Here is a 60948-nt window from a genome sequence, read left to right on the forward strand (position 1 = left end):
CACTGATGTTCATGCAACTGAAATGCAAATAAACTAGAGGGAATTGATGAGCCAAAGCAGTTTTTTGTGCCCTAAATCTGGGGCCCCATTAGGTGGGTACAGGGTAGACCATAGTCAGGGAACCCGAGAGCCACAAAAGTGTGATTTTTGGATCCAAAGGGGCAGGGTCCATGTGAAGGTAATATTTTCATTGAGGTCCCATTCTACTTGTTGAAGAGCAATTGAAAATTGGCTAAGAATAGTATATACTGTACATTATTGTCAGGGCAGGCTGGCAAGGCTCTCGAAGAAAACTCACCAGCCTCCACTCCCCCCCCCCACGTGCACTTGCGAGCTTCCACAACAAAGAAAAGAACGACAGAGGGGAGGAGAGAGAGCGACGGAGGGGAGGAAAACGCGACGGAGGGGAGGGGAAGGTGACAGGAGGGAGCAGAGAGACATAGGGGTGGGTGACAGAGGAAAGGAAGGGGAGTAAGGGGTGTGAACCTGGCTAGGGGTAGGCAGAAGACAATTTCAGAGGTAGCTGCCCAGCACCCCCCAATCATTGTGCTCTAGGCAGCTGCCCCTTCTGTCTACCCCTGGTTCTGGCCATGACTATTGTAGGGTCCCATAGGATTAATAGCCTCTATGGCTTTAAATTCCTACAAGTTCAGTTGCCTTAGTTGCTGAGCAGAAAGGAATGTAAAGAAAGTAAGTTCAATTGCATATGTACACTATTGGCTAGCAGGTAGGGTGACTACTTCCTGCCTCACTTTGATATAGTGCTAGGAAAAGAGTGGCACTTCCTCTTTACCTGCCACCTTAGGAACAGGGTGGATGCTCTGGGCATACCCCCCAGTCGTGGTATGAATGAGGCATTAGATAGTGGCCGGTGTAGCTCCCATACAAGTACAGTCTAAGAGTGTCAGTAAGTCACTCTGGCGGCGTCTGTCTTTATTTTTCTACATAGCGGCAAGAGAGGTGTAGTTGCACAACACCCTCACCTTTCTCTTCCACTTTGTGAAGGCCCACTCTGCGTGAGAGAGTCCAATGTAACCCGTGCTCTACTGGTACTAGTCTGGGAAGGCAGTTATTGAGCCAGAGGTTACATTTTGGTGCCCAAGAGGTGTGGGGCTTGAACGTTAAGCTGCTGGTGGTTCATGTTTCTTGACATTTTTTGACAAGCGCAGGCACTGCCGGACATAGTAGAGAAAGGTACTTGTTCTCTTCGTAAAAGACGCAAGGTAATTTGCTGTGGATTCGGGGTTCTGAGGTTCTTGCCTGTTATTCCCATTGGCTGCAGTTACTTCCTGTCATTTAAGTGACCAGGAGTGGTTCCCGGATGTGAAGTCATCGCAACCACTTTGTTTGTAGCGATTGAGAAAGACAGATGTCTGGTGATTGCTCTGTAACCTGGGTGTGTGCATTATCTCTAAGCAACTCTAAGGAGAAACTGCTGCAAACTGTTTCTTCACCCGCATGTCGCTGGGAATTGTGAGAGTATATTACCAGTGACTCTGTGTGCATCAAAAGACCGTAAGCCCATAAACACACAATATGTCGGAGACCAGCTGGGATGGCTGGAAGGAAGAGGACACACCGGCAGATGTTCCTGGAGGAGCAACAGAGAAAGTGCCAGTGACTGATAGTGGCCAAAGATAAATCTGGTGTGGCACATTTGGAATAAAGTCTGTGATGGCCAGAGTGTTATGGTCCCTTGCAATGGAAAGTGTAATACAGAGGTTACCAGGGGGGCTGTGTGATTTGGCTGACAAATGTCCTCAATGCCAGTGGTTTGTGGGTCTGCTTAATGGGTCCCTTCCATACCATAAAGAAAAGCAGAGACTCTGAACTGAGGTCTGATCTGCTTTTGAAGGGATTTTACTGATGATAAAGGAACTGGAATGGTGGAGGCCTGGTACCCGATTGTAATCCATATGTTATAAGATGTTTGTACTGTTAATGTGCTGCAATGTTTGATTTGCCTTACTTGTTTTTCAGTGACCATTGTTTCCAGGTAGTGCTCTATAGAGGCTACTAGAAGAGGATGTACATGATGGTACTGTGGTGCTTTGCACTATGTCATATGGTACCATGATATTGTGTAGGTAATAAATTGTCGGTACAAAATGGGATTATGCCGGAGGGTGGGAGAGTCAGCTCCCTGTGCTGTGAGTAAACCCTGTGGATGTTCAATAAGAACTTTCTGTTTTGTTGTTTTCCAGATCCTCTGACACCCTCTGTCTTTATTTTTCTGTGTAGCAGCAAGAGAGGTGTAGTTTCACAACACCCTCACCTTCCACTTTGCGAAGGCCCACTCTGGGAGAGAGAGTCCAGTTTAACCCATGTTCTAGACTTCATTTTATTCAATGGTGTTTATTGGTTTATTTAAAGGCAGACATTTGAATGGCAGACATGAAACAATAAATATCAAACCTGTAGCATTTTCACTTCTGCAGAGAAGCAGAATTAAAGGCAAATAATTAAAGGTAATGGATGTATAACTATCATATTTTTTATGGTACTACCCTAATAAGCAATTTAAATTCTTTAATTATCCCTGTCAAAGAGGAGCTCACAATTACATTCCCCTACCACCAGCACACATACTGTGTTGTTCAGTTCAGACTGTGAGAGGAAATAACCCCTGCAGATATTCTGTCATTTGGAATTGAGCCCGTGATCACTGTGCCACCAAATGCAAAGTCTGTTGGCAAATAACTGCTTACAGACGCTAGAGGGTTCATTTATTGAGTGCAGACACAGGTGCTAACTGCCAAAAAATTGATGTTGCCCCTGCCAAATTCTTTCAGAAGAGGACGACATTGGCCCATTAATGTGGTTCTCTGCATAAGGCCCCATTATTGTTGGTCCAGGGGCCAAGTGAGGAGATCAGCTCAATCAGACTGAGTGGCCAAATCAGTCAAAGATCTGCTCCACATCTTAACAAGCTCTTCATCTTAACAAGTGGATGTTCCCTTGTATGACTATATTTACACAGTGTCCAGCCACTTTTGACCTGATAATGTCCTTACAGGTAATTTGCTTACCTGAATTTCAAATCCAAATGTTTCATTGTCTTGCTTAACTACAACCAGCAATCTTCTGTAATATAGAGAACATGCAAAAAATGATTTATATAACTATAGTATAAAGTTCTATCAGCAATGATCATTACAGCTATAGTTCTATTTTAAAACAATATATAATTCACAGCTTAAGATAATTGAGAGTACGGGTTTGGCAGAACACAGTCCTGGTCTGGGTAGAGTAGGACAAGGACACTGACTTCTAGAAAGGAAGCAAGTAAGGGTTAATGCAACTGGTGGAACTGTTCATCCTCTGCCTGAGCGCACTTCTGCATCTCTACTACACCCCTGATCAAACAATGCATCTGCTTACAAGTATTATTCAACTTCCAGTATGCGACTGAGCGTGGGTGTAATAGCAATTACAGTAATGTTGTCATCATTCACATTTGTTCGACAAGTGCATTTTGCTTATCAAGGACATCATTAGACCAAGAGGCCACTAGGAATGCTGAGTCACCGGAAGGAAAACCTTATATGTATCTCCAGGCAATTTTGGGGTCTAGTAAACCAGAGCAACCAATCAGATATATGCTTTCAAATAGATCAGTAAACTATTTACTGATTAGACTTGGTGCAAACGTTTGTGGCATTATATTCTGTGGGGGCAATGTTATAAAAGTCATGAAGTTGGGACAGGAAGGCAGCTTCAGGGGGTGCATATATAGAAAAAACAACCCTTCCTTTAAGCCTGACATGGCATCAAAGATGAAGTAAGGAGGCAGAATGTACCAACAAGTTTGCAGGGGTGGCAAAAAACTCTGCACTATCGATGTAGCCTCCCCGGACACTCTCTGGTGCAAGAAAGGTAAACGCTTGGGAGGTGAGGGGGACAGCATCACAGGAGCCACCTCAGGCCGGCACAGTGTTCAGAGTTACTCCTGGGGGTAGGGTAACTCTTACCTGCCAAACCGATGCATAGATATAAACTATTGCTTATGTTTCAGTCTAGAAACAGGTGAGGAGGGTGTACCTAGTACAGCTGGTAGAATGTTTACACCATACATTGTATGCATATTTCAGTTTATCTATAGAAGTGGGAGTTGCCATGTGTTTGGACAGTCTGTCTACCTGTAACAAATAAAATCTAATTCTCAATGCCTCATATATCATGGTTTTCTGCAAGGTTCCTACAAAGCTGTAGTTATTGAAATACAATATTGCAATAGGCAACAAGGTACATTTTGACACCAACCTTTGTGGTCCACTTCCATATGATTCAATCAAAGAGTTCGATCTGGTCATGGCAACCTAAGAATATAGATATTTAGCAATATTTTTTAAAAGATGCAAAAAAATGTACTGCCGGTATATCCAAGGACTCCTTGTCATAAATACAATGGCAGAGGCTGCACTAAACTTTACTAAATGCTCTTTAAAGGGATACTGTCATGGGAAAAAAAAATTCAAACTCAATCAGTTAATAGTGCTGCTCCAGCAGAATTCTGCACTGAAATCCATTTCTCAAAAGAGCAAACAGATTTTTTTATATTTAATTTTGAAATCTGACATGGGGCTAGACATATTGTCAATTTCCCAGCTGCCCCAAGTCATGTGACTTGTGCACTGATAAACTTCAATCACTCTTTACTGCTGTACTGCAAGTTGGATTGATATCACCCCCCTCCCTTCCCACCCCAGCAGCCAAACAAAAGAACAATGGGAAAGTAACCAGATAACACCTCCCTAACACAAGATAACAGCTGCCTGGTAGATCTAAGAACAACACTCAAAAGTAAAAACCCATGTCCCACTGAGACACATTCAGTTACATTGAGAAGGAAAAACAGCAGCCTGCCAGAAAGCATTTCTCTCCTAAAGTGCAGGCACAAGTCACATGACCAGGGGCAGCTGGGAAATTGACAAAATGTCTAGCCCCATGTCAGATTTCAAAATTGAATATAAAAAAATCTCTTTGCTCTTTTGAGAAATGGATTTCAGTGCAGAATTCTGCTGGAGTAGCACTATTAACTGATCGGCTTTGAAAAAAAACATGTTTTCCGATGACAGGAAAGTATAAAAATTAAAAGTTACTCAGTCTTAAAAAATTCTTGGAAATTTGGCCAATACCTTCTTATGGAGTAAGGTCAGACCTCCAAGGGGGGTCTTCAACTAAAAAAGAAATGCAAAGGTAGATAAACCCTAAAAGCCTTCAGGCTTGAGATAGCAAAAGGCACACAGATTACTAAGGAGGGCTTCTACTGCCTTCTTCAGTGTTTCTATTTGCTTCTACAGTATTTGTATTTCTTTTTTAGTTCAAGACCCCCTTTGGAGGTCTGACCTTACTCCATAACAAGGTATTGGCCAAAGTTCCAAGAATTTTTGAAGACTGAGTAAACTTTCACCATATATACATAATTGCATGGCCTACTCTGACCTGTTAGACCCTTGTGGTCTTGTGGTACTCTGATGCTAGAGACTAGGATTAAAAGAGAACTTTTTTAACTGTCAGCTTGTTAAGGAACAGTAAAAAATAAACGTGTTTTAAAACAATTAAAATATAATGTACTGTTGCCCTGCATTTGTAAAAGTTATGTGTTCTTGCCCAGATCCGCGATTTGCAGGCTGCTTTCTGCCGAGACCGCTAAGAAACGAAGTGCGCGTGCGCGCCTGCACACAATCACACTCAGTTGGTGGCACGGCAGGGGGCCCCCCCAGTCCAACCCTTTATTTGTTTGCTTTAGAAAGCCTACTATAGTTTATATGCTTAGGCTGCTTTGTAGCCACAGGAGCAGCTATTTAAACTGACAAAGGAGAAAAGGCACAGATAAGCTCTGTAAAGTAATACAATGGTATTCTGCTATGTAACCTGAGCCTTGAATGTCTGCCCCCATGGCTACACAGCAGCTTATTTATATAAATTATAGTTGTCTTTCTGAGGGTAAGGGCACACAGGCAGATTAGTCGCCCCGATGACAAATCGCCTCTTCTTTGGGGTGACAATCTCCCCGAACTGTCTTTCCCTACCTTCCCGCCGGCTATAATGAAAAATCGCCAGTTGGATGGCACTCGCAGTGCTTCGTTTTCCCAAGTTGCCTCACAAGGAAACTTCAGACGACTTTGGAAAACGAAGCGACACAAGTGCCATCCTGCTGGCGATTTTTCATTATAGCCGGCGGGAAGGTAGGGGAAGGCAGCTTATTTATATCAACTAGTATATTCTGAAGCAAACACACCAGTTTTACCAGTGCAGGGAAACAGTACATTATATTTTAATTACATTCAATTTTTGTTGGTGTTCCTTTAAAGGAAAACTATACGCCCAAAATGAATACTTAAGCAACAGATAGTTTATATCAAATTGAATGACATATTAAAGAATCTTACCAAACTGGAATATATATTTACATAAATATTGCCCTTTTACATCTCTTGCCTTGAACCACCATTTCGTGACTCTATCTGTGCTGCCTCAGAGATCACCTGACCAGAAATACTACAACACTAACTGTAACAGGAAGAAGTGAGGAAGCAAAAGACACAACTCTGTCTGTTAATTGGCTCATGTGACCTTACATGTGGTTTGTATGTGTGCACAGTGAATCTTACGATCTCAGGGGGCGGCCCTTATTTTTTAAAATGGCAATTTTCTATTTATGATTACCCAATGGCACATACTACTTAAAAAGTATATTATTATGATAATGGTTCATTTACATGAAGCAGGGTTTTACACATGAGCTGTTTTTCTCAGTATCTTTTAATAGAGACCTACATTGTTTGGGGGGTATAGTTTTCCTTTAACACTGCTGACATGACTATGAAATTACTGCTCATCAGTTCATCAATTCTTCATAGCAAACAGGTACCACACATAGAGCTTGGGAACTGCTGTCTGTTGTTAAAATGTTTAGGCACTTTGTCACGGTCAATACAAAATTGGTGATTTTAGGATAAACTCTGTAGATTCTTAGACCAACCAAATCAAGATCCATCTCAACTACTTCACCCAAAATTAGGAACCCATCAAACAGAACCAAAATAAAAAGGGAAACATGACTTCTTTGTACGTTTATTTTCCTTTATTTTGCTCTTTAATATCCTTTTTAATATGAATCCGTCTGAAGGACACCAATGAAGCAGCGTCCATATTCACTATTGTTCATGATGGACAATACCACTTGCCTTGGCTGAGGTATTGCCCATTGAAAACAAAAGGGATGAGGACTACTACTCTTGTCTCCTTGAGAATGCTTTGGTTGAGGCAAGCAACATGCATCAGTAGTTTTTACTAATATAACAGCTCCCGTCTGTATGTAAATATACATTAAATAAATGCAGATAGTACCAGTATGTTATAATTTTAGTTGCTTGTCTAAAACCTGGCAGTAATTGCAATACAGAGAGTTCTCTCCAGTTATAAAGCTCAGTTCCAAGGCAGAAAAGTCTCCTTCAGTCCCAAATAAAATAATATTCTAGAACCAAGCAAAGAGAATCCTCCACACATTCCAGTCCAAGAAAGGGGACCTTATGTCACAGAGTAGAATACTACTAGTCCTAAACTGTATACACAATAGCTCAGCCTCAAACCATGGTAACTTCTTCATAACATAATACAGAAGCCGATCCAATACTGACGCAAATATTCAGTCTAAGAAAACAGAACCTTCTCCACCCATTCACAGAAGACAACACTGTTTCCATTACTAAAGCAGATGAATTATTCCAGTTTCCAGCCTTTACCAAACATAGAATAGAAAGACTAATTTTGTCTTCAGACAAATGACTTACCTGTTTGTGGCCCCGGGGCAGAGTAGCCAGTGCCCTAGCCAGAAAGTGACTCCCTTTGCCATTCATCTCTTTGCTGCAAAATTGTTGCAAATGTATTCCAGTGTTGTCCAGTTGAGATCTGCAGACATCTTCATTCTTGTGACTTTTTGAAGACATTTCACTGTCATAAAGATGCCTTTCCTAAAACCAGTAACATGTCTACAGCTAAAAGAAAACGTGTGTCGCCTAGCCTAAATGAGAACGGAAATAGCCGTGTGTGGTTTTCCTCTGCTCGGCACGCAAATTATTTGTGAGGCAGTAGTATAGGCTGTTATCTTAAAGGGGCAGTGGGTAACAATATACACCTTTCCTAAACATGAGCGCAATAATTAATCATGTATGTGCAATTGTATTTGTTTAGTATATATATATATTATATATATATATACATATATACATTATATATATACGCATTAACTGCTAAGTGTTAAAGGGACACTAAACCAAACCATAAAACCCCTCTGTGCCCACTGAATCTCTGTAGAAATGGACCAAAATCTAATTTACACATGAAAAACTGTTTCCCAATTAGAGAATTTACCAATAAGAATGCTGATTACCTGCACTTTGTCAGGCACGTTGCTGTTATAACAAAATGCAGGTAATCAGCATTCTTATTGGTAATTTCTCTAATTGGGGAACCGTTTTTCATGTGTAAATTAGATTTTGGTCCATATCTACAGAGATTTAGTGGGCAAAGAGGGGTTTTATGGTTTGGTTTAGTGTCCCTTTAGCACTTAGCACTTAATGTGTTGTTTAAATGTTCAGATATACAGTATGCATATACAGATATACAGTAATTATGTCATTTTGTCTTCTTATATTACACTGGAATCAGACATGAGGATAAAGGACAAACATAGTCACTGCTGGGAAACTGTGTTTAAATCTTCCAACTGCAGTTGCAGGAACAAAAAACATGAAGCCAGATTTGTACAGTTCAACTCAGATTCTCATTGAAGGATTATTTTGCATTTTAACGCAGCTATCAGCCCTGGAGAGATGGATGCCTGACCTAGTGCATTCTCATTGGTGAATTCTTTTGTACGTATCTGTAGGCATACATTTTTTTTCTTAGTATAATTCCCATTGGAGAATTGGTTCCCATGAGTAATTACATTTTCATCAACCTTTACAGAGAACTAATCTGAGTGTGAAGTGGGGCAGCTTTATAGTTAGAGTAAGTATCTCTTAACCCAACCCCAAATTCAGTCTTTTATAAAGAACTTGTTGTTGTTTATCTATTCCAGTGATTTAAAATAAGGAGTAGGTCAATTCTTCAGTCAAAAGTCACAGAAGATCTCTAAAGGTCTAATGGTGGACCCTGCCTTGGTGGGTTCTGGGCAAATGCCTCGTGCAGATTATTGGAGGATACTTTTAAATCCATAGGAACTAGGGCACTACAACCTCAATCATGCGTTAACATTTGACAATATGTTGGAATATACATACTCTTTATTCTTGTCAGTAACATGTTGGTAAAGAATTCCTGAGCAACAGTATTTAGATACCCTGTAATTATCTTCCTTCCTTTCCATCTTATGATGATCTAACCATTCCCCACATAGTTTTGGTAAGGCGTTTAACCCTTTCTCATGTATCTATGGCGGCAAGACTCCTCTAAATCTGTTGATGCTTCATGAAATTTCATGTGAAATGGCGGCAGTTGGACCACATAATGAATAACAGTCTTAGTCATTAAAGAAAACATTTGTTTCCAGGAAACTGCTCATGAAAATGTTGGTAGGCTGACTCCATGGCCAGGGTTAAATTCAGTCAACCAAAACTTATGTGATGGGGTTGATACTGCTTTCCCTTTATATGTTGGGTCTGTGTTCCCATCCAATACACCTGTCCTATATAATTACATATTTAATTCTGTTAAATAATATTATATCCCTGAAAAAAGAGCACTGAGATCCATCATTTGCAATAACCCTACTGTATCTAGAATTTACAAAGCGGAGACCATTCTAATTTTCAGTACAGAACTTTAAAGGGTCTCTACACCCCACTGTGCTTCACTTTACTCAGTTGTTGCTGGGCTACAAATCCTACCATACTTTAACATATTATTAATGTTAAGGCATGATGGGAGCTATAGTCCCCAGCTCTCCATGCCCACAGCTGCATTAAAATGCAAAATTATCCTCCAATGAGACTCTGGTTACATGTTCTTTGTTCATGTAACATTTTAGGGGAAGGGGCAGATGTGCAAATGCCTATGTGCCTTCCCTCTTCCGCTCATCATGAGAATAACACAGACAAACAATACAGTTCTACAGTAACAGATGTGCAAAAACGGACACGCTGCAGCCATTTACTGCCTCACATGTTGTAAATGACCTGTAAAGCCTGTGTCACATCCTCTGTCTGCAGTAGGCAATTTGTTGGCCTTGCTTTCATATGAGAAGCTGTAACAGGTGATTTCCAGCATTATAATAGATACCGTTTTATGTATTTACACAGCACTGACATATTTACAAAGTGTTTACAGAAAATATACATCATTCACTTACCAATAAAGCTTACAATCTAAGCCTATCACATTTACACACACTATGGTCAGTTTCATCAGGAGCCATGTAACCTCTATGTCTTCAAAGGAAGCACACAAATACAAATACCTTGAATATAGTGTCTGAGGTGGAATCAAACTCTGCAAGTCGGAAGTGCTACTGTCCTGCCCTTCTGCAATATGATTATGTATAATAACATTTATATAGATTCGCATATGGAATGTACAGGCTGAGTCAGGCTGATGGTAATTACTTCATATCTTGTATTTCTTCATATGCTGATGCAGATGGTTTCACCCATAAAATGATTCCCGAGACAAACTTCCAGTGACATGAGCAAAATTAAGCTACTTTTATCTATATTGTCACCCCTGCAAATACTTTGTCTTTCTACTCACTCTTCATTATATACAGTAGGTACATAAACATTCCATGGCAGCACAATGGTTAGTATATTGCTCTGCAGTGCCTTCGTTTCTAGCCAGGGCACTAGACTAGGAGTTTGTTTGTTCTCTTTGTGTGGGCAGGTTAATTAACTGCAAATACAAGTATGGGACATTGGGACCTTTTATCCAGAATGCTCGGGACCTTGTGCTTTCCGGATAAAAGATTTTTCTGTAATTTGGGTCTTCATGCCTCAAGACTACTAGAAAATTATGTAAACATGAAATAAACCCAATAGGCTGGTTTTGCATCCAGTAAGGATTAATTATATCTTAGTTGGGATCAAGTACAAGGTACTGTTTTATTATAACAGACATAAAGGAAATCATTTTTGAAAAGTTGGATTATTTGATTATAATGGAGATCTATGGGAGATGGCCTTTCCGTAATTCGGAAATTTCTGGAGAACAGGTTTCCCGATAATGGATCCCATAACTGTACAACTGACCCAACTGTGTGTGAATGTGATAGGGACCTCAGATTGTAAGCTCTGCTGGGTCAGTAAATGCTGTATAATGTCTATAATTCACTGTATAAACAAATGCTCTATTAGGAAACCTTCCCACTTCTCTCCAATGGAGAAACATTAATAATAATGGAACCCTACTGTAGTGCACTGCTCAACCATGCAATATTGCTCAATAAAACTTTCCCAGGGCCTGGAACTACATGCAAAATCATCCTTCAATGAGAATTCCAGCTGATCTGTGTACGTCAGGCTCCATGTTCTTTGTTCCTGCAGTACTGAACAAGTCTGTCCTTTATCCCCATGTCTGATTCCAGTGTAATATAATGAAGCTAAATGACACAATAATCTCTGTAAGTAAGATAAGAGCAAGATAGCTAACATAGTGCCGGGAATCAGCATTCTCACTGGTGAATTCTCTTACATCTATAATTTTTTGGTCTACAGAATTTTCATTGGTGAATTGTTTTCCATGTGTAATCAAATTTTATAGAGCACTATGGGGCACAGTGGGATGGCTTTATGGTTGGGTTTCATTGTTTATGGTTGCTGGACTACAACTTCAATCATAGTTTTAGCCTTGATAATATGCCATACACTATAAAATGGTGGTACCGCAACCTTATATGTCCCTTAACAAACCATCTCCCATCATGCTTTTACCTTTAAAAAATATCCTGGCGAATACTGGCAAGACGTGGCTGGAGTCACACAGCTAGTTGAGAGGTCTATATCCCCTTTAAGTCTGGGGTTGCTGGGAATTGTAGTTTAAAATGCCTGGAAGTAATCTTCCAATTTGTTGGAATGGCTAATATGTTATTCCTCTCTGGGGCATGGCAATTTACATATTTTGATCTTCTAAAACACCTGTAATTGATGGCTGACTTTAAATGGGAAATTTGTTGGAAATCAGGTTCATAAATGAGATTGTAAATGATCTCTTTATGCTAAAATATTAGAGGCTTTCACCCACCATTATGTTTGATAAATCTTACCCTCTCCCACATAAATTCTCTTCTAATCATTAGTTTAACATTCCCTCCCCTGTCGCCTCGTTTTATCCATCGACCCCTTTCATTATACAATCCAACGGCTGAGCAGTTTGATCGGTCCCTGGGCAGCCTGCATCGTACATTAGGAATATGTCATTTTTAATGTGGGTTTATGCTACTTTTATATTTTTTTTTTATTCCTATTTAGCCCATCCAGTAGCTTTATGAAATACATACGGCACTTGTGTCAGAAAAGCTTAAATACCAATGATCAATTTTATTTCATAAGCTATTTGGTAGGAATTCTAATGATCCTTTTTTACAACTTAATGTAAAACAACATCTGACATTCACTCTGCTTCTATTGAAAAGGGTTTTGGATACTATTCATAAAAAAAGCTTTAAACCTTTCCATTTATGATTCAGCAGTATTAGCACCCAAGATAACACTACTTGGCCTAGCATCCCCTGAGAATGCTGCACTCCTTCTTGCTCCACCAAGCTTGTCCCACTGCTGCTGCTGCCACCACTTCACCTTACACCACTTCACCTTACACCACTTTTCCTCAACCCTCTATCAGTCACTCACTCTCTCTATGACTTCCTCCTGCTGGTCACTCACTTGGAATTGTGTCCTAGGCATGCCCCCTGCTGCCTGCTTTTATTTCCAGTACTATTCTGGCTCAGATATCATATATTTAATTACAGAAAGGATTCTGCAGTGGGGATCATCCCTAAGAGCACTACAAGCTATTCTGTTACTATTCTCATAATATACAGATAGCAAGGGAATGATTTTACAGGGCATACCCCCAATATAATATTGATCATAGTGCAAACATGTAATTTACTGATGCAGTAGCATCTCCTGATGTTTGTCTGCTCATTTCTATGGGTCTGTGTGACAGGAGCAATAGAACTGAGCATGTAAGTCCTTTTGCCATTCTATGACCCATCCAGACCAAACAGCAGAGGGCACACGTCACACACTGAAGATATTAAAAGTGTAATAACTGTCAATATCATAAAATCTAAAACAAAAAAGCATTGTAATACATTGGGTAAACAGTATAACAGAGAGCTATAAGCACATTGAACAGATAGGAATTTTACTGGAGGATCCTCTTGCTAGATGTTGTTAATCTATACCTCTCAGTATGGTTTATCCCATGATAAAATTAGGGTTGCCATCTGGATGGTATTTTACCAGCCTGGCCAGTAAATGTTGCTTGATGCCAATGTTATTAACAATGGAGACAGAAAAGCATATAGGAAGGCTGGTTCTATTTTTTCGAAATTGCGGCAACCCTAGATAAAATGGGAAAGTGTGCTGGGGTTACAGTCCAGAAACATTTGGGTGGTGCTACTATGTAAAGTTTATGAACTCTTAAAAATGTATTGATTTTTCCATAATAGTGATGTCATAGTATGGGATAGGGAAATGTGCCAAGACTACAACTCTCAACATACTCATATATTATCAAGGGTTTAGGCATGGAGATGGGACAGTTATCAGGGGAAGTAATGGGGTAGGTACCATTTTGCTTAGTAATTGGTTGTATCTAGTTTCACCGAGAAAAACACCCATAGATTACAATGGATAGTAAGAAAATGTTGCACAAAAACACCCATTGACTTCAATGCTTTTGGCATATTTTTGCAGTTTTATGAATATTTTGCGAAAAGGGTCAGATTCACCAATCACTAGAGAAGTTATCTACAAGATTAGCACTTGGAGTGGATAGAAGAGCCATGTACATAAGTGCAAGGGGGGGTTGCACCATAGCCTTATGCATATGCCCAGTGGTATAACTACTACTGAGTGGGTGCAGGATGTGCCCCCATCCAATCTTCTTTTGACCTGAAGGCACATAAATTGTTTCATCGGTTTGCCTGCAATGAGACATCATCGCATCTCCAGTCTGTTAAATTCCAATAAAGTTTGCTGCAACCAATTTACAACAGATGCTTCAACACACTTGAAGAGATTGTATTTATGGGCACTTTATAATTTCCTCTGACACAAGAGCACGACCCAGCCACACACTCCTTTATATATAGTAAAAGCACCTAGGTAAATCAGTATAACTGAGAAAAAGACGCACAGTTGAAAGCAAGAAGAAAAGCACATAAGATTATCACTCTAACATTGACTGGAAAGATATGTACAAAGCCAATGAGAAAAAAAACAAATTTTTTTTTTTAATTGAATTATTTGGTAATGTTCTAGGGGTATTATTTAATAGTTCATGTCCTAAACTTGGGCATAACAATAGGGAAAGCAAACATGTTTCTTCTTGAATTATATTTGTAAATCATGCCCTATTTAGCAGTGGGCCCTGTAACTTCTAGTTATGCTTTTAAGCCAATACTTACCCTGCTCTCAGACGGTTTTGATAAGGTGTTTGTCTAAATCACAACCATGCCCACCACCTTCATAATTCACTAAACTTACTTTTATGTCTTTTGGGGCCCCCTCTGCCCCTGACTGTTTTACTCCCTGTACCCCTCTGATGGCGGCTCAGTAGGGTGTAGTTAATTTTGTTATAGGAAAAAGAAGTAGGGATGACAAAACAAATGGAGTGACAAATTTTTTTGTACCCTAATATGGTAAAAATGAGTAAGAAAATGACTACAAAGACAATTAAACTTTTGCCTCTTTTTTGTTTAAATGACCAAGTTTTTCCCTTCTCCTTTATAACAATGGTCACTTTCTTATTCACCATCATGCACTATTTTCAAACAGGTTGAATTCTGATTACATTTTAAAATATATATATACTTTGAAAATATGTAAAACCCATTTCTCTTTTCTGTGGTGAACACAGGAAGCCTGTTGTTAGTGCCTGCCACACCTACAGAAGTGTAAAGAGCACACAGCCTGCTACGCTGCACCCTGCCTTTCTATTCTCTCTCTCTTTTTGTGTTTTCTGTGTGAATCTGCAACTAAACGAGTCCCACCTAAGTTTACAAAGAAAGGTTTTACTTTTACAGCCACAGAAAAAATTGGGAAATGACAATATGTTTTCAATATATTATTAATATGTCCATTTACTCATTTATTACAATGGCAATGAAAAGTGGTGCAAATCACAACAATAAACCATTCTTTGATATCAGTACAGCTAAAATTACACTGCGAAATTCTTGCACCCGATTATGGTGTTTGGTCTTTTTGTTTGGTAGTGAATAATGTATATTTGTGTAAGGCACAAAAAGATCCTTTTGCACACTCATCACACTATACAATCGGTGCAAGACATGAAAATCGGATTCAGATGGACCAATGAACTCCCATGCTTTTAAATATACTAAGCCTTAGCCAAAATTTATGGTTTCATTATCCACGGGGCAGGGGACAAACACTAGGAATCACCCCATAGCAATCACACCTTGTCCTGTCTAGTGACAGGCACAATTGTACCAAGAAAATGCTATGACCCTAAGGGCCAGATTTACTAAGGTTCAAATGATATATTTGAAATTAAAACCACAGAATTTGAATGCGAGATTTATCTCACCTCGACCCTAATTCAACTATTCTCCAACTAAAACCTGCCGAGTTCAAGTAGAAGTCAATGGCAGAGGTCCCTGAAAATGTTAATAACAGCGAAGAGCCAAATTTTTGCCAAGCGACGCCCCATAGACTCCAATGGGAGACAAAAATGTCAATGTGAAATAAGTTAAAAAATTTGTCGCTCAAAAGTCGAGATTTTTTTTTCGGCGCAAAACTCGATTCAAATTCAATTTGAGTTTTCGGGTTGGGATTATTTGATCGAATTTTAGACGTTCTAATTTTTTGCATAAATAACATACCATTCGAATTGTGAATAAAATCTAATTTATTATGGTTTTAAAAAATTCATATTACTCTAAAATTAGACCTTGGTGAAGCACTTGCTGAAGTTTACATGGTGTGAGGTGCAGAGCACAGTTCCAGTGAGCACAGAGTAGGTGTTATTCAGCCCTGTCCTTACAAGCTGCAATAGGGTAAGTGGGGATACAATATACTATTTTTGCCAGTGCCAGTCCTGTCTGAATGATGTGTATGGAAGGGCTCTAGAGGGGGCACCTATTTGCCTCCCCACCAACTTCCTCTTATGAACACAGTGCTTTTGAATGCAGGATTCCATGTATTCATAGAGCATAAGGATCTATAATCAAAGTGTGAAAAAGCCTGGTAGTTTGTGCCAGTTTTGAATACTTTGCAACCTGCCCTGCTGTTAGTAAATGACCCCTAAAAAGCTAAAAAAAAAGAATGATGAATCCCAGCAGCAGGCAACATACACATTTCTTCTGTGCCCTGCCTGTAGGACATGCTCAATTCTGACAGGCAGGAGGTATTGCTGTATTTGTCCTGTTAGAGCAAAGCACCATTCCCAGTCATATGCCCCATACACAAGTGAACACTGAAGAACAGAGAGAAGACAAATTTGCAGGTACAAATGTCTAAACCACTAAACAACTTAACTCATCTGATCCTTAACCCTTTCGAAAAAAATCACACAGAAAATGTTTTCCTTTTTTATTTAAAATATAATTTGATATTTCACAGAAACACTAATAAGAGAATGGACTATAGTGACCACTTTACAAAACAATACTGGTTGATAAAAAGAATGCATCAAAAATACATTTATAGAGCTGCACCTAAAAGCCAAGTTCTTTATGCGCCATTGCATGTTTTGCAGAATAAATATCCACATGTGTTAGCGATCATTGTATTTATCTTATTTTGTGTAATTAATATATTGCACCCACAAAAGCTGTAGGGCTGCAGGCTTAAACCCCCTAGGCATACAGAAGATACAATTAGCTACACAACACAAAGACAAGACACTGTGTGCTACAAAACAATGATTTAAGATCACAGCATGTTAAAATTATACATAATACATCATGGGTAGACAAAATGGGGTTTTCCAGATGTTGCTGAACTACAATTCCCAGTATTTCAGCATCTGTTGGCCCTAAGGTTAAGCATCACTGTAATCATGAATAGGATTAAGCATTTCAGCATGACCCAGCTTTGTCGCTAGCCACTTATTTAGCTTATTAATATGACATCCCATGTGACCAGCGTTATACTCAGTCCATTTTAGGTTGCAATAATCATTGAAACTCTTTGGTATTGTTGCCTTTGCAAAGAAGCTTAAGTATGAGAGTATCATCCTCTTTCCCAGGTATCACTCCCAGGTATCAGCCCTCATTCCTGGACTTCATTAAAAAGGGGTTGGAGTTTGGTAAATATTGTGGTTGTTTGCCTCTGAGGGGATTGGCTTGGGTAGAACAAGGCATGTCTAAAAATGTAAGTATTTTATGGTAAAGCTAAATACTGTATGTGTAGGCAATAGAACCATAATGAAAAGTCTATGTAATGTTAAAGGAAAATTAAACTCAGTTACAGACCAAAGGAATGCTGCCACTACACTCCTAAGATTGGGCCTTCTCCTCCATAACTATAAGCCAGCACCAGATCGGCACATGCTCCAGTTTGGGTGATCAGCTCAGGAGTGGAAGTATAGGAGCCAAACATGGTGTCCTCCAACCCCACTGCAGTTCTCTGCCTCAGGCTGATGGGTACATTGGGAGGTAAGTGGTTGCAGTGGTTGTGGAAGACAGAGGGGTCTGTGCAGGGGGACTATGGTCAATTAGAGAAGCCTACCCTCACTCTGCTTAACTACTAAAAGCAATACCACATACAGTACCACATCTCTCACCCACTTAATTCTGATCTTGCCCTCTCTGATACCTTGTGTCTTATTCCCTTCTCTTTAGATTGTAAGCCCTTTTGAACAGGGCCTTCGTCATCTTTTGTACCGGTATTGGTTGTGATATATGTAACTCCATCTGTTCTACGTATGTATTTCATGTGATTTAGTTGTATAAACACATTTACTTTACAGCGATGTGCAACATGTTGGCGCTCTATAAATACATGTTAATAACAATTACTGGGTTCAGTTCTCTTTAGGGTCTTTGTACACAGATGTCAAAAATGTTCTAAACCAGAAAAACAGCAAGTCATTGTGCACATATCATGGTGATAATAATGGATAAATGACGCCAAATAGACCCTATCGATTATTCCCTGCCACATCAGTACCTAATGTAAAAGCTTCAGTTGATCTAAATTTGGCTGTGGATCAAGATGGATTCCATTTGTTTATCTTTGGTAGGATAAGTACTGTTAATACCTTAAAAGCTAAATAGATTTCAGATTTACATTCATTTGTTTCACCTGTTTACATTTTCTGCAATGCTGAAAACTGTATTACCACTTTGTTTCTTCTTGCATATTATTTAGAGCACATGGGCTGCTCTTCTTTTAGTCGTGTGCTTCTAGCCCATCTTTTTTTTCCCCACAACTAACGTTACACAATATTTTTATGGATATCTTTGATTCCTTAAAAAATGGGTACATTTCTCATAATAGCGGTACTCCAGATACAGAATATTGTTCATGAACAAAAGCCAAATTAGAAGTGGAAATATGTGTTCATATACGAATGCAGAAATCAGGCTCAGCATACTCTGATAATTAACAAGCATTGCAGTGTATAGGCAACGCATTCACCATGCTCACAGCCTGATATAATACTTCTACATATTCTACATTCTGATATTAAATGTGCAGTTACTATTTGGAATCAAGTGCAGAATACACAACACAAATACAAATATATTGGTTTCTCACATATATACATAGGTAGCTCCATGACCTATCAAGGGAAACCTATAACAAGTACTGTATTTCCTGCTATAAAGCTGAATTCCTCCATTTGGTCATAGGAAATGATCAGCAGCCGCAAGCCCTCATATTTTGACTTTGATGTTATTGTGGTTTCAGTATATCCAGCAAACAGAGTTAGTTCTAGTTTGGTCAGTAATGTCACGAAAGCACATGAAACTATTCTAGGGTTTATCTTCCCTTTAAACTCTGGGAAGGTCTGATCCCTTTCTGTGGTGGTACCTGGGCACACAGATCAAAAGGAAGTCTGGAAATTTACATTTACTAGTATGCAAAGGCTGGAATAATTTTTACTCACTAAAGCAAGTGTTTATACATTGTGGACTCATTTTGGACCTTCACCTAAGGGCTCTTACACATTTGTGTTCCACCTCACGCAAACGCAGTACACTCCTTGTATATTTCTCTACAGGGACTGTACCCACGCATGGCACGTGCGCAGTTTCTGAATCCTCGACCAGGCCCCCTCCACAATTTTTTTTTACATGCTACCCAATCAGACCCAACACTGCCTTATCTACAAGACAAACTGCTATCTGCTGGCCATAATGAAACTGGGAGTGATGTCACCAAAACATGTAAGTGCCAATGTCAGAAAAACAGTGAGTCACATGGCTTGCCCCACTAAAACCAAAGACCCACCCCTATACCCACATCTGCAAGTTCAACCCACCACATGCAAATGCCAGGTTTTTACAGGTATATTGTGGGTATTATTATTATTAATAATACCATGTTTTTATAAAGTGCCAATATATTTTGCAGCACTGTACAATAAATGGTTTAAATATTCAAAATACAAAATTACATATAAAGAGACCTATAACCAATACAAGACGTACAGAGAGTCCTGCCCAAAAGGGCTTACAATCTAAAAGAGCTTACAGCTCATCATGACTCTGAATATAGAAATATATGGGCTGATAAAAGCTGCTGGGGCCTCTGGGCAAAACAGGCAGTCTATTGGCCCAGGTAAGGAGCTGTCAGATAGGCCTGCCTGAGAGATATCTGGCTGAAAATTACCCAGATTTCCATCAAGCAAGTTTAAAAATCTAATCGGAAAAGGATCACATTGTTTCATTGTTGTGGCCCTCACCCCACCCCAGTCTTCACTTGCCATCACTTTGATCTGTTGATTTGGCCTGCGGACCAAATGATCGGATCAACCTGATGTCTTCCAGCTTAAACATTGCAGCAAAGATTTGCTTGTTTGCCAACTTTGTGAAACGAGCAAGTGTATGGCCAGCTTGACCCACAAGATTGCAATAAAATGGCAAACACAGATGTGTATGACCCTGTGGATACAGCCCCGTGAGTACAGCCCCAGAGAGAAAAATGAAAAGCGTTAAAAAGCTACTTCATGGGAATGCAAATAATGGCAGTAGGTAAGAGCCCCACAGCTGTTTATTGGGACCCAAATAAAGGTAACTGGCCCACAGTGCTGTATATATAGCAGGGGGCCTATTACTGGAGCAGTTGGCGGTTGCTTAGGCCAAAACAAAAACAGTAGCACACTCTCAGTGTCGCCCTACCTGCAGTCTTTCTGTGATAGTTGTAGTATTACTATGAAATCCAAATTTGTTTGTTCCCCCCCCCCTCCATATACTGAATTCTACCCATAGGGAATGTACACCTAGCCCAATCTAAACTATGTACCTTGTCCTTTTTATATCAGCTCACAAAACTACCCCTCTCCATTTTAATATTCGCTATTTTTACATTTTACCAGCCGTGAAACAAGTTGGCCGAAATAAATAGATAAAAACAGTTAATTTGAAAAGCAATTCAGTAATGGTCCACTAGAGGGTTCTCTCTACACAGGAGCTGTAAGGATAAGATCTTCAGACAAGAATAGCTTCCAGAGCACATTATCACGATGAGGCATATTTATTGTGTAGTGACAATAGAGATCACCACAGTTTGCCATAGGTAAATACTCACATTTCACTATTCACCTTTATAGTATTTTAGGGTCAACAAAGGATGAAAAAAAAATAGCTGACTCAAGAAAGCTGGATTGTTCCCCTCTCATGGATTGTGCTGAGCTATACTTTTACGTGTCTGCTCTGTGTACATCGGCTTCCAATTAACCCCTTCCTTGACATATTATTGGCTTCAGGAATAGCACATTGCAAGGCAACTTTCTATTCCCATAGTACAGCCTCAACCCCGGAAACATAGATGTTGCCAGCAGGTTGTTAGGTTCCTCACCAATGACTTCAAATCAACATTATTGGCAGGGAAAGAGTTAAACTCAAGTTTTCTAGCACCATGTACCTAAACAACACACTGTTCTATTATTATCCATGAAATGTTATAGAGAAGGTGCAACTATATACATAACTATATAGGTCCCAACACCTATAGCTGAGAAGAACATCTTTGAAAGCAAAGCTGTCAATGACCTTCTGCAGCCATTCTCCCCTTTCCTTGTGAGAACAAATTTAGGAAGCCATTGGAAACTCTTTACCTCAACAGCATAAGCGCAAATGAGGTCATCCAACGACCTAAAACAACCTTCATGGAATGTACAACTCCTATGCAATTTTCATAATTGTTTCCCTTAAATTACAGTCTCCGTGCTTGAGAACTGTAAATTAAATCTAATACCACATTTCTGTTAATATTCTCCCTTTCATGTTGCATACTTCATAATTTAGCGTAGCTTGGATACCACAAAAGAAGAGAATGCACACAAACTAGCTATACGTTTCTTGTGAGTTGTAGTCCTGCAATATATGGGGACACTGGGTTGACAAACTACGGTAGTGGTTGTAGAATAAATTATAGATTGAGCTGTCCATGGATGACAATTAAGTCAGAAACCCTCTTAGCTCAAATTCATTTATGAGCCATCCAGAAAATATTTTTTCACCCTAATTGATGTACTGTATATCTAAAAGACTTGGGGGCAGATTTCCTAACTGGCAAATTTTTGCCAGCGTCCATTTCGCACCCATCGCAAAATTTCGCCAGGCGCAAATGCGCTCAGACTACGCCAATTCACTAATATGCTGAGTTTCGTCCTGTTGCCAAATGCTGGCGACTTTTTGCTTTACTTCGGCATTACTTCGGCAGTGCAAGCATTTCAAAGCGAAGATATGCTAGCATTCATTTCTGCCTAGCGAAAATTCGCTAGTGATTTGCACTCAGGTCAATTTGCATAAGGCGGGAAATTTAAAGTTATATGGACATCTTTATGTTAAATGTTGGTGCAAATACTTACAAATTCCACTTTTTAAAACACATGTCCATCTTGTTAATAAAGACAATAGAGATAATATAATGCCCTACACATGAGCCCACTATAAAATGAATGTTCCATATGTATGGGGAAAACCGGTTACCCAAAAAAAGTTTAAGTTAGGACTTTTGCAGGCAATCACACTGAAAAAACGGAAAAGTCGCCAGCCTTTTTTTTTGGAATTTGATGCATTTTTGGCTCACAGGATACGTTGGAATTGACAGAAAATTTACAAAGATCTAGCTACTTTATTGCACTTCGCCTGATCTGAGGTGACAAAGGCAACTCTGGTGAAAGAGGTAACGTTCTGCAAAATCCGCATTTTAGTGAATTTGCAGAGTAACAACAGTTCGCCAGAACGAAAAGTCGCCAGGCGATAGAGTGCGAATCACCGCTAGCACTGGTTTCTTTCGCTAGCGAATTGGCGCCAGCGCCTGATAGTAAGTTGGCAATGTCCCTGTGGGTGGCAACGCTAGCGAATTGGCGCTAGCGTTAGCCACTGCGCACCTTAGTAAATCTGCCCCCAGTTCTTACTAAAGGTGTTACAATCACGATTTCCTGGAAAAGATCTTTACAAGAAAGATTGTTCGTTTCAATACACACATGTAAAGCTGAATCGTCAAATATACAGGTAGAAACAATAGAATCCTACCTGTATCTGACGATTCAGCACTAACAATGGCCGATGTTCGGGTGCCTTCAAAATTTTTGACCAGACTGATCGACGAGTCGACCGATATCCAAGTCTTCTGCTGATATATCAGTCGACTTCTCTCCCACCACACATATCGAATATGGTACCAAAATTCATTCGTACAATATTATGAGTGCGTCTATGGCATCACTGAGCACCTTACCACTGCTTCCCATAGCTTGAGAACCAATGAAGTAGCCTACTGTCCTCTGATATTTACTGGAAACAAATAAATGTTCAGAGCTGCCTGTTGGTGGTGTTACCTGGGGTAACTGCCCAGGGCCCTGCATGGTGGAAATTTTAAGTAGGAGAGTTGGGGGTTTAGAAGGTACAGGAGCAGAACAAGATGGCGACAGTAGGGAAAGATGGCGACTGTAACACTTGATATCAACATCCCGCACCACCAACTGAGAGCATTCAGAAGAGCCTTAGGTAGGACTGTCCTACTTTTTTTAAATATAAGTAATGAGGCCCACTAGAAACATATATGATCCTAAAAGTAAGTTCTCCTCTTGATCATTTTTTTGGGGGGGGGGGGGCAGGAGTTATTTAGCTTTAAGGCCATTGCAGGTTCAATATATTACAGTATATCTGACCATATTTTTCTAGCAAATACATTTCCCAATAATACCATAAAAAAGTTTAACAGCCGAGTTGCTTACGAACCGCAGTCACCAAGAAGCTGCCATCAGAGCCATTTCTTGGTATGTTCGCCTGGCACTTGCTACTTCTGAGGTAGAACAAATACAAGCCGACCCAAGTACAGCATTATCAGTTTGTGTATTTTGGGCAGTATCCCATTTTACAGCTTGTAATCCTCTTCGACACAAAGCTGAGAGATGGTCTTCTTAATGCGAAGGGAGGTCAGTCGGGCCTTTCCGTTGGCATACCAACATTCCCGCATTATTCTGCCTATGATTCGCAAAGCCTGAAATGACAATATAAATAGCAGAGAACTGCCCTTTTAGGGAAAAAATTTAAATTTACCCTTACACTTTACTTTTACACTTACTTCAAAACTCTGCCACTGATTTGGTATGCTGGGTCGCAACTTCTGCTCACAGACCACCTTCCTTATGTCTTCCAAAGAAGGGTCTGAAGGCACCATGTCATAATAAGGCAACTGGTATTCATCAACAACTCCTGTAATAAGTTAATTCAAAGCATCTAAGAATTTAATGAGCAACAACACTTCATAATGATGTTAGCTTTACTTTTATTTGGTGAAAACCCTTCTACCGACAGTGGTGAGCTCATCTTAAGAGCAATTAATAACTGCTACAAGTAACAGTGATCATAAACTGCCACACAGTGATCTTATTAACATTTACACATCTATGAATTTCAGCTGAAACCTGTCTGAAAACGTTTGTTAGAACCCTTCTGATTGGAGGATGGTAAATGAGACTTACAAAATTATTGGCCCCAAACCTGAAAAACATTGTAAAAATTGTACATAGTGAAACATGAATATACAGTACATACACATATGATGTATTGACCTGAACTCACACTATAGGTTGAGGATAAGATATGAGTAAGGGGTACAGTAGGAGTTGTGGACAGCCAGAATGAGACTATGGGGCAAATTCACTAACCTCCGAAAATTCGCCAGCGATGGCTTCGCTCACAGCGCAACACTTCACCAGGCATAGATTCGCCAGGACAGCGCTAATTCACTAAAATCCGAAGCTGAGTCCAGGGCGCCTAATGCTGGTGAAGTTGCGCTAGCGTTACTGCGCCAATCGAATCGAATTTGCGCTAGCGTTGCCTAATTTGCATACGGTGGGAAGTTAAAGTTCAATCGACGTATATGTTGCAGCAAATACATTACACTACACAAGCCCGGGAAACCTTAATAAAAGAAAATTGAGGTGTTATATTGCCCTACACGTGTGCCCAGTGTATAGTTTATGTGCCATATGTTAGGAAATGTAGGGGGAAGCCGGTTACCCCCAAAAAAATGGCTCTTTTGCAGCCTATCACCCTGAAAAAAGGAAAAGACGGCAGCTATTTTTTGAGGAACTCCTATCTACTCTACTGCACTTCGCCTGATCTGAGGTGGCGAAGGCAAGTCTGGCGCAAGAGGTAACGTTCAGTAAAATCCGCATCTTAGTGAATTTGCGTAGTTACATCCATTCGCCAGAGCGCAATTTCGCCTGGCGTTACGGAGCGAAGTACGGCTAGAGTCTATCTCCTTCGCTAGTGAAGTTACGCCGGCAACCGTTAGTAAATCAACAAAGTTCTGAAATGACGTCACGCTGGTGAATTTTCGCCACCATTAGTCACTACACTTTTAGTAAATTTGCCCCTATGGCTTTTTAGAAAAGCCTGAAACTGCAAAACTTAAAGCTTGGTCAGTGACACCTTGATACAAACTAGTGTCATACAAAGCAAGAAAAAAATACATATACATTATTAATATCTGAATCATATAAATGCAAAAATAAAAATATAAAGCAGGCACAGTAATGCTCTTTTAAAGGGGTTGTGGTTGTTAATCTTCCAAACACTTTTTTTCAGTTCAATTGGTTTTAAATTGTTCCCCAGAAATAAAGACTTTTTTCAATTACTTTCCTTTTTTTTATTTTTTACCATTTTTTTTTAGAATCTAAGTTTAAAATGTAATGTTCCTGTCTCTGGCAGCTTAGTAATTCAGGTGCAACGTTTAGTGGATACATTTCTCAGCAGCATCTCTGGATTCTGCTCAGCAGGAACAAAGATATGAAATGTATCAACTAAATGTATCACTTTAGAACAGTTTATAGGGTCGGCGACCCCCCCTCCTGAGCTGCTTTAGAAGGTGAAAAATGAAACTTTACACTTCAATATTTGATAAACGGTCATACATAGAAGATAGAAAGTAATTGGAAAAAGTCTTTATTTCTGGTAAACTATCCAAAAACAACTGAACTGAAAAGTGTTGGAAGGTGAACAACCCCTATAAGCCCTTATCGAAAGACAACATTAGGTCCATATGCTGTGAAAGAACATAGATTGCTAAGATGTGCTTCAGTGCCAAGTACTGTTATCTGCTGAGTAGGCAGGTTTCATTCCTTGGATGATTGAGCACAAATACACCCTACCATATGGCTAGGTTATAAAGTAAGATGCTATTTAAGGCAGAGAACAAACAGAAACCAACCTCCCACTGAACATCTCCTGGCGATCTCCCAGTACACCAGGCCAAGGGAATAGATGTCTGCACATTTGAACGAGTCAAAGTGATATGTGTTTATTGAATCGTCCAGCAATTCCGGTGCCATATACCTTTTAACAGAAGACAGAGAACAAATATTAACAGCGGAGAGAACAGTACATCAGGTAACGACACGGTCTAAAAGCCCCAGCGTCAGGTCATTATATCAATTAACGGCTCACTGCTGCCACAAAGCAACTGTCTGAATCTGAGCCAGTCCCACGGCTTCCTAATTGGCAGTTATTTTTTAAATTCTCTTTAGATATATTGGTAAAACCTCAAATTTTGTATACTGCTGCAACATCTGCTCCATATCTAGTAACCCACAGCAACCAATCAATCAGATGTTTTCTTTTTCTTTATAACAGCAGGCCAAGGACCACTGCCAAGTGATTGGCTGTTATGGGTTATCATATGCTAACACCAATATTAGCACATAACAAGGCACACAGCAGTTGGCGTCTTATAAATGTCCCCTGTGCCAAAGCAATGCCAAATCCGCAAACACCTTGACCTTGATTATTATTTGGTTTGGACAAAATTTCAGTGGAATAAATATAGCCATTGCTCTGCTGTAAACCCAGTCCCTTCTAGCAGAGCTGCCCAGACTCAAGATGTAGCAGAAGAGTAAACCTGATGAAGAAGTTCTGGCCTATTCTTACCTCTTGGTTCCTACTCTAGGATTTTGAGGGATATCTATTGAATTAGTTATGGAATCATGTTTCACAGCCAGACCCAGATCTGCAATGCAGCAAGTTTCATTCTTCTTCACTAGAATATTTTTGGATTTTAGATCTCTGTGAGCAATGGCAGGTTTCCCTTTGAACATAAAAATAAGGTATTAAGTACAATGATAAATCCAGTCATGTAAACCATATTTGGCCTATATGACTTTCTCCCTCACTATTTTCCCTCTTCCTACTGAGACCCCCCATTTTTAAGGCTCCTCCAGTTTCCAGGCACACAAATAATACTGTACCATGGAGGAAACATGGCCAGCTAGGACTATACATGGCATATTCCCTACACGAAAATTGCCATGGGTTATTCTAGTATGTGTTCACCCTTCTCGGTCTCTGCCCTCTACGCCCATTCTACATGCTTCACCATAAACTCATTCTCTGCTTACGATCTTTGTCACATTACTCTTTATAAATTTTGCTCCCAATTAATTTTTTAGATCTATTTTCCATTCCAATGTTACCTGCTCCCTTTCTATACCCCAGTATCTCTTTCTCCAAACTCTTACCATATTTTCTTAACAGTCTTTCACCCCTAAATATTTACACCAGTTTCCCTCACTTACCCTTCATCTCCCCTTTCCAGAACCTCCCATTCTTATCTTCTCTTCATATTCTCCCTTTTCCTCATTCATTTTCATCTCTAAACTCCCAATTTATCTTCACTTCCTCTGTTTTTAATCTTTACCAATCTGACTTTATCTCTCCTCTCTCTTTCTATGCCTCTTTGAGTCAATCTATCTCTCTTAGTGATGGGTGAATTTATTCGCCAGGCGCGAATTCGCAGCGAATTTTCGTGTTTCACCGCCAGCAAATAAATTTGCGAAACGCCCGCGAAAATTTGCGGCAAAAATTCGCCGGCGTCAAAAAAACATTTTCCGAAAAAACGGGTGCCGGCGCCAAAAACGGGCGCCGGCGTCAAAAACGAGACGCCGGCGCCATTTCGCGAGTTTTTCACCGTTTCGCGAAATTCGCAAATCTTTCGGCGAAGCTAAACGGCGCAAATTCGCCCATCACTACTCTCTCTCTCTCTCAACAGCTGCTCTACATCACTAGCCCTTGCTGTGTAGCTCCAACCATTTCTTCCCTGATTCTCTCTACTAACGTTTTCTGCAATTTGCAGGCAAGCTAGTGAATCTTGTATTTCAAGCTGCATGATAATTTTGAAAGTTACGCTAGTAAATGAGCCCTAATATCCTATAATATAATATCCTATAATATATTCCATTCCATTTCTAGCTTTCTGAAACATATATGTACATACACATTATACAGATGCCTTCACAACCATAACCATACTGGAGTACTCTTTTTTAAAGTCTTGGTCAAACATATAATCTGATGGTATACCTTGAGTACCAACAATTTCCATGTGTAGGTGTGCCAGCCCACTGACTATAGACAGTGCCAGTTTCATCATTCCACCAATAGTTACAGTGTTGCGATTTAGGTAATCAAACAAGGAACCCTGTTCGTGGTATTCTGAAATAAGCCACAGCTGAGTCCAAGTGCCATTATCTGCAGGGGAAATTTACAAATGAATATGATTTCATTGTGCAGAATGTAGTATATTTACTGTACTGTAAATTTATGTTAAATTCAAAAATACAGCAAAGACCATTTCTGTCTCCCTTTGTCTATGTGTGGTTTGCTATTTTTGCAATGCAAACGTGATGTTATCTGTAGCAATAATAATGTTACAGGACAGTTGTGACTGGCTGAGAGGACATTGAGCATTGGCTGATAAAAGCGGATCTGCAAATACATGGAGTGGAACAGAAGTGGGTCTGAAAAATGTGAAAGCAGCCAACCTCCACTCCGTGTGCCTGCACTCAAGTGAAAGCTGTACACTTTAGTGCAGATAAAGAGAGTCTCTAAGTCTGTAAAAGATATGCATGCTGAGAGCAGCAGAGTCAAACTTCCACGTGCCCTCAGCCAGGGAGGCCCATTTATCAAAGGTCGAATTTTTTCAATTCGAATATATTCACAATTTGACTGAGAGGTTATTTAAGAAAAAATATGAATGGTTCAGAGCCGAAAATTTTAATCATATTTGATTCGTATGAATCAAGGTCAGGAAGGGTATTAACATTCCCAAATGGCTCAACTGACCTCTGCCATTGACTTGTACATGAACTCGGCAGGTATTGGTTGGTGAATATTCGAATTAGGACTGTTTCCGTGGTCGAGTTTTGATAAATTTCACATTCAAATTTACATTTGAATAGGGAGATAGAAATTCAAATGTTTCAGTTTACTATTTGACCCTTGATAAATATGACCCTTAGTATTACTGAGGTATTTCAAAATACTGTTCTTTAATGCTCAGATGGCCAAGCCCTGTTCAGTGTTACCCACTTGATATCAACCTTTATATGAACTGTTTCTATTTAAAATATTTATCTTGAAGGAAATCTCTCCCTACTATACCTGCTATCCCACAGCCACAGTCCCTTCCCAGAGACTATTATTCCCACTGCTACTATAGTCACCATCTCTCCCTACTGTACCTGCTATGCCACAGCTACAGTCCCTAACCAAAATCTATTAATCCAACTGCTACTATAGGCACCATCTCTCCCTACTATACCTGCTATCCCACAGCCACAGTCCCTTCCCAGAGACTATTATCCCACTACTACTATAGGCACCATCTCTCCCTACTATACCTGCTATCCTGCATCCACAGTTCACCTTCACAAATGTTATTATTCTTACTGCTACTATAAGTACTTTATCCCTTCCCCTTGATTGTTATCCCACTGTAGTAGAAACTATCTTGCCATACCACTCATGTGACCAATGCAGGTCATGCCATGTTACATGTACAGTACACTCAAGAGGTGAACCTGTGGCATTATTTGAAACATTCCAGAACTCTGTTGGATTTTGGGTACTACATTCAGGATTCATGGCAGTAACCCCTGCCTCAACCAACTAAAGACTGAGATTATATATATATATATATACCTTTATTATCAGCAGCAACAAAGCCAAGGATATTTTCATGCCTTAGCATAACTGTCTGATATATCTCAGCCTCCCGGAACCAGGACCTTTCATCCCTAGAGGAAAAGATCTTTACAGCCACATTTTCCCCACACCACTTTCCACACCACACTTCTCCAAATCGTCCTTTGCCGACAATTTCTTGAATGACAACAGTCCTTGCAATAGTTCTTTGGACCAGCAGAGGCAAACCTAAAAGAAATGTAAAATATAAATGGAAGAATGAACATGAACCTGCTTTTTAACTGCCCAAATGTGTTGGAAAATGATATAAACATAAAATACCTTTAATAAAGGGTGAAAGAAAATTACTTGTAAATGTTATTGCAATAAAATTTGTATTTGTTTATGTCTCTCTGTGCTGTGGTTCTAACATCTGAAACAATGTAATAGACATCAGTTCTTCAGTTCTGTTAATTAACTACAACAACAATTACATAGGCATTGTCCTAGTTTAGTCCACTGAAAAATATTGCCCCTTGAAAGGAAAAAAAACAATTGTTCAGTTATGAGCTCTTTCTGAAGCTTTTTTTTTTACCACTGTTTCTAGCTCACTGTTGACTTCCTAGGTGTTTGATGCTCACTACTGAATCTGAATGATTGTGGTGCTCATTGCTGCCTCCCCGTGTTCTAGGTTTAACCCTCCCTCACTTCCACTGTGTTCCATGCTCACCATTGCCACCCTACATTAGCTCCCTATTTACCTCGGCCTCACTTGCCCATATGTTTACTGCTTGCTGCTGCCCTGTGTATTCGATGCAGTCAAAATGTTCACTGCTGCCTTCTCTCCACTAGCGTTCCATGCTCACTCCTGCCACCCTACTCCTGTATGTTCCCATAATTGATGCTGTCTCCCTTCAACTATTATTTCATGCTCATTCTTGCCTCTCCACCCATGTGTCTTTCTACATGGTACATGCCCAGTGATGCCTATCCTCCTCTATATGTGTTCCGTGCTTGGCTTCATGCGTACCCGACCCAGATCCAGAAGTTGTCATGTCATAAATAAGATCTTTAAGTGACTTCCCAGCAATATCCAAGGGACATTCTGTAAGAGGCTCCTCAACACATTGCCGCCTGGATTTCTTCTTAGTGCAGTAGCGGCCCTGACAGACATATGCAGTCCCCATTATGACTATTGACAAGAGGCATATACATACAGTGATGATAACTGTCAGTTCCACATGGCCCATATGGGACACTCCCGGAGTCACTGCAGTGTTAGAAAAGAAAAAGTAGTTATTAAAATTAGCATATGAACAACTGAATAAACATGGATGTATAATGAGGCTAATATCTACTGCAGGCCTGTCCATCTGTCCATGGGCCAGACATAGCCTTCTGAGAGATACTGACCTCTATGGATGATATCACCATTTTGCTAAAATCTGGCCATTGAGCATGTAAAGAATTGGGCCATTATATAGAAGTTGGATAAACCTGATCTGCTGGATGACCTAGGAATATATGGCTCTCTTAGTCTGTCCAATGGGCTTCTTTGAATTACATAAACTGTATTACTATCCAGCCCACAATTGTGCATCTATGTGCGTATGTATATATAGAAAATCACATTTTCCCCCAAATAAAAATATTATTTAGCAGACCATATGTGTTGTTCTATCAAAACATGCAAAAACTGTGTTTTAACAGTATCCCTTTAATATGAGTCTTGACTTGACAAACATACCAGAGAACTTATCATCTTGCTGTGTCTATGTAATTCCTCATTTTTATAATGAATCCAAAAGGGTGTGAATTTCAACAGGGGGTGTAAAACGGTGTAACCCTTTCTCTGCTTAGAATAGTCTTATTTGCACCTACAGTAGTAACACTTGTTCATCTGCATGGGGATGCTACTGCTACTAGACATTGTGTGGGAGCTACTTGTTGTGGAAGATGATTGCTGGCAAAATTGCAATACTTCTCTAATTCAACTCACACCCAAGCATATAATGCTGTGGGTGTGGGTTAACTGGAAGAGACATGCCAACAGGGGGTGTTACAGCACTTATCACTTATGCACAAAGTGGAGAGAGGCAGAGATAGAGCCATTGGAATTAGGAAAGAAAAACTCCCGCTGTTGGTTTTCTGCTTGTGCAAGTGTAGGTGAGGTAATGTTTTTAATGTATTTGTTTCTGCATTGATCTTACTGGCATGTCTGTAATTAATGGTGTGCTCATTTTCGCAGTCATCTTACTGGTTTGTCTGGAGGTATTGAAGTGCTTATTGGCCATTTTTACGGTGACCTTACTTGCATGTCTGGGGTTAATATGCTGATTATCTATTTTTTGTAGTAATTATACTGGCACACCAGGTGTTAATGTGCCCTGTGTCCATTTTCTGTCATGAATATACTGGCACGTCTGGACTTAATATGCTGATTATCCATTTTATTAAGTAATTATATTGGCATGTCTGTTCATTTGTCCTTTATCCATTTTATTTAGTGATAATACAGTCACATCTGGGTTTAATTTGCCTTTTATGCATTTTATTTGGGAATTACACTGGCATGTCTGGGGTAATTATACTTTTTATAACTTTTATTTAGTGATCATACAGGCATGTTAGGGGTTAATACATCCTTTGTCCAATTTATGTAATTATAATACTGGCGCATTAGGTTTTATTATGCCCTTTATCCCCTTTATTACCATATCAGGCCAGCCCTTTCCCAATAGGTCTGTACAGGCCACTATCATAATACAAGAATAGCCTAGACCTGGGTTGCCAAATCAATTGAAGACATGCACATTTGCTGATCTCAATAAATAAGATTTCTGTGTATAGCTGATTTTAGTGTGACTATATCCTTTAGCCAGGCCTGGACTGGCCATCAGACCATTTGGGTAAATGCCTGGTGGGCCACTCAATTTATGGGTCAAGGAAGTGGAGCCATCAAATGTGAGTAGAATCCAAATGGGGGCCAAAGTAAAATGTGGGCTAAAGCAGAATGGGAGCCAAAAAAAAATGGGGCCAGAGCGGAAGCCGCCAAAAAGAACTGAAGCTGCTGAAAACAAATAAGCCGCTGTTATCTAGGAAGAAGAAGACCACCTGCCAAATTTAAGGTGAGTTTCCACTGAAAACCAATATTTTAGCTTTTTAAATCCCTGGCAACTGTGTTTTTTTATAGGGAGAGATACATGACCACCGAAAATTTTTGGTTTTTACTTTAATGAGGGACCGTGGCCACCAATGCCTTTTTTTGTTTTATTGGGGGGCCTGACCACCAATGTTTTTTTAACTTGTGGGCAATGTTCCCATAAGGCGTGTGCATGCACACAAATTCTGAGGGCAGCACAGACAACAAATTGTGGTGCGCACAACGAATATTGGATGAAAACACAAATTTTTGTATTAATTCTGACCCGAGTGCAGTTTTTAAAAAACTGCTCAAACAAACAAAGAAAGAATTAGAGTGAACATTGCCACAAGTATCCTGGGTCTCCAAAGGAAGCTCTGGGACTATGCGCTAGCCTTAGCATATCTTTTGTTTCCATTATTAATAATCCTTCATATTGTTTCCAGGCAATTGCTGTATGTAGAATGAAAAAAATCCCATTTCAGGTATTAGCATAGCAATGATCAGTCCTGACCGCCACTGAGTTTTGAAAGGTTCGCTCCAAAGACTTTCTGTCTACATAATAAATGAGCCAGTGCAAACCAAACCGCAGTGCACTTAAATCAGAGTAGGTGATTTCCATGGAAAAACACGGCTGAAGGTTTAATGTACTTGGGGGCCCATTTATTAAACAACAGAATGGATCCATGTGCAGAATACACAATTTCATTACGTTTTATTAACTTTTACAAGAAAAAAAGTAAACATGAATGGGTGCGTAGATATATCATTCCTGACAGGGCCTGCCGGCAAAATGTGTTGAGAAACACTCTGGGATGGATCTTGCCCCCTTGGGAATTTCACTGCAGATGCCAGGAAATTAATAACTGCCTGTATATAGTGTATTTGTCCAACTCTTTGGTTGTTGAATCCTACCACCTCTGTCTCTAAAGCTGGCAAAATGTCCCTTAAAAGTAAGATTTATTCTTACTTTATTATATATTCATTAATACATGAAACAGCCCCTTACTTGTATATTATATATACGGTAATGTATGTATAAATAGAAGAGGCTACCATACCACTTTTATTGCCAAAGTGAAATAACACTTAGCTATAGACTCCACTGAATCAGCAACCCAAGGGCTACATTATAATTAAATTCTGTATTATGCTCGCTTGGCTTTACATCCCGCAGACATGGGAGCATCAAACATTCATACACAGCTGCTGTGGGGTTAAAGGCATACTGTCCGTATATGGTTTCATTTAAACTTATGTCTGGTTGCTGAGATCAGTGTCTCACACAACCATGTAGCATTTGAAATACAGGTATGGGGCCTGTTAATTAGAATATTCAGGACATGGGGATTTCCAGATTAGGGATCTTTCTGTAATTCGGATCTCCATACCTTCGGTCTACTTAAAAAATTTTTACATATTAAACAAATCCAATTGTTTGCCACTAATAAGGATTAATTATATCTTAGTTAGGATCACATACAAGGTACTATCTTATTGTTATAAAAAAAAATGAAATGAAACTGAAATATTTGATTAAAAAGGAGTCTATGGTGTATATTTATCAAAGAGTTAGAGGTCGCACAGTCCCCTGGAGTGAAATTCCGCCACTCTCCATTCATTTCTATGGGTTTTTTTAAAAGAGTGTTTATCACTGGATGAAAGTAAAAATTCACCCTTTGATAAATGAACCTTTAAAAATGTCACATGACTGAATGGAGAGAGGCAGTATTTTACCCTAGGACTGGCGATCTTTAACTTCACTCTGTAATAAATATACCCCTATGAGTGATGGACATCCCGTCATTCAGAGCTTCTGATAATAGATCCCTGCACTGACCCAATGTAGCAGAAGTCAAGTCTTTTCCAGGGCTGTTATTCAGCTGCCGTTTATTATATTGTTTCAGGAGTCTGAACCAACAGAGCAGAGTATATAAACCAGACCAATAATACATTCAGTAAATAATAAGATACAATATCCTTTAAATATTGGCATTTATAGATATGAATGGGCGACGTCATACTGATGCATTGTCTTATTTTCTCATTAGATCTTATGAAAAAACAGTGGCACTTTTTAATGACCAAGCTGTGTCAATAAATTGTACAGACTATTCAGAGGTGAATGGTTATCAAAAATCCAATTAATAGGCAGCACTTATTTTAAGTTAAAGGGAAAGTTTGTATAACAAACTCACTATTCAAGAAAAGGACATAAATTGGGGCATAAAATATACCTAAAAATGTAGTTTTTAGTTGCTGACACTAGAGGGCACTTAGATATCTTGTTTATTCATGTAACTATTAAAACGCTATAGTTGTTATAATTGTAATACACAAGTGTTTCCATGTACAATGTATAATTCAACCTGCAGCCTTGTGTGTTTATATGGTCACAGAATCCCTCAGCGATTTCTAATATCCTTATAATATACAGTAGGGGGTACATTATCCCTTATAATACATGAGTGATACTCAAGAGTTCCCTGTATAAAACAGTCTGCAGCCTTATTCATTTATATGGGCACAATGCCTCAGTGAATTCTATTATCCTTATAATTTACTGTAGGGGGTATATTATCCCTTAGAATTCACCATGAGTGATATTCATGATTGATTTATATTCTCAATATAAATTTTGAGTAATGGGGGACCACTGTGTTCTGAATGCTCTGGTTAAATCTCAGGCATAAAGTGTGACAGAATTGGTTCTTTTAGAGAGTTAGGCAGAAGAGGTAATGGGGAAAGTCTCTAAACCATAAGGACTTATACAGTATTACAGGGCACTCTTAGCCAATCCAAAAGGTCATACTGAGTGACATAAATGCCTAATGGTGATAACTCTGGTATTTCAGGGTGGGCTGGCATTAACTTATTAATGACAGTAAATTAGGTGATTCTATGGGGCAGTTAGTTTCCTTTTAATCATTTGATTACTGTGCCCTACACCTTCACACTGTTATATAAGATTTTAAAGAATGACTTGCTTTATCTGAACAATATACCCAGATTAATGTGTCAGTTCCCCTTGTCCAAAAACTATTCTGCTTTGTGGGGTGTTATAGATCAGTGACAGCTCTGAAATCTAACACCACTCCACACGTTAACACTTCTTTATTCAAGCATAGGAATAAATCTGAAATGTTTGGTGTTTTTGTCAACATTTATAAATCAGCCCCTCTGTTTCAGACACAAAAACAAACTTAATTTTCAATATGTCCCTATTATTCTAATCAGAATATCATATTTTGGGCAATTTTACATGCTCAATAAAGAAGAATACTGCTATACCTGAGAGACACTTAGTACAGCGGTTTGTGGTTTTATAGCAATCATGCATTCTATTATTCATAGTGGTAGATAGAACACCAGCAGGACAATATATAATTAAAGTATGTACATGAGGTTATCTCCGCAGATCAATCCAAATAACATATAAGGTATATTTTCCCTCGAATGGGGAGCGTTCTACAAAATAGCAAAAGCACAGATTATATTTTTGCAGTCTGAACAAACACCCTCAGAAGGCCTCTGCTTCACTTTTACCCAAATATAGCTCCTTGTGCAATAAAACAAGGACAAATAAGAGTAAATTAGCTTTGGCACCACTGAAAGATCTAATGGGAATTTCAGAGGGTGAGTAGGGCAAAAGGCCTTGTTCAGTTGCTGCAGGACAAAAAAACAATTAAGAAATGCGATGCACATAAACCGTGTGAGTGGAAGTGTGGACTGTGGCTTATGTTGGGAGCAGGTTTGTATATTTGTTTATCTGTACACTGTCAGGGCAATATATATACACTTAATAGATACACTTCTACATGGCAAAGTGCTATGACTAAAAGGTGTATACCTGGAGCTGTGGTTAGAGATCCCAAGCAAGTGGGCCCCAGAGTAGCAGCAGCATGCAAAGCACTAATTTCCAATGATTTCTCTTTTTAACCTATATTTTATTGAGCGGAAGGAGCTTTGACCATGGAATATGGTGTATAATAAGGCAAGATGGTGTCAGGGAAGCTAACTGAGAGATAGTATGTATAGTAAACACTGCACTAATTCAATGAAATGTGAAATTGCATCTCAGCACCCATACGCTGCGAAGTTTCACTAGCGTTAATTCATCAGCGCAAGCATTTCATAGCAATCTTTTGCTAACGTTCAATTTTGTCTAGCAAATCTTCGTTAGTACTCTTATGCTAAGGTCAATTTGAATAGGATGGGTACATATAGGTAATATATATATCTTTATTAGAGATGTTGGTGCAAATGCTTGAAGTGGCCACTTATTATTAGAAATGTCCAAGGAAGCAAAATAAAGACAAAAGAGATTCCCTATTGTCCTAGACATGAGCCCACCCTAAAATGTGGCATGCCCCTCAAATTAAAAATTAACACCAAAATCTTTAATAGTTATAACTTTTAAAAGCAATTCCGGTTTAAAATATGAAAATGTGAAACTCTGGCGAAAGATAACGCTCTGTAAAATTCATACTTTAGTGAATTTTGGAGTAGCGATTGTTCGCCTGAGCGAAAATTCACCTGCCGATTGGGCGCAAAATTACTCTAGTGATGGTCTCTTTCGCTAGCGAATTGTTCTCTACACCTGTAAAGTGACGATGTGCCTGCGGATAGGATTTCTGGAGAATTTTCACTAGTGACAGCCACTTCGCCCTTTAGTAAATCAGTTCCGTAGTGGGTAAATTTACTAAGCAGAGAAAATTCTCCAGCGACGGCTTCGTAGTCATCGCGAAAATTCGCTCACACAACGCTTGTTTACTGGAATGCAAAGTTTCGTCCAGGGCACCGAACGCTGGTGAATTTTCGCTAGTGTTACTTCAGCAAACAAAATTATGCCTAGAGCAACTTCGTTATAGGTCTTCACTCAGGCTAATTTGCATATGACCGGAAATTATAAAAAAAGAATTGATGTATATGTTGCAGCAAATACATCACATTACACAAGTGCAGGGAACCTTAAAGAAAATAGCGTTGTTATAATGCCCTACACATGAGCTCACTGTATAGATTATGTTCCATATGTTAGAAAATGTATGGGGCAACCCAGTTACCCAAAAAAGTTTTTAAGGACTTTTGCAGGCTATCACTCTGAAAAAAGGAAAAGACGACAGCATTTTTGGGACTTCCACTAAAAATATGATGTAAGTAACAGAAGAATGAGGCAGATCTATGCACTCCAGTGCACTTCATCTGGTCTGAGCTGGCGAAGGCAAGTCTGGCGAAAGAGGTAATGTTCAGTAAAATCCGCATCTTAGTGAATTTGCAGAGTAATGTACATTCGCCAGAGCAAAAATTTGCCTGTCGATAGAGTGCGAATCACCACTAGCGTCTGTCTCTTTTGCAAGCGAAGTTACGCCTGCGCCCATTAGTAAATAGGCAAAGTGGCGACTCGTCGCCAGTGTTAGTCACTTCGCCCTTTAGTAAATCTGCCCCTCAATCTCAACTCCCAGCAACTAACAGTCTAAAGGGGTCATATACGCATCCCGGGGAAGCAAGAGCTAGAGAGCTAACGGCCCAAAGAGCATGCCCCTGGGTGCTCACTCATCAAGTACTTGTGTCCCAGGTGGGCTGTGCACTGCTGCTGGTTCCAGATTGGAAATCTGGCGTGAGAAGAAAAGCGCAGCAACAGGAGATGCAGCCAGGCCCTGACCTTAAATGTCAGAATGATGTGAAATTTAGTAGACACATAGGGGATCAGTATGGGGCGATAGGGAGTGTCTATGGATCTAACCCCTACCTGCCCCTCACCAATACAACAACACTAACGTAGTAAGCAGTAGCACTGTATTTGTGAGGAAGGCTGCAGGTCTCTGCCAATGTTAAGTCGGAGTTGACTAGGATGGCATACAGAGTGTGTAGAAAGAACACTATTGGAGGAATGTAACATAGGTAGCTTATGCAAAAATCATTTGAAATGGAAATTAATATTCACATTGCGAACAATTTTGCCTTCGCAAACATTGTGTGAACCTTTTTGTTTTGTTTGTATATAGTAAAACTTATTGATGAAAAAGTTACTTTGCTCCAAAAGTTTACTCCACCTTCAAGCACGTCTTAAAAGTTTGCAAAGCGCAATTAAAATTCACAATGCAATAAAAGTCTAATGAAGAATAAAACATGCATATTTGTATTATTATTTGTGTGCAAATATTTTTATTATTTTTTTAATTACATTCCCCCATTGTCTTCCAGCTCCACTTATCAGTTTGGTCAGACCTGCGCCCTTAAAATGGCTGTTACACATTCTGCACTGAGAAATATAGTGATAGGAATTCAGCCTGGATTTTACATCTTAGATGAGGCAGGATTGAGGACCCTGGGTCACAGCTCACTTATTTGGGGGTGTGATAACAAGGAGAGAAGCACAGGGCAGCATATAATATCTTGCTTTGGGTTTGAGGAGTAGCATTCTAACATAGATATCCTCTATAAATATCCATGTGGTTCTGTTGAAGATTCCACTGTAAGATACAGAGGGAAAATTTTCCCAGCAACCCCAGATGGCTGTGCCAATGAACCAATTGTATTTGTGTCATATGCTTAAATGTTACACCAACTGTTACATCACAAAATTAAAGTATTTCAAAGTAATTAAAATATAATGTACTGCAGGGACGCCCCTGCCATGAGGCAAGGTGAGAACCTTTCTCACACAAATACGCAATTGGTGTAATTGCTTCAAAAACTCTACAATAGTTTATATAAACAAGCTGCTGTGTAGTCATGGGGGCAGCAATTCAAAGCTGAGAAGGAGAAAAGGCACAAGATACACAGCAGATGACTGACAGCTTTGTAGTACATAATCTTTCTATATACATAATAATATTTATCCTGTGCTTGGATTTCTGTCCCCTGACTACACAGCAGCTTCGTTATATAAACAATGATAGTATTTCTGAAGTAAAGACACCAGATGTTCCAGTGCACTGCTAATGTACATTATATTTTCATTACATTAAAAAAATCATTTGTTGATGTTACTGTTCCATCAAACCTTGTTCCCATTGGCTGATGTGCAGGGTGGGCTTTTGTACCTGCCCATTTGGAATGTTCTGGACTCATCACCATTCACCTGAAACTAACTATCACTGGGTAAATGTATGTGAAACTTATAGCAAATGACCAGGGAACAACTCCAAGATCCCTTCTCCACTAGCCAGTTCATCACTGCTGATATAGTTGCTATAGGTCACAAAACTTGCAAATCTGATAAGCTTTGGTAAATGAGCCCCAATGTGTTGAGAAGAAACAGGAAATAAATAGCTGTATTTATCACTTAAAGAATTGTAGCAAGTGGCCTGTTTTTTATTGTCCAGCAGCTCTACTGGAAAAATTCCCATGACCATGACAACACTTCCAAAGTTGCCCCATTCTACACCCCCAGCCGCAGTTATTTCTGAACCTCATAAGGTGAATATGAGGTGCAAATACGGGCGCATTTTATGCAATTCCAACAATACTTTCAGTCATTATTATAGCTTTTTGGATTTTAACCACATATTTAACCACATATTTATACCAAAGACCCCTTGGAACGCTGAGTGTAAATAAAGCAGGGCAGCTCTAGGCTACAGACCACTAAGGATAAGTTAGCCAAAGCACTACAGGTATTACACAGTATTACCTGCCGGCAGTCGGAGTGTTATATTGTTACAGAAATCTGACAGGCAACACTCGGTCCTGGTGATATTGTTAGAACTGTGGCAGAAAACCTGAGCTTTAAATTCCGGCAGTGAAATACAGGATTTAAGCACCTCCGCCTTCCCATGGGTGAGCATCACAGATGTCCAACAGGCCCCTTCTGTCTGGCAGGTGTAGTTTGTGTTCTCACATAGCAGGCACACACACTTCAGGCCTGTAATACACAAAATATGAAAAAATGAAAAAAAAACAACAATTTCCTGCCTTATTCAGCCCTCTTTTATAGTACAAAAGTCAGGTTTTATTCTCTCCATATACAGTAAATCCTCAATTTTACATTTGGTAAAATACATTTTCCTAAAAATTGATGCCATTTTATTGTGGTCCAATAAAGGCAAGTGGTGTTTCAGCATCATAATTCACATAATTTGACACTGTAAAATCGTGGGTTCTAAAAATACATATATATATAGATACATTTCCACTAAGCTTAGTCAGTGAGGAAAATATCAGAAGCATTTGTCAAATAAATCCAAATAGGGGGTTATTTATCAAAGGCCAAATTTTAGAATAATGTGATTTTTTTTACACTTTAATAAATTCGATTTTATTCACAATTCAAACTGTATACTATTTATGAACAATTATAAAAATCTGATCAAAATAGTCCCGATCCAAAATAATAATAAATCTCACATTCAAATTCAAGTTGGTGGTTTTAAATTCCAAATTGTGAGTTTTGACCAAAACAAAAATTCAAAAATTCAAATTTAACATTTGAACCTTAGTAAATCTGCGCCTTAATGTACATACAGTATGTGAAGGATCACACACTGCTGTTCATTGCTTAAACTTCCAAATCAACATAGAGTCTAAGGGGTTCCAGCTTATCATACTCCACAGAAAGTTGACAAATGAGATTTGATCAATAATCCACCCATCGCTTTTAGGCCTTTGTCTGCATGTGTGTTGTTGAACAGGTGCTGAGGCTCACAGCAGCACGTAAAAATCATAAATTTGGGAATTCACTAATAATGCTTCTACCATTTCCACCAGAGGGGGATTCGGGGGAAATTGGCTAAATCTGTGTTTTCTAGATAAATACCGCTGCCTGCATTCATTACCAATGAATTGATGAGAAGCAGGCCACGTAGGCAAACCCTATCATGTTCACATACTTCCACATCATTAGGACAAGCAAATTAGGGAGGGAGCAGCCAGTGGGGGCATGATTTTACATATTAGTAGATTATTTCAGAAAACATGCTATGGTCTGTGACTTTAAGAACAGTAAACTACAAGGAGCTAGGGATAACTGTGGGTGTAAAAGGTACAGTTCATAACTAATGTCCCTGCAATTAATGGACTGTGAATATCAGTCAATGGAGTGAGCAAGTGGTGTTAAATACACTCCCATGAGATGTGCACAGAGAGGGACGCTATAGTTTGGCTAAAGTGTACTTTAGTAGCTACCTGAAATTACAGCCATAGCCATAAATCAGGCAATTGTCACTCAAAAATGCTAAGTGCTGCTGATGCCGCTGCAATTCTAAGTGACTGCTTTTAAAACCAATAACGGAGTCACTTCAACGGTTTTGTGGCCCCCACCCTCAGATTTGCACCAGCCTTTATATCAAACTTTTATTGCATATAAGGGAAGCATGTCAAACAGATGTTATAGGGCTACATGTGTCAATAGCTCTTTCATAATGCAGTTCCCAGACATTTACTAATTACATTACTTCAACTGTTCCATATTAGTTTTTTTTACAGAGATTTATATACACAAGGGCCATGAATAATATTTAAAAAATAAACTTTTAAATGATGCAAATATATGGCATAATTTAAACAGGTGCTTAGGGATGTCACGTGTATCACATCTTTAAAAAATATTGCAGCCCCCTACTTTAAACTATATTAACTTTAAACCTAAAAAACTGGAGTTCCATGGAGTAGCCTTGCACTGTTATTTGGTTGTGTAACTCTTAATACCCTCGGGAGAAACATTTCTCCACAATTTGGTTTGAATTGCCCCAAAAGCGACTTATGAATGCACAGGACAGTGCATATTCATTCAAACATGTTCCTGCACCTCCATATGGTTGTCATTGGGTTGCTCTAAATGCTCTGATGCAAACACCTTTTTGAATATTCCTCAAGAATTGACAGAACCCCTGACTCTGAAAATCATGTATGCAACGTGTGAGTCATTAGGAGCTATTACGTTGGACACTACTTGGGGGCAGATTTACTAAGCTCGAGTGAATGGTTTGAATGTCAAAAAGTTCAAATTTCAAAGTAAATTTTTGGGTACTTCGACCATCGAATAGTCTATATTCTACTTCGATTCGAAGTAAAAATCGTTCGACTATTCGACCATTTGATAATCGAAGTACTGTCTCTTTAAAAAAACTTAGACGTCATACTTCGCCAAATTAAAGCTACCGACGTGCAATGTTAGCCTATGGGAACCTTCCACAGCACTTTTTTTGGTCAAATAGAAATCCTTCGATCGATCGCTAAAAATAGTTTGAATCGTTTGATTTTTTATTCGCAGGATTGCCAAAATTGTTGAAAAAACTTTTTTTTAAATTCGATGGTCGAATTTCGAAGTTTTTTGTACTTCGAAATTCGACCCTTAGTAAATCTGCCCCTTGGAGTGGGGCCAGAATTACACTGAATTATGGGGGGAAATGGGTAAAAAAACATTGGGATTTGCATCCCAAACTGCATTTTGCACACTACACCTGTGTTCTATAAGGCCTATGGTATATGGGGAGGCCTTAGAGATTTCTGCCAGCTGTGTTATCACCTAATATATAGCATCAAATACCAGATCTTGCTGCCACTTCCCAATGTTTTGAATGAGAAACACTGTAAAATGCAGACGACAGACATTTTCACAATGTGCCAAAACATGCATAACAGGCCCAAACAAGTCTGTAAACCCCTTATATAAAATTAAATAAAGGAGATCCTAACAATGGCCTTGCACACATAGTCCTCCTCTGCTGCATTGATGCAGAATAACATTAAAATTTGTGTAAAGTGATTTTGCATTGGGCAATAACCAGCTCACTTTGGCTAGAGACCATTCATATATAATGCAATGCTACTCACTCTTTTCATTTTCTAAGTAACATAAAGCCTTTTAGTGCTCAATCCAACTGATTGCTTTTCAGAATAAACTGGATATAAGAAATGCTTCTCAAATATAGCAATTAGAGGGCCAGAACTGTCTGTCTGCTGGCATGCTGCCCCTTCTGTAACTGACCGTTTTAAGGTGTGCAGACAAACATCCAGACCCACTGAATGATGGCAACAACTTAGTGAAGTGCTCACAAAATCTTTATTACCAGTGTCAGATGGGTGAATGAGCAAGATGACTAAATTAAAACAAACAATGCGAGAGCCAAAGCAAAGTTATGTATAACAGATACATAGATGACATGACAAGAAGGGGTACAGCGGAATAAATGGGTTGGGTTGGGCATATTAAAGGGGTTGTTAACCTTTGAATTATCTTTCAGTATGATGTAGGGAGTGATATTTCAAGACAATTTGTAATTGGTTTTCATTTTTTATTGAATTTGTGATTTTTGAGTTATTTAGCTTTTTATTCAGCAGCTCTCTAATTTGCAATTTCAGTAATCCAGTTGCTAGGGTCCACACTACCCTAGAAGCCATGCATTGATTTGAATGTAGGAGAGGCCATGAATAGTCATATAATAATACAAATGATATAACCATTGTTGCCTTACAGAACATTTATTATTTAGATGGGGTAATTGACCCTCACTGGAAAAATTTGAAGAAAAAGTCAAATAATTAAAAAGCTATACAAAATAATGTGTACCCACTGAAAGGTTGCTTATATTTGGCCATTCAATAACATACTAAAAGTTAACTTAAATGTGAGCCACCCCTTTATAATTAAATATGTCTCCCAACCAGGGTGCTGCAGAACACATTGAACCACTGTGACTGGCCCTTACACCTCTTGTCTCAAAAATTGCTTTTCTGTCCTTGTTAATCCAAAGGCAGTGAATCTGAGGGAACTGGTCAAAATACTGTAAGGAAGAAGTAAAGCATACATGCTTCTGTTAGTTTTTTTCCCATGGTTCTACCATCAGGAATATTTGAGGCAATATGCTATTCATAGGCCAATGGAAAAAAAATAATTTTTAGACCAGAATGCGCCTTCTGATTGGCTCTAAAATCTATGGCTGGTTTTCAGCTAAACATTAGCCAGCTGCCTTTCCTGCAAACAGATAACTAAGGTACATTTTGTTCTATGAAGAAAAGTATTTTGCAACAATTCTAAATATATAGTTTTGATTTACGTGCTGCCTATACTGTAATCTACTGTATCAGTGGTAACTTTATGATCTCTCGGAATAAAGTTCTGCCAGTGCTCAGTTATTAGTGGCCACAGAATGCAAAGCCACAGCAATGTAAACTGTGCCTGTCTGGGAATGTGAAGAGCTAGGTACCGATGACTTCAGTTTAGGGACTTGCCCCAGTGAATGCATTAGTAGGTACAGGGCACCATCCTCTTACTAGAGATATTGTGACCATTATGTATATGAACAGTGTATTTTACCTCAGTGTAAACAACATTGTATTTATGCATGTTAAAATGCATTGGTCTGAATTTGTATTGGTATGGGACAATTATACATTTGGGGCAACATCTCTCCCTACTATAACAACTTCCCACAGCCACAGCCCCATCCCAGAGACTATTATCCCACTGCTACTATATGCACCATCTCTCCCTACTATACCTGCTATCCCACAGTCACAGTCCCTTCCCAGAGACTATTATCCCACTACTACTATAGGCACCATCTCTCCCTACTATACCTGCTATCCCACAGTCACAGCCCCTTCCCAGAGACTATTATCCCACTGCTACTATAGGCACCATCTCTCCCTACTATACCTGCTATCCCACAGTCACAGTCCCTTCCCAGAGACTATTATCCCACTACTACTATAGGCACCATCTCTCCCAACTATACCTGCTATCCCACAGTCACAGCCCCTTCCCAGAGACTATTATCCCACTACTACTATAGGCACCATCTCTCCCAACTATACCTGCTATCCCACAGTCACAGCCCCTTCCCAGAGACTATTATCCCACTACTACTATAGGCACCATCTCTCCCTACTATACCTGCTATCCCACAGTCACAGCCCCTTCCCAGAGACTATTATCCCACTGCTACTATAGGCACCATCTCTCCCTACTATACCTGCTATACCACAGTCACTTCCCAGAGGCTATTATCCCACTACTACTATAGGCACCATCTCTCCCAACTATACCTGCTATCCCACAGTCACAGCCCCTTCCCAGAGACTATTATCCCCACTGCTACTATAGGCACCATCTCTCCCTACTATACCTGCTATCCCACATTCACAGTCCATTCCCAGAGACTATTATCCCCACTGCTACTATAGGAACCATCTCTACCTACTATACCTGCTATCCTACAGCCACAGTCCCTTCCCAGAGACTATTATCCCCACTGCTACTATAGGCACCATCTCTCCCTGCTATAGCTGCTATCCCACAATCATAGTCCCTTCCCAGAGACTATTATCCCACTGCTACTATAGGTACCATCTCTCCCTACTATACCTGCTATCCCACAGCCACTGTCCCTTCCCAGAGACTATTATCCCACTGCTACTATAGGCACCATCTCTCCCTACTATAACTGCTATCCCACAGCCACAGTCCATTCCCAGAGACTATTATCCCCACTGCTACTTTAGGCACCCCAACATCTCTCCCTACTATACCTAATGTTTTGGAGCCACATTTCCTATCTAAAAACATTGTGACTGCATCACTCTAAAGCAAGTTACACACAGAATGTTGTGAACCATTGATTCTTCCCAGCCTTATAGCAACTCTGACTGGGATGTCGTCCAGCAAAGTTCAATTAACAGTGCCATGGTGTTTTTATATAAGGATATATCAAATTAATTAGGATATTATAAAATGATGTACTTGATTGCCGGGTGATTGGCCTGTGACACTGAATCTTTAAGTTTCAACACAAGTTCTTAGCACACTTAAGAACTAAACCTGACAAACATTAACACTACTATTCTTTAAAACTGACTGTTGCTCGACAGCAGCCTGAATTGCTACATTTGCCCTAAAATAATACAAATAATTACTCCTGGAGAGACACCTAACTGCTATGCACCTTGCTGCCATGCTGGGGATGTGTTATTTCAGACTTAGGGTTTTCACTTTTTCCACCAATATGTATGGTAAGTAATGGTTGATAATAATGCTCAGGTTAAGTTAGGAGTCTATTTGTGCTGTGAATCTGTCCTGCTCAGCTGGCTCCAAGGAGAGCACCTAACACTAGTAATTCTACAATGTTACATAGTGAGAGGCCTTTTTACATACATCAATAAACTGTGAAGGTTTTTTTGGTGTCCTTTACTGCTCATAAAAAAAACTGAACGGAAGGAAGAAATCGGACAATAAAAAGTCATTGGGTACATTGCAGGGGTTAATATTTAACTTATCATCTAGAGTGCACATGGTTATTACCTTGATAGATTTTTGTACTTCTGTGAAAAACGGTACAAAAATAGTGTACACCATCCAGCATGACCTATAGGTAACCTTTAATATACTTTCATATTTTAAAAAGTAGTTTTATAGTGTCAGTATCACTTTAAAAAAAAAATGCAAAATACCACAATGGGACTGACCATCTCTTGTCACACACAGTTAATGCTGATGTAATACTGGTCAAAGAAAAAAGGACATCATGGGGCACATTTAATAAAGGTCGAATTTTTCTGGTCAGACTTGTTGTCGCAAAAAATCCAAAAAATGTTTTGAGCATGCCCATTCTGTGGCCGCACCCCTAATTAACATGTTCATTTTACAAAATTTGGCAGGTTATGAACACATTTCTAAGAGTTTTAGGGCCATGTTTTAGGCGTTATGTGTTTTGCTAGTGAAGCTGACATTATACTTTAAAGGGACAGTAACACCAAAAAAATGTTGTAAAAGCCCTGCGCTAGTAAAGCTGGTGTGGTTGCTTCAGAAAAACAACTATAGTTCATATAAACAAGCTGCTGTGTAGCCATGGGAGCAGCTATTCAAGCACAGGATACATAGTAGATAACAGATACGCTCTAAAGAATCGAATTGTATACTACATCTGTTATATTCTGTGTATCCTGTGCCCTTTTTCCTTTTTCAGTTTTGCATGGCTGCCCCATGGTTACACAGCAGATTGTATATATAAACTATAGTAGGGTTTCAAACACACCAGCTTTACCAATGCAGCACAACAGTTCATTATATTTCTTATATTACTATAGGACACTTTCATTTTTTGGTGTTAGTGTTTTTTTAAGCTGTGAGTCTAAGTTTCCCCAAGAGCTTATCTTAAATTGTTACAATTGTATCTTTGCTTATCTGTTGTTACAATTGTTACAAATGTATCGAAGAGCAGTGACTCAGTGTTCTGGGCTCTCTACCAAAAAGCCTCTTAATTTAATTAAGTTTCAGAAACTTTGTTTCTTTTTTTGGCATCAGTGGAGGAGATCAAAGAAAAGAAACCTGGAACTGCTGAGCTGTCAAAATCGGGACTGTTCTGCAGAAAACTGGACAGTTGGGAGGTATATTGTATTCCTTTTTTATAAAATGTGTGTGCCGCCATAACACCTGGATGTCATTTGTACCCAAACATTTCCAAAGCCAGGCATGTAGTATGACCCAACTCTGAGCAACAACAGTTCCTCTTCAGAAGTTTCTTAACCCTTTCAGTGATGAACGCGTGCCAACAGCAATCCATTTACAAGAGTAAATCAAATATTATGTTGAAGACCAAACCTTAGGAACCAAAAGCACAGGTGGCAGAACTGTTCTGAGTCCTCCTGGCACAATAATGAGCAACTCTGATATTAAAAATACCTTTTCTGGAGACACCCATATATAAAAAGAATGCATAAAACAACCTTACAGGTGGATATTAAGATTTTTTTTAAATAAAATCAGAAATAAACATTTATCTGGTAAAATATATGCATAGACAGCGCCTCAACATCCAGGACCAAAATTCGTAATGTTTTTTCCTGTAACACCTCAGTCACGAATCACGATTAATTATGCCCAATCATGACCCCTCTCTGTGGATACAAATGCAGGTTGACCTATCTCCATATAATATGGCTTCTCTAATCATATTTCCATCAGTGAAAAACCTAATCCTGATCATATTTTTGCAAAATAAATAGGTATTTCAACCTATACCATAAATAAACCTTTATACACAACAAAATACATTTCAGGTTTCCACTAACCTTGAAAAACCAACAAAAGCCCAGAAGCCTGATACACTCATTTTGCAGCTCCAAAAGCCAGAGACCAATTATATTATGAAGCATGAAAGTATGTGAACCTTTCAATATTTTACAAACCTAAGAGCCCATTGCCCTTGTGTGAGTGTTGCAGGAAAGAAGAGAGAAATGTAGTTGGGAGGGGGAGAAGCAGAGATGATACAAAAACCTTGGCCTAGCTAACTATGAAACTGTTTACTTCTAAATACATGAGGCCCCAAATAACCAGCTGAATGTAAAAACTTTCTTTCCAAGGTAGACTTTTCCCTGATAACACAAGCACAACCCAGTTACACCAAAATATACAGCTAATCACTGAACACAAATATATCAAAGATCGATGTGCTCTGGATTGAAGAATCTATTCCCCAGTACCTAAATAAAATATAGTGTAGCGTGCTTCTCTGGGGGTTAATGAGACGTCAGATCTACTTACAGATTAATTTCTTTAGTGTCGGTTTATCGCAGCTGGCGTTTTTGTAGTGGTGTGGGAGGGAGCCGATTTCCTTACATATCTAAAAGAGAAGCTCTGCTAGTGTAATATTGCTGGAGCTCGTGGAGTTGTTTAGAAAACAATTACACTTACCGAGCCGCACATGGATTAAGGTGCTTATTGGTTAGGAAGACGCTCTCCGCTCTCTGTTCCTCCACCGCTACTCTATCACGGCTGACTCGCATGCAGGGCAGTAGCACCTCCACTTCAGCATGTTCTGCAAGATTTCTTCAGGATGATTTTTCTGTGTGCTGGCACGGCGGTCCGGGGTCTAGTACTAGATCAGGCTTAATCAATCTCATTGTCTGGTAAGAAGAGCAGCAAAAGCAGCAAGTAGCAAGGGAAACTCTCGGTGCTGCCAATTAAGTATCAAATTAGACTTTTTGCGCAGAACTCATACCTGACTACCATTAATTAGGGATGCACCGAATCCAATATTTTGGATTCGGCCGAACTACGAATCCTTCGCCATAGATTCGACCGAACCGAATCCGAATCCTAATTTGCATATGGGATTGGGGATGGGAAGGGGAAAACATGTTTTACTTCCTTGTTTTATGACAAAAAGTCACGCAATTTTCCTCCCCTTCCTTAATTTGCATATGCAAATTAGGATTTGGTTCGGCCGGGCAGAAGGATTCGGCCGAATCCTGCTGAAAAAGGCAAAATCCTGGCTGAATCCTGGATTCGGTGCATCCCTACCATTAATCACTAAACACACTCCTATCTGCCCTCCTCACTGACACACCACCAATCACTTGCCAGCAAGTTAAGCGTAGGGCAGTGGCTCACAAACCACTGGCCAGCACCACAACATTGACAGCTGTGCTGTAACAAGGCATAACCCTGTAGCCTGATGGATTTCTTCATACAAGAATATATACATAACAAGGCAGGTTTAGCTTGGTCCAGATATTCATATAACATGAAACTGTCCAGTCTATGGCCATTCAGCTGTAGTTGAACTACAAAAGTCTTCAGCATATACCACACTTGTGACAACTATCAGCATGAATAATTCGGTGTATGCTAAATCAAACATTTTCCTACTCCTTCTCCTGACAGTTCAGCAGCCAAGGCAAAATGCACATTACTATTAGAAATTTTGCTAATGTTAATTTTGCTTTTTAAATACAACAACAAACACTTTGTCCTTGAATACTTCTGCGTGTTTTTGAAGTGTTTCTGCATTTTAATAACATCAAGATAAAAGCATTATGCTAAATAGACTACAGCTCTTAAAGTAACTGGAAAACAAAAAAATGAAATTGGTAACGAAAAAATGTTTCAAAATTGTCATCCACATGAAAAAACGGCAGCTGTTACTGGGCGATAAGCTGTCGCAATGAGTTAGTCCTTGCAAAGAGCACAAGGCTAAAGGTCAGCTGTGGAAATAGAAAGAGTATGCATACATACTGCTAGCTTTATCACTTCTCTTTAAATTGCTATTACTGGCATTGAAAAATAACTGCACTACATGAAAAACTGCAAAATAACCGAGCTAACTGCAGGATTTTGGAAGGCTCACTTCAGCCAAATGAATTCAGCCTCCTATGTGCACAAGGCTACCTCATGATGTTGGAAAACCCTGGAGCTACCACCACCTCAAAGGTGTTCTAAGGGTGGAAAGCATCAATTGGCATAGTGTACTTTTAAACCTGAGCACCATAAATTATGACATTTCAACTCAAAGACATTTTCACAGTGGATTTTTGCTGCAGTTTCACATGCCTGCCAAAAAAATTGGCTCATCGCTATCTACAAGGCCACAGGACGAGGAAGTAAGGAGGAAGTTGAGTACTGGGCAGTTTCAGCAGCCAGGAGAAGTAAGGAACAGGGCAAGAGTCAATAACCAGAATATCAGAAATATGTACACAAGAAGAAGAGTTAAGCTGGCCATAGACGCAAAGATCCTATCGTATGAATCGAGGATTCATATGATTTTTGGACCGTGTGTGGAGAGTCCCGACATTTTTCGTCCGGCGGAGATCGGTCGTCTGGTCAATCGGACAGGTTTAATTTTGTCCCGACCGTCCCGCCGGAGCCCATTGCCCTATCATCGTAATCTGATCGTTCGGCCATAGGGCATGTTAGTTGCATATCGGGGAAAGATTAGCTCGTTTGGTGATGTTGCCAAACGAGCGGATCTTTGCGTCTATGGCCACCTTAAGACTTGCCACTAGGGAATGTACCTGTGACAATGCAGGACTTATATTGTGAATTTATGAACAAATATGGCACTGTGGCATCATCATAAAACACCTATCATGGCTCCAAAGATTTGGGGTGATGATATGAACACCCAGGACTCACAAGCTTTATATAAGCACTAACATAATTTCCTGTCTAAAGTACTGGAAATGACATATACTGAACTCTATTCATAAAGTATAGTTATGACTAAACAAACTCATGTTTACTAGTCACATTTTATGTTGTACCCAGGAAAAAACCCAGCAATGTATTTTAAAGGGGAGCTTTGATGTCATGACTCATAATTATCATTAAAAAGAATATTTAAAAGGCAGAAAGGTCCAGGCCGATCTGCAAAAAGAGCTTGCATGCAATGCGGTGAGCTTGTATGGAATGTACAACATCTGCCAGTTATTTCATGTATATGATGCGATGCACTCATATGAAGCAATCTTAGGTATGCACTGGTTGTATAAATACTACGGAGATAATATAGTCATGGATACAAAGTTTGCAGCAGATCTAGTAACCGTTAGCAACCGATCATCAGACTAGTTACTAGTCTACTGTCTGAATGCAAATATATGAATGCTTCAACTCACTACAAAAGCTGTAAAGGCTCACAAATAGATGCAATTATTAGGGACTCCACCAAAATGTACTATTATAAAATAATAATAATTTCCCATGTACAGCAGGCTTACATTGCAGAATCCTGCCCAATAACTGTGTTCTGCATAATGAAAGATGTCATTCTAATCAACTTTTCAGTACATTCATTAAACATTTTCAATGGTAGGAATATATGTGTAATGTCCTCAGCTTGGTAACCTCCCCCCAGCTCACCTCTTTTTTCGATTCTCTCACACTATCCTTACCTTTCTTTTCTGTCCCTCTTTTTAACCAAGGGGGCTTCCTCTCTGTTTTGTTGTTAAAAATTAAAACTAATAAAAACTTACAAAAAAAATGTTAATGGTTTTACATTTAATTGTAAATGGAATTGCTATTGAAAGCATTGTCTGTATCATACTTCCCCCTGATTTCAGCAGGACAGTGCTGCTCCTTCATGACCTGCAGTCCCGGATTCTAATTTTTATGTTCTGCAGTCAGCAGCTTGCTGCCCACAACTTCTGATCACAATTAGATTTTTTAAAGGAGTTTCAGCTAGGTTAAGGGAGGCAGAGCAAGACAATGGGAACACTGGGAAAGAAAAACAAGTTTTTAGTATTCTGCTTTTGCAAGTGTAGGTGAGGGAGTGCTTTAATCTATCAATTTCTGCAGTCATTTTATTGGCATATGCGGGGTTAATAGAGTGCTCATTGGCCATGTTCACAGCAATTTTACAGACATGCCGGGGGGGGGGTATGTTTTTAATGGTCTTGGTATTTGGGGAGTGGCTAAAACGTCAGTGCGGTCAAAATTTAACTATTTATATAAAGTATGTCCATCCCTGCAGTCTTTGAATTTTTAGAAGTTTGGTCTATATGACAGTTTATACTATCTGCTCTGCAGAACCAACGCAGCAGAGGGCAGCTGACCTGCAGGACAACTAACTCTGAAGTGCTGTTAAATAGTCTAAACCAGGGAACAGAAAATGTCCATTTAAATATGTTGTACTGTATATTGCAGTGTTGGTTAGAATAAAGTTTCTTTCATTATGCAAAAAAAAAAAAAGTTTTGAGGTATAAATCACTTTTAAATCTGACCGTCCCTGTCTCCTTTAGTTTGCTCAGCTTTTCATATGTGTCTATCCTTCTGCCCTTGTTGATATGTCATGCCTGTGCACAGTTCAGTGCTTGGGTATGGAAAATGGGTACTTCTATAGCCAGGTGCAAGTCAGCTTATTAATAGAGTTGTCAGAACACACACACAAGGTATATTGGGGAGAAAGTGTCTAGAGCTGCTGTAAACAGGTAGACATACTGTACAACAGCCATTTAATGCCTTTTAAACAGATATCTAGTGAATAAAATCAAATCAATATTAGTGGCATATAAGTCATCAACTGTAATTAACAGGGAATAATCCTTCTATTGGACAAAATACCAAAAGATAAGAAGGCACCAAGGGCAGTGGAGAACAGGTGGAAATAAACCCTGTATGTTTCCTCCTATTTCACACTGTCCTTTTTATTTCTGGATAAGGATTAGCTTGTACGGAAATGCTTGTCTAAGCAGCACAGCAGTCACCTACACAGGCAAACTGACATAGTGAGTATAACCAGACTGCATAATAACTCGGCTGTTAACATGTCAGTCTCGCTCCCAACCCTGCTCCATTCACATTTCACATTTTATGTTAGTTACATTACAGTCTGGAAATGTTCACTGGCTTATTCTCTTTATACAAATACACAAGCATCGGCTATATATCCTCTATATCCTCACCGCTCTACTCCTGACCTTTTTTTTTAGAAGCGCTCCTGTTTAAGAAGATTAAACTGGGACTCAGAGTTCACCCTGCAACAGCAGCTCTAATCCCATGCTGCTCTCTCTCCCTGGTAATACCACATGCCCAGAGCTTATTCCAGCAACATTTACTTAAGTGTTTGAGCAATTTCCACCACTGGAGTGTGCAAAGGAAAGCTGCAGTCTCTGCTGATACTAAAGTTATTTTAACCCAAATAATTTTGAAAATGTTTCTTGATGTACGTTTATATATCTCTAAACTAAGCATTTAGAGGAGTCTGCAACAGCTGCGGCTATAGAAAAACTCAATGCACCTATATGTATATATATATGCCTATAGTAGTAGTGTAGATAATAGTCTCTGGGAAGGAACTTTGGCTGTGGGATAGTAGGTATAGTAGGGAGAGATGGTGTCTATAGTAACAGTGGGATCATAGTCTCTGGAAAGGGACTGTGGCTGTGGGATAGCAGGTATAGTAGGGAGAGATGGTGCTTATAGCAGCAGTGGAATAATAGTCTCTGGGAAGGGAGTGTGACTGTGGGATAGCAGGTATAGTAGGGAGATATTGTGCCTATAGTAGCAGAGGGGATAATAGTCTCTGGGAAGGGACTGTGGCTGTGGCATAGCAGGTATAGTAGGGAGAGATGGTGCTTATAGCAGCAGTGGAATAATAGTCTCTGGGAAGGGAGTGTGATTGTGGCATAGCAGGTATAGTAGGGAGAGATGGTGCTTATAGCAGCAGTGGAATAATAGTCTCTGGGAAGGGAGTGTGGCTGTGGGATAGCAGGTATAGTAGGGAGATATTGTGCCTATAGTAGCAGAGGGGATAATTGTCTATGGCAAGGGACTGTGGCTGTGGGATAGCATCATAGCAGGAATAGTAGGGGATGGTGCAAATGATAAAGCAGTAGGGATGATAGTCTCTGGGAAGGGAAGTAAACCTTAATAATATTGCCCAACTTGCTGGCCTTAATTTGTTATACTGTTACTGCCAGTATTCACCAATACCCAGGTTCACAACAGAATAAAGGGGGTGTTAACCTTAATGTTAAATTTTAGCATGTTATAGAATGGTCAGTCTTCAGCAACTTTTCAATTTCTGTTCATTATTCATTTTTATATATTTAGTTTTTTTAATTACTTGCCTTCTTCCTCTGGCTTTTTCCAAATTTCAAATAGGGGTCACTGACCCTGTATAAAAAAATGAATGTTCTGTAAAGCTACAAATGTATTGTTACTGCTGCTTTTGATTACTCACATTTCTTCTCAGGTCCTCTCCTATTCATATTCCAGTGTCTGTATTAAAATCAATGCATGGTTATAATAAGCAACTAGATTGCTGAATTTGCAAACTGGAGAGCTGCAGAATAAAAAGCGAAATAACTCAACCCCCCCAGATGATAACAAAGGAAAACCAATTGCAAATTGTTTCGGAATATATCACTGTCTACATAATACTAAAAGTTAACATGAAGGTGAACAACCCCTTTAAAATAGCTATATGTGTTATAGTCCAACTAAATATAAATGGGACCACAGCAAAGCCTGCCTTATTTATGGTGCCACTATCACTTAAACAACGCTGCCTTAAAGGGAAAATACAACCCACCTTTTGACATGAGTTCATTCAGTTGGGCATAACACAGACAAACCTGATTCCACGGACAGGAAGGTAACCATGATTGACGTAACACAGTTTCCAACATCCCCATCAGCCATCTGTTGTGTTTGCTAAAGTTGCACTTAAACAATATATGGAGATGGAGAACCACAAGCTGCTGATCAATGCTACAGAATAGTTACTACATGTCAAAAATGACTTTTCCATTTTTAGAGGTTACAGAAAGGTATGCATATCTGATACAAACAGACTTGATTGCCCATAACATGGCTCATATGGAAAGATACAAACAACAAGCAATATCCTACTCAGCTTAGTTGGTACACTTGCAGGAAAGTGGAACATACTAGAGCAACTGCTATAGTACAAGGATGCAGTCTACTGATACCAAACCCAAGAATCTAGCACATGCTGCATCTGTCTTTATCTGATGTGACAACAACACATAATCAGTCTCCAGCTATAAGGATAAGTAAAGCTGCTGCATCTGTAGCACACTGTAAAATGCACCATTCCTCATCCATAACACGTGTATTCATCCTATTAACAGAGCCATATTTACTTTTCTTATTTCTATTCATTGAACCATGTTGCTGTGCTAGCTCGACACTGTGTGAACTGATATAAGTCCTACTTATAACTCTTTGCATTCTACCCAGAGGGGACCTAGTGAAGTGCCCCAATGGCACCTATACAAGGAAGGACCCCCCTCCATTCTATACGCATGACTACAGAACTGGGACATGAAAGGTGCCACATGAGAACTATCAAAGAGAGAAAATTCCACTATCTGGTCTCTTTGAGAGGTTCTGCAGTAGCTGATGCAAACTGTATAAACACGGAATCAGACCTATATATGTTATATACTTCAACTGCCTGGACACTAGTGTGAACACTAGTAGCACTGGGGGTTGGAGAAGTGGAGCTGTAAAAGGGATACTATCCAGGGAAAATATGTTTTTTTTTCAAAACGCATTAGTTAATAGTGCTGATGCAGCAGAATTCTGCACTGAAATCCATTTTTCAAAAGAGCAAACAGATTTTTTTATATTCAATTTTGAAATCTGACATGGAGCTAGACATATTGTCAGTTTCCCAGCTGCCCCCAGTCAAGTGACTTGTGCTCTGATAAACGTCAGTCACTCTTTACTGCTGTACTGCAAGTTGGAGTTTTATCAACCTCCCCCCCCCCCAGCAGCCTAACAAAAGAACAATGGGAAGGTAACCAGATAGCAGCTCCCTAACACAAGATAACAGCTGCCTGGTAGATCTAAGAACAACACTCAATAGTAAAAGCCAAGTCCCACTGAGACACATTCAGTTACATTGAGAAGGAGAGATAACAGCCTGCCAGAAAGTAGTTCCATCCTAAAGTGCAGGCACAAGTCACATGACTGGGGGCAGCTCGGAAACTGACTATATGTCTAGCCCCATGTCAGATTTCAAAATTGAAGTTTTGAAAAAAAACATGTTTTCCGATGACAGTATCCCTTTAAACTAATGCCTATGGCCAATATAGGATTTTCCCCCAGGCAGTATGGCAGCACTGAAATATTACATTAAATATGGCATCACTTATTAAATGTGGTAGCACTTAAAGATTACATTAAGTACCCAAAGAAATTAGGATAATAGTATATACACCAGCTATTTATTGGGTATATGTGCCCATTACCTGTAACTACCCAGACAACGCCCCCCAGACAAGTGCAGTATTCCCATGCCAAGCCCTCTGCCAGTGACGCCACCTGTAGGATTAACCTTTGCCTGGGAGTTTGGAAGCCCAAGTACCTGTGCAGAGAGAAGCAGCGGAGAGCAGGAGCAGAAAAGCGCCCAGGGGAAGGAGCCCGGCCCCCGGCATGTTGCACCCACATAGGCAAGCTGGTTTTCCCCGGTGCTGGGACGGTGAAGCTAGAAAGTGTTTGCAGGACTTCAGTTCCCCGGCACTTTGTACGTACTGATCCCATCCAGGCACCAGCAGCTGCTACAGGAACGGCCCCGCCCACTTTGACTGCCCGCGGTCACGTGCCTGTCACTGTTTATGTGCCCTATTTCCAGGGCAGCTACACAGCCAGTGGTTTAGTACTGGACTGGCAATCGCTAGTCGTGTAAAAGGAGACATTCACCCAAATAACTTCTCTTTTGTTTAATAAAAGAACATTTCATTTTAAGCAACGTACAATTAAACATCGGCAGTAGTTATAAAGTTATCAACAAACGTATCTGCTATTGACCGCCTTATCTGCTTGTTTATATTCGTCTCCTCACTTGTGTGACTCGACTGACAGGCAGAAGAGAAATGATTAACAGACCTGGAAGAGAGTCAGAACCACAGAAACAAAACAGCTTTCAATTGCAATTACATTTTCAAATAACTTAAACCCATTGAACAATTCACAAACAAATGTATATGGGGAATCTAAAGACCCCTTTCCTCCAAAACTAGTGAAATAAGGATATAGATATAGTCAGAAATATGAGGATCAGTTTCCACTTCTACGTCTGAGGGGGGAATCCTAATGATGTTCAGCCTTACTTGTTTAATTGTCCCTGAATATGATGTACCAGAAACAAAGGAGTTTTTGGTTTTGTTACTGTATATCTGTTATTGGTGTGGGGGAGTCTGGGGAATATTGACCCAGTAAGGAAAGGTGGTGGGAGAATGGTGGGTGCAGTGGGTCACAAGTTAGCAACCCTATCAGTGACTCTAAACCTAACAATTGTTTCTGCTGTACATAACTCACTCATGCTGCCACAATATGGTTTGCACGTTCTAACAAGCCAACTCCAGTGTGAGCCAATGGCAAGCGTGAATTATTTGCTTTTTTATTATTATTTTTATTTTCTTACAATGGTTCCCCGAGTACATTTAGCGTATGTGTCCCCATCTGAATCATCTTTATTCCTCACAAGCCATTTAACTTCAACATATTCAGGTATAAAGAAGAACTGTAGATCACATCTTTAGTTGCAGAATTATTACATCTTAAACACTGGTACAAAATTGTCATTTTCAATATTTTACTCCCTGGTGGATATGCATTTCTCCTTGGCTAATAATATTACAGCAATAAAATAATAATATTCCCTCCGGTTCTATAATTATGGTGGACCGTTTCACATTTATGTGAATGGTAATTTTGCCAAGGATTTAAGGTGCTAGCAATTAGCATAATTCTTTTCAAAGATGATTCAGTTGTTTTTATAGAAAAAATCAGAGCTATATTTAAATACAATGTGTATGTATGAGCTGCCTGTGAGAATATCATAATAAACAGAGCATTATAATAAGCATTTAGTGATTGGGCTTTTTCATTAACAGTGAAATCAAAAACTTTGATGGGGGCCGTGAATGTAAGCAGGGCTTTAATTCATATTCTTGGCGTTTTGGGGCTCTAAGAAATCTTGCATCGGAGTTCACCGCAGCCATCTTCTGAGTCTTCGATAAGCTGAGTGGGAGACCAGCGAAGCTGCGCATGCGTGGTTGGAGCAATTTACCAGTTTGTGACAACTGCGCACGCGCCAAAATAGACGTAAATTGCCAAAGAGCCAGAAGAAGACACGAAGACCCGGAAGATGGCTGCGATGAACTCCGATCCCTGAATCTGCACCGAGGGGTAAGTATAAAGTTAGGGGCATTTCTCTGGGGGGCAGCTAGGCTGGGGGTATGGAGGAGGGAGGGGGGTCTACGTGGGGTGGGAGTAAATGGTCAAATTCTCCTTTAAATGTGGTGGGAGAAAAAATACCCAGATATTATCTTTTGGTAGCCACTGCAAGATTATTAATTGTGAATGAGTTTTTAAGATAGTAATAATATATTGTGTCTGGCATAAATGAACACCATCAGCAAAGGGGTGGTTAATCTTAAAGGAAAACTAAACTCTAAACATTAATATAACTAAAAATGCCATTTTTATGTACTGAACTTACAAGCCCATAGCAGCAATGATCCAGAACCTTAAACTTCTCACAGTGGGTCACCATCTTGGAAAGTGTCTGCGACACTCACATGCTCAGTGGGCTCTAAACAGCTGTTGAGAAGCTAAGCTTAGGGGCCGTCACAAATTATCAAGCAGAAAATGAGGTTGGCCTGTAATTTAAGTTGATGCTACAGGTCTGATTATTAAATGCTGATGCTAATTGCACTGGTGTCTGTGCTGCTGTGTAGCAATTATCTGTATTACAGGAAAAGGAAATTCCCTGGGCACAAAAACCCTCCCCCCTCCCATGTGTTGCCCCCTCTCCCTCCTCCCCCCTGGCCTACATGTTCCGCTGGGCAAATGCCCCTAACTTGTTACTCACCCCTCTGCGCAGGTCCAGTCCACGGAGTTCACAGGCGCCATCTTCTCCCAAGTGGTCTTCTTCCTGCATTGACCGGCGTTTTTGGCGCATGCGCAGTAGGAGCATTTTAACGGTACGGATCTACTGCGCATGCGCCGAATGTCACAAAGTGAAATTGGAAAACTTTGTGACATTCGGCGCAGGCGCAGTCAAAGCAGGAATAAGACTGCTTGGGAGAAGATGGCGCCTGTGAACTCTGTGGACTGGAGCTGCGCAGAGGGTGAGTAACAAGTTAGGGGCATTTGCCCGGCGGGACAGGTAGGCCAGGGGGGGAGGAGGGGGGGGCAACACAGGGGAGGGGGAGGGTTTTTTGCGCCCAGGGGGTTTCCTACTCCTTTAATTACTAATCAGTCTTATGATCTAATACGATTTTGAAGATTTTCATTCATCCAGGCCATGGTATATCTATTATAAGTAATTCTAGAGCCAACTGCACTTGCTGAGTAATCATTGAAGTCATTTCACTTCTCATCTGAGCAGCTACTGCAGTTCAACTGACTTCTACCGGAAGTCCTAGGTATATAAACTCTTCCACTAATCCAATGACAATGACACATTGTAGATGTTCAGAGAGGTGAGAGTTGAAACTTTCAGAGGTGTAAATGCAGTGTAGTTACTGTGATAGGAATAAAATATATATCAATGGGAAATGGGGGGCGTGGCCTAACTGCCAATGTAGTAAGACGTGTTCCCGCTGAGCTCCGGTGTCATTGATCCGTGCTGACTGATCAGAGGGCTCCACAGCCACGAAATTGCATAATCGGCTACCTAACACCTCCTGTATTGCCACAGATGGGGGGCCACAAAAAAGCTAGCGACACAACAGCGTATAAAATGGACAAGTATGTCCACCAGGTCAG

General features: G+C 39.7%; 2 protein-coding genes across 2 annotated transcripts in view; both read right to left on the minus strand.

The window, feature by feature from the left end:
- The window catches only part of cytip.S (cytohesin 1 interacting protein S homeolog), a 13643-nt gene extending 5604 nt beyond the window's left edge, over positions 1-8039 (minus strand). The window contains exons 1-3 of the mRNA XM_041578803.1: positions 7800-8039; positions 4264-4319; positions 3030-3084 (exon numbers count right to left, since the gene is read on the minus strand). Coding sequence (XP_041434737.1) covers positions 3030-3084; positions 4264-4319; positions 7800-7955 — 267 coding nt within the window. The 5' untranslated portion in view covers positions 7956-8039. The remainder of the gene's footprint in view (positions 1-3029; positions 3085-4263; positions 4320-7799) is intronic.
- A 15438-nt stretch (positions 8040-23477) lies between these two features.
- acvr1c.S (activin A receptor type 1C S homeolog) lies at positions 23478-57876 on the minus strand. Its single transcript, XM_018238791.2, has 9 exons — positions 57539-57876; positions 40621-40851; positions 30870-31109; positions 29858-30088; positions 28238-28405; positions 26810-26966; positions 26094-26218; positions 23961-24091; positions 23478-23876 (listed from the first exon to the last, which is right to left on the minus strand). Exons 1-9 carry the CDS (start codon positions 57606-57608, stop codon positions 23751-23753), a joined length of 1479 nt encoding a protein of 492 aa, XP_018094280.2. The 5' UTR covers positions 57609-57876; the 3' UTR covers positions 23478-23750.
- Positions 57877-60948: the final 3072 nt, after the last annotated feature.

The sequence above is a fragment of the Xenopus laevis genome, chromosome 9_10S (genome assembly GCF_017654675.1).
Source record: "Xenopus laevis strain J_2021 chromosome 9_10S, Xenopus_laevis_v10.1, whole genome shotgun sequence".
NCBI lineage: Eukaryota > Metazoa > Chordata > Amphibia > Anura > Pipidae > Xenopus > Xenopus laevis.

Excerpts from the sequence above, each read along its gene's own strand:
- acvr1c.S (XM_018238791.2), bottom strand. The coding sequence starts at position 57,608 with ATGCCGGGGGCCGGGCTCCTTCCCCTGGGCGCTTTTCTGCTCCTGCTC. Across the intron at positions 40,852-57,538 it reads CGCTGCTTCTCTCTGCACAG|GCCTGAAGTGTGTGTGCCTG; the intron begins GTACTTGGGCTT and ends TGTGTATTACAG. Across the intron at positions 26,967-28,237 it reads GGAAATTGTTGGTACTCAAG|GGAAACCTGCCATTGCTCAC; the intron begins GTATACCATCAG and ends TTATGTTCAAAG.